Here is a 72,089-nt window from a genome sequence, read left to right on the forward strand (position 1 = left end):
CGAAACTGGAAAGAGAGGAAGGAAGTTAATATTTATCAATTATACAGGGTGTTAGGTCAGGTTAGGCAAGCATTTCCTCATGTAAAAAAAAGGTTAGGTTAGGCTCATAATATACCCATTTACCTAACACCCTGTAGAGGGTGGAATTTTGTAATGCCACCTGCCCCCCTAGACAAAACGCACTTTTTGATCGAATCGAAAATCGAATCCGTCAAAACTCCATACCAAAAAGGGGCTTTTCGACCACTTTTCGACTGGTTTGCGATTATAATTTGCACTTTGTCTAGACCCACTGAAGGGAAAGTATAGTTCCAAAATACTGAACTGTCCTATCCATGACATTGACAGTGGGGCGCCACCGTCAATACCGGATCGCTGGTTCCGATTTTTGCCATGTTGGAAACCATAATAGGGTGAATATCCCAAACACGTTTTTTACGCGGCGGAGCTGAGAATCGATGGGAGAAATGTAACTAGAGCGATGATTTTTTTTCTGTATATAGTTTATACAGCGTTTTACACGATAGCAAAGTCTTCAGGACAATAGGTAGTTATTTTATGTACTAAAAAAATTTTCAAAGACCCAAAATCTAATAGCGGTGGCGCGTCCTAACTCTATTTCTACTCATAAATTGTGTTATTCCTTCTTTCTCGGGGATTCTAGTAATTTAAAAATAGTATAGCCATAAAATACATTAAATAAGACTTCCAAATGATATGAAAGAAATGTGATATTTCATATTTTAAGTGTTTTAAATAGCCTTTCAAAACTGTCCCACGAAAAAAAGCAATTACAGTGGCTCAATTTCGACACTCTCTTACTTCTCCAAAGAAGCTTTGAGAGACGTAGAGTTCTTCTTCCCTGCATCACTCAACTGTGTCCTCCTGATCGGGCTATAAAGACTTGCGACTTGTGGTATTGTTTTTCCAGCAGACCCGTAAATATTTGTATCAGCGGCATAGGAATACAAAATTTTTCAATTTCGCTGGCAAGTGTATGAGTGAAAGCTACTTATTTAGATGCTAAACGATTCTTTAACATGATTAAAGTTTGGTGTTTTGTTGTATCTGCATACAGAAATTATTGATCAGAATTATAGTTTTCTTTATAATTTGAATTTTGTAACAGTTTTTCAATTCCGGTGGCGCAATTTCGGTGGCTCCGGTGGCGAATCTATTGCCGGAATTGGTCTCATTGGCTCTGGAGCATTGTACCTAGGTCTACTAAGGTCTCAGTCATAACTACAATATCGTCAGTGAATCGAAGTTGTGTGATGTACTCGCCGTATCTTGATACTGAGCTTGGTCTAGCTCAGAAGCTTGAAAACCTCTAAGTGGGAGGTAGTGAAGACTTTAAGAGATTATGGTGTCTCCAACTCTGAACCCTCGCAGCAATCAGATAAGTTTCGAGTTCTGATCTTGGGGGAGGGCTGATATGATGAAGTTTTCATACAAATACTTCAGAAGTTGCATGTATCGACAGTCAATTTGACGCCATTAAAGAGACTGTAGCACAGCCCAGGTCTTGACCGAATCGAAGAAGGTACAAAAAGGCCAATAATAATGACTGATTATAGTCCTCAGTCTTCTGCATAATTTGACGCAGCCTTAAATATGTATACGTAGTATTACGAATGTCTTTTCGAAAATGAGGTTGTCTGGGAGACTGGATGTTGGATAGCGAGAGTGTCATGTTTCAGGAAAAAGCTGCCTCACCTAACTCTGGACCATCGCCAACGTCCATTCCATTCCAGTCTCTAGCACCACCACCATGTCTTATTTTTTGGTTTATCGACCAATAAACATGGTGGTATTTAAGAGAACTTTAGTACTAGCATTCCATCTGATTTCATAAGCTCAGTTGTGATTTCATTATCTCCTGGTACATACCTTGTTGTTTTTAATAGGGCATTCTAATCTCACTCAAGCTTAAGTCTAGGATATCTTCGCTAAAGTGTCGGAATAATCTCGATCTTTAGCCTAATTACTAGTAGTGCTTCTTAATCTCTCCTAGCAGCTTAGGCATTTACCAAAATGGTTCTGCTATCCTCGTTATTCATGTTGGTATATTCAATTTGGTCCTCGCAAATACATACTTTCGATTTATTACAAAAAATCGTCTCTATAATACACTTTGTATCAGCGTGAGGACTTGGATAGCTATTTATACATCGATACTAAGCAGAATCTTAAAAACAGATGAGAATAGTCCTGAAACAGCTAAAATTTCCCTAGTCTCGTAGGTTGCAATCTATTCTGCCACTCGAGATGAAAATTCGTGGGGCTTTGGAGCTGGATTGGCACTGGTCGTGGCTTAGGCTTCATCAGTCGACAGCTTTTGAGCATCTTTTATTCGGCATTCTTCTATTTCGGTGATGACTTCTTCTTCTTCCTCGGTCCCTCACTGATGAAGATCGCAACCGTAGATAGTGTTCCTTCATAGACTGCGGTCATAAGCTGTGTGGTGATCGGTGATTAAATTGCCTGTTCGTCTAAAAATGATTACTACATTTTGATTTTTGCAGTACTATTAGGGTGCAGCTCAGTACGCTTTTACAGTTCTGGCATCTTTTGCTAGGCCTTCTCTCTCTATGAGGCTGGCTGGATTTAGTCCTCCGTTTCTTAATTGTACTACTTTCATCTAGCTCATTGTCGCTAGGTTTGCATAGTTTTCCGTTAAATTACCCTGTCACAAATATGTAATGTGTTAGTTCAGTAGCTGGTATAGATCTAGAAATATCTTCATACTTAATCTCCAGTTCGCATGGTCTTTAGCGAATAATTAGTTGCGTAATTCTGAGTATAGGATAGGTATGATACCATCATGAAAACTTGGCTAGCCTGGACCAATATTTTTACTTATGGAAGATAAACCTAACACCAACCTGGGGCAGTTGGTCGCCCTCCCGGGACTAGAGTTGGTTTCTGGGTTTGAGGGTCATGTATGATGTCTTTGTGATGACTCTAGAATAACGGGGCTGTTGGCGGCTAGAGCCAGTTTTGGATTTGTTCTCTATGGAGGGATTTTGCCGTTATCACCATGCTTAACAGGCTGGTTGGTAGTTACAGTATGGTAGTATAATACCCGGAAAGATGCTGCAGCCCACCCTCCAGTATTTTGATTCCTTAGTCGGCTATTACGACTCACGTGGGAAGATTTGATGCTTTTTTAGGGTCACAACACAGGCCTGAATATTGTTTTTAATTACAAACATCTTTACTGGATAATAATACTTAATTGATTACAAATAAATAAGTAATTGAGACAATCATCCGTAACATTCCCAAGTCCGCTGTATAAATAAATTTCGGTGGATTGGTTCTTAATTCCGGTGGCTCAAATACAATTTCGGTGGCTCTTGATAATTTCAAATTGACATATCTCGAGAAGTATTAATAATATTTTGATCTCTACCATATCATTGAATAATAAAAGTTATTTACTATTATTTCTGCCACAAAAAAGTTTTGGAAAGTGGAAATTAAAATTCGCCACCGGAATTTGGCAAAAAACGAGTTTGTTGATATTCACCCAATAATATAGTTGAACGATGGTAGCGCCCCCCTGTCATTGAGTTTGGTGGGACAGTTCAGCGTGGGTCATCTATACTCTTAATACTGTAGATAGAAAATTTTATATTCTATGTTCGATTATTGACTAAAGTAAAAAGGTCTTGCAAAAATTGAAGAAAATAATTATTTTAATAAGGAAAATAAAATACTTACGCAACCTTCCCGCCTCTGCATGGTCCGGTCTCAAGAGGCGAGGTGCAGTCTGGGGCTGGGGCTGTATAATAAAATAAAAACTTTTTTTTCATCGAACCTTTTGGCGGGAAAGTGAAACGTCATGCACCTAATGTATAGAGCTATAAGAGCAGGCGCACACCGTTGATTTTTAGTTGGCCGATAGTTGTGCCCGATTTCAAATTGTATGAAGAATCGGCCAAATCGAATCGGCGTAGTATGCGCACTCCCATACATGCCCATACTGATCAACAGCCCGACTAAACTATCGGCCGACGAAAAATCAACGGTGTGCGCCTACTCTAAAGGATAGAGAAGGTAAGCAAAATTCTTATTGTATTTTGGAAAGAATTAAAACTAAAGTTCGCTACAGCTGCTGCATTAGTTTTGTTGTCTAACCAAACATTAAAACATGCAGCGCTAGATCCGCTTGTTCTCAACGAGTCACCCACCACACCCAATCGAGTATGTAATTGGGAAAAATATTCCATTTAGTCACACTGTTACTCGTTCGAACATTTGTACCTATCTTCCCAAACGGTCACACATTAAGTAGGTACCTTTAATTTCAGAATAAATTCGTTAAAAAACAGTGAACAAAATACTGACATTAAAAATCAAAATATTTTTTCTAAGGTTTACTGTCAGAAAATACAGGTTTTAGTGTGACCGGCAGGGAATATAAGTAAAACAAAAAATAACAATCGTTAATTTATTTCGATGACCTTTATGTCCGTTTTCACCATCAATCCCTAATTTTTAAGTGACCCCTATGAAAACAAAATTCCTGTATGTGTTGTGTTACCATAGGGATCACTTAAAAATTAGGGTTTGTTGGTGAAAACGGGCCTAAAGCTTTCGGTAAAATAGGTAGGTACTTACCGTCACTGCTTAAAACGTTCGCAATGGCCACCAACATGAAAATAATGAAACTTAATTTGAACATTTTAAATTAATTAATTTAATTGTGTTCTGATAAACTGCGAGGATGAAAAACATGTAGAACAACGAGTTGTTCGCAGTTTTATATTCAAGTTTGTTTGTAAAAGAATTGTTTTTCTGTTGCAGACTTGTTTAAGGGGAAGATGTATACTTACCTACTCATTTAAGATATGTTTATTGCGAATAATGTCCCGCCACAGTATAATGTTAAATAAACTGATTTTTATAGTATATTTTATTAAGACTTAACTTATAAGTACCTACCTACTGAATACTTCTCCTTAAAATTTGTTTGATCACGATCGACACCTAAATAAAGAAATTGACAAAAGGTTCACATTAAAATACGACGAATAAAGCCAAATTTCGATTTTACCTTGATGTTAATATATTTATGTATTTTCATCAGTTACAGAACGTATCTGCGGTAGTCGACATTTGTCTAGTTTTCATTTTAATGTATGAGTTTTCCACAAGGTGGACCGACGACCTCATAAAGGTAGCAGGAAGGCGCTGGATGCAGGCCGCTATCCTACCAACTAGATTTTGCAACCAGGTTTGTTCCTCAACCCATGTATAATGTCACAACTTGTATTTTATGGTAATGCTCTACATGAAGGGAAAAAGACATTAATGATTAATTCCTTTTTATAAGTTTAAACAAGCAGGTCTTTTTCTTAACTCCTTATAGTGTCAGTTTGAAAGCATAGTATTAAAACAAGGACTTACTAACGCAGCTTAAAGTACTAAACGTGTCATAACAACTAATAGCCAACTTTATATACAACGTGTCCCAAAATTCAAGGATAAGCCGGCGCCGCAGGGTGGACATAGTCATGACTGCTTTAGGAAAAATAAGGAAAAAAATCTATCTCAATTATTTTTTAAGTTACACAATAAATTATGAAATTCGTCGAAAATTGACACCCCTTATGATATTTTACATTACCACGACTACAATTTTTCAAATACTTCACTTTTTTTGTTTGTATCGGCAACTTAAGTAGTGCTGCTGTCCACCCCAATTCTTAAAACCCTCAGAATCCTTGCAGTTTTTACACAAAAGTTAATCAAAATATGATATTTCCTTAAAATTTTGAACGATTTTTACTTACACTCCACTTTGACTCGTCGTTTTGTAAAATAACAGTATGAACACTACTGCGGCAAGTTTTTTATAAAGTTGACGCAACTATCCAAGATTCCGAAATGGTATAATACTCTAAGAAAACTAGTCGCAAAAAAGATAAATGCGTACCATTTTTACAAGCATTTCGCTTGTAAGTTAGTATGAGATAAATCTTGCAACTGAATTTAAAACCAGTTCTCCTTAACCAATTGAGCTGAAATTTGGTATACTTGTGTAAGTACGATGACAATGCAATATTATGGTACCATTGAGCTGGATGGAGTATGGAGGTGGCCATAGGACCTCTTAACGAAACGGCGGAATTACATCTAGTTTGGGTTCGTTGGACTTGTCTTTTCGAGCACTTTAGTGCTAGACGATGTTCAGGGTCCTGATGATGAAGTCAAGAGGTGGCAGGAGCTGGCCATAGGAACTCCTAAACGAAACGGCGGAAGCTTATCGAGTTTGGGTTCGTTGGATTTGTCTTTTCGAGCACTTTAGTGCTAGATGATGTCCAGGGTCCTGATGATGAAGTCAATTATAATTTTCAAACAAAGTCAAGCTTGTTTTTAAATAAGTTTTTTTTATTACAACTTTATTTTAAGCTTTTTAGTTGTTTCTCAATCTCATGGCCTAAGTGCTCGGGAAGACAAATCCAACGAACCCAAACTCGATAAGCTTCCGCCGTTTCGTTTAGGAGTTCCTATGGCCAGCTCCTGCCACCTCTTGACTTCATCATCAGGACCCTGAACATCATCTAGCACTAAAGTGCTCGAAAAGACAAGTCCAACGAACCCAAACTAGATGTAATTCCGCCGTTTCGTTAAGAGTTCTTATGGCCACCTCCATACTCCATCCAGCTCAATGGTACCATAATATTGCATTGTCATCGTACTTACACAAGTATACCAAATTTCAGCTCAATTGGTTAAGGAGAACTGGTTTTAAATTCAGTTGCAAGATTTATCCCATATTAACTAACAAGCGAAGTGCTTGTAAAAATGGTACGCATATCTTTTTTGCGACTAGTTTTCTTAGTGTATTATACCATTTCGGAATCTTGGATAGTTGCGTCAACTTTATAAAAAACTTGCCGCAGTAGTGTTCATACTGTTTTTTTACAAAACGACGAGTCAAAGTGGAGTGTAAGTAAAAATCGTTCAAAATTTTAAGGAAATATCATAATTTGATTAACTTTTGTGTAAAAACTGCAAGGATTCTGAGGGTTTTAAGAATTGGGGTGGACACCAGCACTACTTAAGTTGCCGATACAAACAAAAAAAGTGAAGTATTTGAAAAATTGTAGTCGTGGTAATGTAAAATATCATAAGGGGTGTAAATTTTCGACGAATTTCATAATTTATTGTGTAACTTAAAAAATAATTGAGATAGATTTTTTTTCTTATTTTTCCTAAAGCAGTCATGACTAGGTCCACCCTGCGGCGCCGACTTATCCTTGAATTTTGGGACACGTTGTATAATACTAGCTTTCCGCCCGCGGCTTCGCCCGCGTGGAATTTTGTCTGTCACAGAAAAACTTTATCGCGCGCGTCCCTGTTTCAAAAACCGGGATAAAAACTATCCTATGTTCTTTCCCGGGACTCAAACTATCTCTATGCCAAATTTCATCAAAATCGGTTGCGAGGTTTAAGCGGGAAAGCGTAACAGACAGACAGACAGACAGACAGACAGACAGACAGACAGACAGACAGAGTTACTTTCGCATTTATAATATTAGTTGGGAAGTTGGGATATTAGTTGGGATTTATATATACTTTGGTAGCTTTGGTATAACCAAAAGCTTATTTGCTAAAAGTAGGTAAAGTAGGTTTTTCTTAAACAAAAAAAGTTTCTCGTCACTTGCTTAAGGCAAAACTTTTCACAAATTATTTTTCAGTCTGAAAAAATGATTTTTAAAAACAAATTGTATTGCTGTATTGACAGTTTTATCACCTAACCTGGTTCGCAATTTACTGTAAATATTCCCTGCCGCCGAAAAAGCCCTCTCGGCTTCAACACTAGTTAGTTTTATGGACATCATGTAGTTTTGAATAAAAGAGTTTGATAATGACCGGGTCCAGTTTGCAATCTCTACTAGGTACCAACCAGCAATTATGGAAATCATTGGAGCAGAGCCCCGATTACGGTAACTTTTAACGTCTACAATCCAGACACGCTTCTCGATTCTGCGATACGATTGGTCAAAACAGCTGACGTACGCTGTTGAACGACCAATCGTATCGCAGAATCGAGAAGCGTGTCTGGATTGGTGACGTTAAATATTACCGTAATCGGGGCTCAGGCTTGTCCATACCTGTCACTGATGGATAAGGAGACATCTGCATAATGGTCGGTCCCAGCTGATAGGAGGGCCTTAAGAAATAAAACGCATCATTTTGGCTGTTGTTTTTGTAATAAATAGTTAAATAAAATCAATATAATTCTCATCCTAAATAATATCGATAAAACCATAAGTCATTTAAAAATCAAATCGATCATCTTTGTTCTGTTTCTTATTTTTTCTTTTTGTGTCAAATAAAGTTTTTCTTATTCTTATTCTTATTATCATTGGGTAGTTGACACTATAATAACAAGACACCACTTAGCAAATTTAGCATTACTAACTTAGCTTCCCTTTCTGTTTTTTTATACTTTTGCTGACATAGCAAAAGTGTGAAAAATAGGGAATGGTGCGTTTTGACAGTTTGAAAAAAGTATGTCAATTGACTGTGCTGTCAAATACCCAATTGATTGCTTGCGTCTCGTTATTTGTTGCAGTCACTCTCGCAAGCAGCTTGGCAGTCCTCTAGAGTGTTGTAACGGTTGTCGTTGCCTAAACATCCCCCGTAGATGAACGATTCGCATTTTCCACTGTCAGGATTGTAGCCGTAACTGAAAATAGAGGAAGAAAGTTATCTAAATCTACTATATAAAAATAAGTCGGGTTTTCCTCCCTGACGCTATAACTCCAGAACGCACGAATACAGTGGCGGCGTAGCATGGGTTGGTACCCGGGGCGACACCCCCCCCCCCCCCCCCCCCGTCATAAGTCCTAAGGCACCCCCTGCACAGTGTTTTATTTTGGCTTAGAAGCGGACATCCCTGTTTTATTAATTCAATCGTTAGATATTATTATTATGTATACAATTGATGAAGGAACTAGTAGTTGTATTTGTTTAGTTTCGAAGAAATATTCGATTTTGTGATTTTATAAAAAAAACTGTTTTAGAAGCATATTTTCTAAAAAAATTACATTAACACGTTGAGTGCGAAACCAGGTCTATAGACCTTGTGTACGTCTCGCTTACCGTGCGGCTAAGAAAATTATAGTCTTCCTTGTCGTGCGAAAGGCATAACTTCAATTGGGTGCGGTGTAGGAAAGTGATGAATATATATCTATAATGTATTCATAAAATAGAATCCAATTATGTACCTACCTTAATACCAGGTTTTTAGACCTGGTACCGCACGGAAGTAATAAAATGTCTTCACAATGCGAAACCAGGTCGAAGCACCTTGTACCCTGCGCACCTGGTACCGCACCTCACGCTAGCTTCGTGCAGCCAGTGTTGCCTCGCATTCGTAAGAAACGCACATGTCGACATGGCGTCAAGAGAAACAAACAAAATCAAAACTGCAAATTGATTATAATTTAATTTGCTACACGATTTATCGCTAATTTAAATAATGTTTTTCGTGACAAACATTTGAAGTTGTAACTAAATGTTATTAAATAATATGTTTTCTTTAAATATAGCTTATTTAATTATTTATGCACGTATGTCTTATTTGTAAAATATTTAGACTAAATTATTAAAACATCTTCGTTTGTTACTTTTTTAAATTTTTATTAAAACTTAATTTAAACTATCGATATTTGTATTTCACATCCCTAGAATACCCACCAGACTTCCCTACTTCAGTGCGGCACAGGGTGCATAAGCCTTGTATTTTGAATATAGCTATAATTTTTATACTAAACAAGTTATTCACGAACGCCTTCAGGTGTATGTCAATAAATGCATTATTATTAATATTCAAAGAAAAAAAACACAATATCTATTAACATGAAGCCAAAAATAAAATTTATATATCTTAAATATTACAAGGTCTTTAAGCCTTGTGCCGCCACAATGTAAGTTTTAATACCAGGTTTACTGACCTTGTACCGAAGGAATGGAAAGTATTAGATAGTTACTGCCGCAGTAAAGGTGTTAAGTCAGAATTTTGTAAATAAATTTACCTATCACTATAACGTCTACCTTTATGTAAAAATAAATGGTTATTGCTGCAGTAATTTAGGAATTATTTAATAATTTATGATTTTCAGAAAACATTTTTTTCTCTGTTGTCCTAGAAAAATGGCAGCTAGACTTACTTTATATTGATGCATGATATAATTATCTATAATACCTGAAAATATTACTTGCCTATCCCGTGGAAGTTCGATGATACGACTAGAAAAATTTGTCAAAAGTAATATTGACTAAGGCCATCGGTCAAAACCACTATTAACTGAAATTTGCAGTCAAAAGTGGTTTTGATCGATTATGAGTTTTGACTGCAACATATATATCGATGTTTCGAAAACGATAGGATTTCCAATAAGCCGCCACAGGGCCAACTCTATAATTATCAAACTCGACCAGACAAATTAATAATGGTAAAAGCAATGAATTTCAATAGTTATCTAACAAAGGCATTAAAACCGTATTGTTACGGACGGCATTTAAAAAACTAAAAAATATTTAGATGACAACCCTATTTACATATAAATCTTCTAAACTCATAGAAATTAAAATATCTTCGAACTTCCACGGGATAGGCAAGTAATATTTTCAGGTATTATAGATAATTATATCATGCATCAATATAAAGTAAGTCTAGCTGCCATTTTTCTAGGACAACAGAGAAAAAAATGTTTTCTGAAAATCATAAATTATTAAATAATTCCTAAATTACTGCAGCAATAACCATTTATTTTTACATAAAGGTAGACGTTATAGTGATAGGTAAACTTATTTACAAAATTCTGACTTAATGTAATTTTTTTAGAAAATATGCTTCTAAAACAGTTTTTTTTATAAAATCACAAAATCGAATATTTCTTCGAAACTAAACAAATACAACTACTAGTTCCTTCATCAATTGTATACATAATAGTAATATCTAACGATTGAATTAATAAAACAGGGATGTTCGCTTCTAAGGCAAAATAAAAGACTGTGCCCTGGTACCCCCCAGGTTTTTTTGGGGTTCCCTACAGATTCGAAGATTGAAAGACAATCGCACCCCCCCCCCCCCCCCCATCATGACATGATGCGCCAGTGAGTACTAATCTGCGCGACTTGTGTCACCCCCTGATGCTTGGCACCCGGGGCGGACCGCCCCCACCGCCCCCCGCTTACGCCGCTACTGCACGACACGAACCGATTTCCACGGTTTTGCATTCGTTGGAAAGGTCTCGGGCTCCGTGAGGTTTATAGCAAAGAAAATTCGGGAAAAGGGGGTAAAACAGGATCCACGCGTACGAAGTCGCGGGCGGCCGCTAGTATAATATAAATGTATGTTACGGTAAAAGTGCCAAATTGAAAATTGTATTAATAACCGGTTATTATGAATAATTACCGACAGTCGTGGTAAAAGTGATAGATTAATCACATTTATCAGTGATTATTTATTAATGTGACCTTAGTACTAAGAAATATCATAAAAGAGAACACCGGCTCGTGTACAGCGCTCATGTATTTGATACAAAAATTCTCGCGTATTACATAAAAAAATTAAAAACTACATTTAAAAACATAATAATTGAAATTCATAATATCACTAATCATACACTTAGTTTTTATTAATATATTTTTATTTTACTATACACCACTACATTTCTATCACAGACAAAAAATCTGGGTAATGAGTTATTGATACTGATCCTATTTATGCAAAAAAAAAGGTTAAATAAAGTTACTCAAAATTGTATCCCAAAATTGGTAATTTATGGACACATGCGTCGCTAGCACTTAACACTGGAAGCGTGGTCGAGGCGTGAGCGAGACAGACAGATCGGGGCAATGTGCGAGCGCGTACGACTACTCTTGACTCTAGCGAGCAGCGGAGTGCCCCAGCTGTGACGCGTAAAATACGGACTAAAGAAAATTTAATAAAAAAAAATTACTTCATGAAAAATATTTTTCTTTTTTTACTTAAAATTTTCCCACATTCTACATAGCCTATTAAAAATTTTTCGGTGATAAAAATGTAGTGGTGTATATTTTTCTATACTAATGATCGAAACTCATAATCATTCGAATAAATAACTATAATATTCATAAATGTGATTTATTCACATAATTTGGTATGCAGGTAGATGTTAATGACGTCGACATCCGCTAAGAAAGGATTTTACGAAACTCCACCCCTTAGGGGGTAAAACGGGATCCACGTGTGCGAAATCGCGGGCGGGCGCTAGTTTATCAATATAGAGGGTGGAATTTTGTAATGCCACCTGGAGGGAAAGTACTCTTAATACTGTAGATAGAAAATTTCCTATGTTCGATTATTGACTAATGTAAAAAGGTTCTACAAAATTTTAAGAAAATAATAAATAATTTTATAATAAGGAAAATAAATACTTACACTTTGAACGAGCCTCTGCATAGTCCGGTGGCAAAAGGAGAGGTGCAGTCTGGGGCTGGGGCTGTGTAATAAAATACAAAACTTTTTTTTTCATCGAAACTTTTGGCGGGAAAGTGAAACGTCATGCACCTAATGCATAGAGCTATAAAGGATAGAGAAGGTAAGCTCTTATTGTATTTTGAAAAGAATTAAAACTAAAGTTCGCTACAGCTGCTGCATTATTTCTGTTGTCTAACCAAACATTAAAACATGCAGCGGTAGATCCGCTTGTTCTCAACGAGTCACCACACCCAAACCAAAACGAGTAATTGGGAAAAATATTAGAGATGAAACGGATAGTTGTTTGGCCGGATACCGGATACCGGATATTCGGCGAGCTGCTAGGCCGGATAGCCGGATATCCGGCGGCCGGATAGTTGTCCCATTGTCATGTTGCATGTCGTAACGAGTTAAGCGCCGCACAGGTGCTTCGAACGCGATCAGTGAGTCTAATAGACTAGACAAGTCACACTTTTCGAAAATCGAATTCGTTCGAATAGAATGTCAGATTTTGCCACTCGCCTAAGGGGCAGATCGGGCGATTTCGGTTGCCATCGTGAGTATGTGATTGAATAGCGAAAATTCAATTAGTTTACTTGCTGCGTAATCTGACTGAACTGCATTATACAGAGTGACTTTGAAATCGTTGGCATTCTTTTTAAAATAAGACTCTACTCATGATTCCCCAAATATGAGTCACATCAAATGAATTAAAATTTCAATATTTGAAATCTTGTATAGCCTGACCAGGAACATAAAAACCCTCGCCATGTTGCGGAAAATTAATGGTAACTACTAATTTCTTTTAATGGCAACAGTAACTGAAAACTTCATTGACATGTCACCTTGCATGTCAGTCTATTGTTGTCAAAGTGTAAACAAACTTTATTTTAAATGTGCGCAATTGATTTTGTGAATTAAATTACTAAAATCTTTTTATAGTCGTGAAAGAAAAGTGGTTCACAATGTGTTAAAGTATTTGTCGAAGAGAAATACTAAGGGTTCGGACAATATTTTCATTGAATAATATTTCCGACAAAGGTTATCAAATTGACTGACATGTTTATCGTATAGTACAGTCAACTATGAAAATTAGCTGTGGTTTGTTTCAACTACCTATTTTAAAGTTTTTTGTCACTTTGTAAGTGTTGAATTTTATGGAATTGGGAAAGAAGTACCGAGTTTGAAGCGTTCATGAGCAGACATTGTAGTTGAATATTCAAGTTCAGAATTTGATTATTGATGAATAATAATAAAATCCTACTTGCTCGATTGATGGTTTCATTTAATTTATTTAAACCAGTTTACCTATAATATAATATTTTTTGTAAATTTATGAAAATATTAAATTAGCCCATAATCCTGAATCCTGATACATAAAGTTAGCCTATTAATTTAATACAGGTACGACTGTACCCAGTGTTGCACTATCAAATGCAATTGACGCGCCTCTATGCCAGGGTTTTTATGTTCCTGGTCAGGCTATACAGACGACAGCACATCAATCTTCATACTGTGGCATCTTATTTCAATGTATTAAGTGTTATTTTGCAACAAAATGTATAGGATGATGTGCTGTTGACTGTACAATAGTTTTAAACTCTTTTTAAGAGCACACTAATACAAATACATAGTTAAAATAATGACAAAAAATCTCATTGGATTTGTCTCATATTTGGGGAATGCACTATGTATCATGAATAGTCTTATATTAAAAGGATGACAACGATTTCAAAGTCACCCTGTATGTCATCAGACCATCAGTGAAAAAAAGATCGCCTATTTTATTTGGCAATATTTCGACATTAAAATATATTTACTATGTATTTATGTATTCGTCATTAGAGTGAATAGCCCAGAAAGTAAATTAGTTTTTTGAAATGCCCTTATATGGCTTTTTTGTAAGTTTTTGGACTTTAGATAAAAACCGACATTATTATAAGCCATTTTATTGATATTTAACTCAAATATTATTGTGTTTCATTTTATCATAGGAAATTTTCGTAGATTTTTAATATCCGGTATCGGGCCGGATAGTGAGCTACTATCCGGTATCCGGCCGAATAGTAAATTTAGGCCGGATATCCGGCCTACCGGATAGTTGCCGGATATCCGTTTCATCTCTAAAAAATATCCCATTTTAGTCATACTGTTACTCGTTCGAAGATTTGTTTACCTATCTTCCCAAAAGGTCACACACCTTTAATGTCAGAATAAATTCGTTAAAAAGAAACAGTGAACAAAATACCTAGGGCAGGTGAGCCCAAAGCGGGTATACCGCCCAAAGCGGGTAGCCTTCGTTATTCACGTATACAAGCCGATTGTGCACATGTGTGCGTTTCGTGGCAACGATCGAACTTGTTTCGACACGAATCAGTTTGGCCGAAACATCGGCGACGCGCGGCGGAGCTCCGAGACGCGAATGTTTTTATTTGCCTGTTTCACAAAAAAATATCAAGATATGTGAATATGAATTACTTCATTCTGTTTAAAGTTGTGTTGAATCTGTTACTTGTGTATTATTCTGCATTAAAACAGCGTAGAATTCTTGTTGTTTGAGCAATATTTCTGATAAAGATTTTGAGATTATTTTACAAAACGTAAAAAAGTATCTTTTGGGCAAAGCGGGTATGGGCAAAACGGGTAACCGCTTCTTATTCTTATTCTAATTATATATGGATACAAAAATGGTAGTTTCATAGGTAATTTTTGTTGTTTTGGCTGAACAAGAATCTGAATTGATAGAAGTCTTGTTTCACATGGATAATCTTTTTTTTTGGTCTGATAAAATCGGATTTTTATCTCACGTATATCAATATGCAGAGAGCAATAGAATTCCGCACCCTTTCAAAAGTCAAACTGCTGGAGAAGATTGGTGTAAAGGCTTTGAAATGAGATATCCCCAACTAACATTAAGAAAGCCAAAGCCAACGTCAGTAAATCGCCTTGCCCAGTCTCGACCCGTTTTGCCCCAGGGGCAATACCCGCTTTGGGCACCCCCTGCGGGCAAACCGGGTAAAATGACCGACTGATTAGTTCTTAAATTTTTGAAGTGATTTGTTACAAGAGAAGTGATTTTTAGTTTTTATTACAAAGTTTAATACATACTTGTACGAATTATTAAAAATATATAACTTTGCAACTGCAGTAACGTCTTTTTTATTGACACAAACCTTAAGTTACCCGCTTTGGGCCCATCTCCCCTATGTTAAAAGTTACCTATGCCAAATGTCAGAAAATATACTCGTATGTTACAGTGTGACCGGCAGGGAATATAAGTAAAACAAATAATGTCCTATCTAGTGTGACGCGTTGGGAATAAGCGGCGAAGTGCGTAGTTCATTTTATCGATGGTCTTTATGCCCGTTTTCACCAAACCCAAATTTTTAAGTGACCCCTATGAAAACAAAATTTATGTATGTGTTACCATAGGGGTCACTTAAAAATTAGGGATTGATGGTGAAAACGGGCCTAAAGCTTTTTCGGTAAAATAGATAAGTACTTACCGTCACTGCTTAAAACGCTCGCAATGGCTACCAACATGACAATAATGAAACTTAGTTTGAACATTTTGAATGAATTAATTTAATTGTGTTCTGATAAACCGCGAGGATGAAAAACATGTAGAACAATGAGTTGTTCGCAGTTTTATATTCAAGTTTGTTTGTAAAAGAATTGTTTTTTTTTTCTGTTGCGTACTTGTTTAAGGGGAAGATGTATACTTACTTACCCATGTAAGATCTTTTTATTGTGATTAATGACGCAATAAAAATATAGACTATTGACATTATAAAAGAAAATACATTATAAGTAACAGAATCTTAAAATAGAACCTTACTCGCCAGTGGTGCCAACTGGTGAAACTATCGATGGTGGAAATATCAATTACTGTAAGGGACAAAACACGACTTTTCAGGAGAACCAAAAAACGATTTTTTTTTCTTTATACCTCAATATCTTTTTATGTGATGTTACGATTTAAATAGTTTCTATGGCAAAGTTTCTTAGAATTTTCTGTTCTTTCATAATATAAACGCCAAATTTTCGAAAAATGGGTAGTTTAAAAGATAGCATGTCCCTTACATTAAAAAAACGAGCTTGACTGTACCTTACAATGTTGAAATTTCACAGTATGGAATGTCATGTATGTTGTAAGGTACATTTAAGAATAAACACGACAGTAATATTATTGTAACTTGACAATTTTAACATTGAAACCTGATGTAAGTAGAGGTTGCATTCGAGTATTCATTAACAAAACGAAGAGAAGAGATAGAAACAAGACAACTTAGTGTTCACAAATGCAGTTGGAGGCATCAAATACACATCACCAACAAAACATTTAGTCACTGATGATGCCTACGTCTGCATTTGTGAACAAGTTGTCTTGTTTCTATCTTTTTTTGTTCATTTTTACGCAGTTAGGTTTTTTTTCCAATCATCGTTCGTTCGTTTTAGCCGAATGACGTCCACTGCTGGACAAAGGTCTTCCCCCAAGGATTTCCGGTCCTGCGCCGCCCGCATCCAGGCACCTCCTACAACCTTCACCAGATCGTCGGTCGACCTAGTGGGGGTCTGCAGCATATTACGTCTTCCAGCTCGTGGTCGCCACTCAAGAATTTTTCCGCTTTTGACCTTGAGTCTTCTTATGAGGCCCACAGTAAGCGACCCCGTCTCAGATCCATAAGTTATCAAAGACTTTTGTCTCGAGACAGTGCGATATTTCAGACGTGAGAATATCGCGAAGCTTCCTGAACGTTGCCAGCCGAGTTGGATTCGACGATTGACCTCTTCCTCGAAATTAGACCTACCTAAGGCTGGTTTTAGTGTCACGCAGACCGTCAGTGCGGATCGCTCCGCACAGCCAATCTGTATGAACTGATAGGGAGCGAGCGATTCCTGCGGACCGCATTACTCTAAAACGCTTCCTCGAAGTTTACAGATCGGCTGTGTGAAGCGGATCCGCACTGGACGGTCCGCGTGACACTATAACCAGCCTAACTGGACTGTTTGTACTAGGTATATATAAGTGTCAACAACTGCCGAGTGTAGAGTATCCAACCTTTAGAGGAGTGGGTGCAACACGGACATTTGACATGATTTTGTCTTGTCCATGTTTCATTTTAAGACCCCCTTGTTGAGAGGCTCGACTGAGGCCATTGTGCATTGTGCATAGATCTTCCACGGTCTCAGCCATGGCTATGATATCGTTTGCGAATCGAAGGTGGGTTATTGATATGCCGAATCCGTTCCAGTCCAGAAACAGTTTCGGAGTTTTCCCCTGTCTGCTGCTGCAACTGGTTTCGAGTCTTGATCCTGGAGACGGAACGACATTGTGGCGTTTTCGTACAAGCCTTTCAACACTTCGATGTATCGATATAGGTAGTCAATTTGACACCGTTGGAGAAACTGTGGTAGGTACTGCCCAGGTCTCGATCGAAGCTTTCTCATAGTCCACAAAAGCCAGGCAAAGTGACTGACTATACTCCTCGGTCTTCTGTATAATCTGCCGTGGCGTGTGTATGTGGTGTACTAAAGCGATTGAGAGATTGAGAGACTGGAAGTCATCGAGTTTACGAGCGAGACGATTCGTAATGACTCTCGAAAACAGCTTGTAGACATAGCTCAGAAGTGAGATGGGTCTATAATTCTTCAACAAGGTTTTGTCGCCTTTTTTGAAAAAGAGTGTCACCACACTTCTGTGCCATACCGTAGGCGTTTTTCCTTCGAGGATGACGGAATTGAACAGCTTCTGAAGAGCCTTCAGCCCCTCGGTCAAAAACCCAACTGCGTAAAAATGAACAGAAAAAAGATAGAAACAAGACAACTTAGTGTTCATAAGTGTAGTAGGAGTGGGAGGTATTAAATGCATATCACCACCAAAAAAAGTAATTGATATCCTATATGCATATTAACGTAAGGGCCTAATTATGATAAATCAAAAAGTTTAAAATGAAGTAAGGTTCAATGAGTTCAAAAGTTAAAACCAACAGTTTAGGGTAAGGGCTGAATTGTATTATTAAAAGGAATTTACGTCCTTTAAATCATTTGTTTCCCCAAAAGTCGTATTCAGACGACTAAAAATGTTTAAGGTAAGGGACATTTTTTTAAAGATATCAACATTTCAAGTATACCAATCGATAGAGCCGAAAATTCTGAATGCGTTGGTATATATAACTCATTTTGGCCAAAATGTCCCTTACATTAATTGATACTTCCACCATCGCTATCATTACCTAAATAACGCATTTTTTATTCCTTTTTAGTTGTCATTGTTTTTTTTATCGTATGGGGACACTTGCGCAAAAAACACTAGCATGAAGACACTAGCGCGAAAAGCCATTTTGAAAAAAAAATTTAGTGGTCCCTGACAAGACAGAAAGGAGTTGTCCCAATTTCGGCCCAGAGGTTGTACGCCATATCAAAAATCAAGAAAAATCTACTGATTAAGGGAAATATATAAATAACTATATCTAGCATATAATTTAGCCGCTCAAAATCAAAAACTGTTCATGAATTATCATTCTCAAATGCATACACAAGATGGCGTATGGCGTCAGATAAAAAAAAAAGATGAACCATAGACTAACTAAACGTCAGTCGCTGTCGGATTTCATTTGTCACTCTCCACCAAGATACGACTTAATGTCAAAAGTGACAGATGTCATCAAAATGACATTCGTCCACCATGATGGTTTTTGTGGTTGAGTATTGCTATTTTCTTAACAATCTTTTGTTTTAAGCGAATAAACTAAGCCATTTAAAAGAAATTGAATAATAAGAAACTGTTGTACATTTAAAAGCCCTTCTTTTTGGTAGGTGTACAGGTTGTGGGCCTAGGCTCCATACATTTTGGGACAACTCCTTTGGTGAAATGGTCCCTCGTGACTTAAAGGTTAAGAACCACTGCGCTAGATAGACCTATAGTGGCCATCATTGTTCGGATGGACTAATGAATAATTGTATTTTAGTTAAATAAACTGTACACGGCGATTTTTCAAAGTAATTTTGTATCAAGTAAGACTTATGTACCTACCTACTAAACCATTCTCCTTAAAACTCTTTGATCACGAAGAAATTAACAAAAGGTAGGACATTAAAATACGTCGAATAATTAAAGCCAATTTTGAAACAAAATTACGTTCGATTTTACCTTGATGTAGGAATAGGTATATTTAAGGAGACATCTGCATAATGGTCGGTCCCAGCTGATAGGAGGGCCTTAAGAAATAAAACGCATCATTTTGGCTGTTGTTTTTGTAATAAATAGTTAAATAAAATCAATATAATTCTCATCCTAAATAATATCGATAAAACCATAAGTCATTTAAGTAAATCAAATCGATCATCTTTGTTCTGCTTTTTATTTTTTCTTTTTGTGTCAAATAAAGTTTTTCTTATTCTTATTCTTATTATCATTGGGTAGTTGACACTATAATAACAAGACACCACTTAGCAAATTTAGCATTACTAACTTAGCTTCCCTCTCTACTGATTTAGCAAAAGTGTGAAAATTAGGGAATGGTGCGTTTTGACAGTTTGAAAAAAGTATGTCAATTGACTGTGCTGTCAAAATACCCAATTGATTGCTTGCGTCTCGTTATTTGTTGCAGTCACTCTCGCAAGCAGCTTGGCAGTCCTCTAGAGTGTTGTAACGGTTGTCGTTGCCTAAACATCCCCCGTAGATGAACGATTCGCATTTTCCACTGTCAGTATTGTAGCCGTAACTGAAAATAGAGGAAGAAAGTTATCTAAATCTACTATTTAAAAATAAGTCGGGTTTTCCTCCCTGACGCTATAACTCCAGAACGCACGAACCGATTTCCACGGTTTTGCATTCGTTGGAAAGGTCTCGGGCTCCGTGAGGTTTATAGCAAAGAAAATTCGGGAAAAGGGGGTAAAACAGGATCCACGCGTACGAAGTCGCGGGCGGCCGCTAGTATAATATAAATGTATGTTACGGTAAAAGTGCCAAATTGAAAATTGTTATAATAACCGGTTATTATGAATATTTACCGACAGTCGTGGTAAAAGTGATAAATTAATCACATTATTATCAGTGATTATTTATTAATGTGACCTTAGTACTAAGAAATATCATAAAAGAGAACACCAGCTCGTGTACAGCGCTCGTGTATTTGATACAAAAATTCTCGCGTATTTCATAAAAAAATTAAAAACTACATTTAAAAACATAATCATTGAAATTCATAATATCACTAATCATACACTTAGTTTTTATTAATATATTTTTATTTTACTATACACCACTACATTTTTATCACAGAAAAAAAATCTGGGTAATGAGTTATTGATACTGATCCTATTTATGCAAAAAAAAGGTTAAATAAAGTTACTCAAAATTTTATCCCAAAATTGGTAATTTATGGACACATGCGTCGCTAGCACTTAACACTGGAAGCGTGGTCGAGGCGTGAGCGAGACAGACAGATCGGGGCAATGTGCGAGCGCGTACGACTACTCTAGACTGTGTCTAGACTCTAGCGAGCAGCGGAGTGCCCCAGCTGTGACGCGTAAAATACGGACTAAAGTAAATTTAATAAAAAAATAACTTTATGAATTTTTTTTTCTTTTTTTACTTTAAAATTTTCCCACATTTGTACATAACCTATTAAAACTTTTTCGGTGATAAAAATGTAGTGGTGTATATTTTTCTATACTAATGATCGAAACTCATAATCATTCGAATAAATAACTATAATATTCATAAATGTGATTTATTCTAATATTTGTTTTTATGCGTTTACGGATCGGGCTGAAATTTGGCATGCAGGTAGATGTTATGACGTCGACATCCGCTAAGAAAGGATTTTACGAAACTCCACCCCTAAGGGGGTAAAACGGGATCCACGTGTGCGAAATCGCGGGCGGCCGCTAGTTTATCAATATAGAGGGTGGAATTTTGTAACGCCACCTGGAGGGAAAGTACTCTTAATACTGTAGATAGAAAATTTTCTATGTTCGATTATTGACTAATGTAAAAAGGTTCTACAAAATTTTAAGAAAATAATAATTATAATAAGGAAAATAAATACTTACACTTTGAACGAGCCTCTGCATAGTCCGGTGGCGAAAGGCGAGGTGCAGTCTGGGGCTGGGGCTGTGTAATAAAATAAAAACTTTTTTTTTTCATCGAAACTTTTGGCGGGAAAGTGAAACGTCATGCACCCAATGATATTATATAAAAACAAAAGCAGATATGTTATAAGCGCTCGCGCTGTGAATACTCAAATACGTCCCAATTGGGACGTCTTGTGTTTAGTCTTCGTGTGGCCTGCGTCGTGCGCAATCGCGTGCGTACCACACCGTAAGTTCCTGTGTTCTTATCAAAATAAATAAAAAATGCCATCGTGTGTGTTTCGAAAGTGTACCAATTATGACTCTTAAAGTAAACAAAATACAAAGGATCTCTTACCACATGTGATTATGCAAAATTATTTAGTATTTATATTTTCAATTATTTATGCTGTGACGCGTCCCAGGACGCATCGACAGCCCTAGCACCGAGCGCAGAGATTTTGACAACCCTACGGCTGCGCGGCCGCACGCCGCACGGACCGAGCTAATATAAGAGACGGCGGCGACCGCGGGCGCCTAGCATCGGGCCCACTAGAGTGAGCCCGCCGTAGGCTGGACTTTGGTCCAACACCGCGGTGGGCAACCCTCTAGTTGGGTTCGCCACTGATCGGGTGCCTTATGCGCTCGATACGGCCCGATCGCGAACGTCGGTCTGCGACCGACGCGGACGAGCCTGGGCTTCGCTTCGCGAAGCCCACACTCGGCCTCGTCGGCACGCGCACCGACGATCGCCAAACGGCTAGAGTACCTTCTGTACTCGCCACTCTGCCCGGTGAAGCTGGAAAAGCTCCTCAAGCTACCAGCGCGCGACCCTTGTGTTATTGATTGTGCGTTTCCTTGGTCAATATCCCTGTAGGCATCCTGGATAGGTACACATCCCTCATCGCAGAAGGCGAACTGGGACTTAGTACTAAACAGCGGGGTGTCAGACTGAGCTAGCTAAGACGCCCCGTTGCAATGCAAACAATCAAGACGCCATGCGCCATGTTCAAGTTAAGAAAGAGAAAGCGATCTTGTTTTGACGTTAGAGCGATAAGGATGCGTGCGCTGCGGACATAGATTAGTTAGTGCAGAATCGTTAAAACTATAGCTATCTCTTTCATTTGCGTGCTATTTCGTATCTTTTGTTTCACTTATCAGTTACATTAATTGTCAATGTGTGGAATTTGGAATAGCTCGGCACGGATTAAAATCGTAATTTCTATGAACGTAACATATCTATAGTTCTATAATATCATTGCATGCACCTAATTATTTATTTATTTATTTATTTATTATTCATTATTGAGCAATTACATATTTGATCCAAATAGCGTCCTAAATCCTTTTTAGGTTTGTCTAGACACTATTGTTCTCTATACAAATAAAAACAAACGTTTTAGTATAAGCATTCACAACACTTTCAGATATACAAAATATTATTTTAGCGAGTGCGCACTACGATGACGAAAGACTCGACGTTCGATCGCGATCGCAGACCGGTTGCATAATGCATAGAGCTATAAAATTAAAATTAAATTCATAAAATTCATTTATTTTTGCAAATAGGCTTTAAAAAAGCGCTTTTACACGTCCCAATATTAACCCTACCACTGCTTCGGGACAATAAATGGGCCAGTGCTGAGAAGAAGCAACGCAAGAAACTCAGTCACTATTGTCAGCCTCCTTTTCAAGGTTTTACAGTCTTTAAAATATACAAATTGTAGTCATAAGTATTGATGCGAGCTAGGTAGTTAAACATTCCAAACATTTTTATCTTTTATATAATCATCAACTTTATAGTAGCCCTTTTTCATTAAGGTGCTTTTGATTTATGTGCTTTAAATTTATGAATGGGCAATTCTACAACAGTTTGTGGTAATTTATTGAAAAGTTTAATACATTTCCCCATATGAATTACCAATCTTGTGCAGTCTGAAATTTGGAACGGCAAGTTTATTTTTGTTTCTTGTATTGAACTTGTGTAAATCACTCTTTCTAGTAAATTGCTCTATATTTTTGCGAACATATAAAAGGTTTTCATAAATGAACTGTGAAGCTATTGTCAGTAGGTATATTAATCTCCTTAAAGAATTCTCTCAAGGAAAATCGGGAATAATAAAATACCTTCTCTATCCTTTATAAAAAATATAAAGGATAGAGAAGGTAAGCAAAATTCTTATTGTATTTAGGAAAGAATTAAAACTAAAGTTCGCTACAGGCGCTACAGCTGCTGCATTAGTTCTGTTGTCTAACCAAACATTAAAACATGCAGCGCTAGATCCGCTTGTTCTCAACGAGTCACCACACCCAAACGAGTATGTAATTGGGAAAAATATCCCATTTTAGTCATATTGTTACTCGTTCGAAGATTTGTTTACTTATCTTCCCAAAAGGTCACACACCTTTAATGTCAGAATAAATTCTTTAAAAAGAAACAGTGAACAAAATACCTACCTATGTTAAAAGTTACCTATGCCAAATGTCAGAAAGTATATGTTAATTACCTACAGTGTGACCGGCATGCAGGGAATATAAGTAAAACAAAATTAAATAATGTCCTATCTAGTGTGACGCGTTGGGAATAAGCGGCGAAGTGCGTAGTTCATTTTATCGATGGTCTTTATGCCCGTTTTCACCAAACCCAAATTTTTAAGTGACCCCTATGAAAACAAAATTTCTGTATGTGTTATAGGGGTCACTTAAAAATTAGGGATTGATGGTGAAAACGGGCCTAAAGTTTTTCGGTAAAATAGATAGGTAGGTACCTACTTACCGTCACTGCCTAAAACGCTCGAAATGGCCACCAACATGACAATAATGAAACTTAATTTGAACATTTTGAATGAATTAATTTAATTGTGTTCTGATAAACCGCGAGGATGAAAAACATGAGGAACAATGAGTTGTTCGCAGTTTTATATTCAAGTTTGTTTGTAAAAGAATTGTTTTTTCTGTTGCGTACTTGTTTAAGGGGAAGATGTATACTTACTTACCCATGTAAGATCTTTTTATTGTGATTAATGACGCAATAAAATATAGACTATTGACAGTATAAAAGAAAATACATATAATAGGTAACAGAATCTTAAAATAGAACCTTACTCGCCAGTGGTGCCAACTGGTGAAACTATCATTACCAAAATATAACGCATTTTTTATTCCTTTTTAGTTGTTATTGTTTTTTTATCGTATGGGGACACTTGCGCAAAAAACACTAGCACGAAGACACTAGCGCGAAAAGCCATTTTGAAAAAAAAATTTAGTGGTCCCTGACAAGACAGAAATTTGGTGAAATGGTCCCTCGTGACTTAAAGGTTGAACAACTGCGCTAGATAGACCTATAGTGGCCATCATTGTTCGGATGGACTAATGAATAATTGTATTTTAGTTAAATAAACTATACACAGCGATTTTTAAAAGTATTTTTGTATCAAGTAAGATATGTACCTACCTACCTACTAAACCATTCTCCTTAAAACTCTTTGATCACGAAGAAATTAACAAAAGGTAGGACATTAAAATACGTCGAATAATTAAAGCCAATTTTGAAACAAAATTACGTTCGATTTTACCTTGATGTAGGAATAGGTATATTTAAGGAGACATCTGCATAATGGTCGGTTCCAACTGATAGGAGGGCCTTAAGAAATAAAACGCATCATTTTGGCTGTTGTTTTTGTAATAAATAGTTAAATAAAATCAATATAATTGTCATCCTAAATAATATCGATAAAACCATAAGTCATTTAAGTAAATCAAATCGATCATCTTTGTTCTGTTTTTTATTTTTTCTTTTTGTGTCAAATAAAGTTTTTCTTATTCTTATTTTTATTCTTATTATCATTGGGTAGTTGACACTATAATAACAAGACACCACTTAGCAAATTTAGCATTACTAACTTAGCTTCCCTCTCTATTTTTCACTGGTGGAATGAATGGAATGGTGCGTTTTGACAGTTTGAAAAAAGTATGTCAATTGACTGTGCTGTCAAATACCCAATTGATTGCTTGCGTCTCGTTATTTGTTGCAGTCACTCTCGCAAGCAGCTTGGCAGTCCTCTAGAGTGTTGTAACGGTTGCCGTTTCCTCCACATCCTCCATAGATGAACTTTTTGCATCCACTGTCAGGATCGTAGCCGTAACTGGAAAGAGAGGAAGGAAATTATCTAAATACATTTAATATGTATGTTGTATGTTACGGTAAATGTGACAAATTGATAATTATTAATAATAACCAATTATTATTAATAATAATTACCGACAGTCGTGGTAAAAGTGATAAATTAATCACATTTATCAGTGATTATTTATTAATGTGACCTTAGTACTGAGAAATATCATAAAAGAGAACACCGGCTCGTGTACAGCGCTCGTGTACGGATCGTGTGCGCATTTTTTTACAACTCTTTCAATTCTTATCATTGGAGGTTCGAAAATACACTCGACAACAAATAAATCGCACTAATCATACACTTACCCCCTTACTAATAAAAAGTTACACAGTTGTTGAACACTGTTTTAAAATGACATTTCCATACTAAACGTCACTTTAAAACACTGTTCAACGAGCGTGTAAATTTTATTAGTAAGGGGGTTAGTTTTTACATTTTTTTTCATATTATTATATTTTTCTATAGGTAAGGTGGGGCACAATGTTACACGGGGCACAATGTTACAATGCACATTTCTCCGTCCCTTTCTATTAATTGTATGATGTTGGTATACACGTATGTCAAGCTCATAAGCCGCCATCTTTGAACCGTTGTTCCTGCCACAGTGTGTACCGCGCTTGAAAATTAACAAACAAAAATTGTTTTTGTGTTATTAAACGTCGAAAAATCCGTTTCTAAGTTTTTAATTTTTTGCCGGACGTGTTGTATTCAGGTCAATGTTGATATTTTTCTTTATTTTTATGTTTATTTAGCTACATATTACCGTTGAATTGTTTGTTGTAAACATACCTTAAAATATTAATTCGAATTTTTTAATTTGGTTTGCCTCTCTGGGGCACTGTGTGACACTGTAATTAGTCAGCTCCAATTACAAAATGTTTTTGTACCATTTCAAGGTATTCAAAGAAAATGGTGCGGAATCGTAAAAGGAAGACATAATTATGGTCTTCACAGTGAAAAAGATATGGCAGAAGCGATTTTGACGGTTGAAAACATTATTTTTGAAAATTACTGCCATATATTGAGGATACGAAGACTAAAACTTTTTTCTTATCTCTGACATGTGTGTTTTGTGTACGCCAATATTATTATTATGTTTATGTATCTAGGTGTATGTCTATTATATTAATATGTATTCTTATGTTATTTATTTTATCTAATGCTATGTAAGTATATTAATTAAACGTCATATTTATTGCACCGCCTTAGTCTCTCTACTCGACCTGTGGTTGACTGGCAGATAATGCCACCTGGCATTAAGTCCGCCACTGTACAATTGTATGTGCAAAAGTGTAAATAAATAAAAAAATAAATAAATAAATACGACGAAGACGTTAGCTACTTACGTCGAAATGGCAAAATTGATAATCGTCTCTATTTTCCACTTGAACCAAACCTATTATTTTGTTGTAACATTGCGCCCCTTACCCTGTAAGATACGGGGCTCAGTGTTACAATCGACTGATTTATTTAAAGTACAATTTTATTTAAATTTAGTAGTTTCTAATAATGTTAATGTTTGAGCTATTTCAATTAAAGAGGGATTGTTAAAGTTTATTTTTCTACCAAAAACTAGCTGATTGAAACAATATTTTTGTCATTATAGTCCCGTACAATTTTTTTTTGTAACACTGTGCCCCACCTTACCCTACTTATGATTCAAACTCATAATCATTCAACTAAATAACTATAATAATATAAATGTGATTTATTCTTATATTTGTTTTTATAAATTTCTTAATCATAAGTGTATCTTTTAAATAACTCAAAGGTGACTGACTGACTGACATAGTGATCTATCAACGCACAGCCCAAACCACTGAAATTTGGCATGCAGGTAGATGTTATGACGTAGGCATCCACCAAGAAAGAATTTTACATATAATTTGTAATGCCACCTGTTGGAGGGAAAGTAGGTACTCTTAATACTGTAGATAGAAAATTTTCTATGTTCGCTAATAATATTGACTAATGTAAAAAGGTCTTACAAAATTTTAAGAAAATAACTATTAAAATAAGGAAAATAAATACTTACACTTGGAACGCGGCTTTGCATGGTCCGGTGACAAGAGGCGAGGTGCAGTCTGGGGCTGGGGCTGTGTAATAAAATAAAAACTTTTTTTTTCATCGAACCTTTTGGTGGGAAAGTGAAACGTCATGCACCTAATGCATAGAGCAATAAAGGATAGAGAAGGTAAGCAAAATTGCTATTGTATTTGAATTAAAACTAAAGTTCGCTACAGTTGCTACAGCTGCTGCATTAGTTTTGTTGTCTAACAAAACATTAAAACATACAGCGCACTAGCGGCGTAAGGGGGGGGCGGTGGGGGCGGTCCGCCCCGGGTGCCAAGCCTCAGGGGGTGACACAAGTCGCGCAGATTTGTACTGATTAACGGATCTGATGAACTACTGATTGAAGTCTGGGGTCTATCTCATGATACGGGGGGTGCGATTGTTAGGTAACCCCAAAATCCTGGGGGTAGGGGGTGCCTTAGGACTTATGACGGGGGGGGGGGGGGGGGGGGGTGATCGCCCCGGGTGCCAGCCCATGCTACGCCGCCACTGATACAGCGCTAGATCCGCTTGTTCTCAACGAGTCACCACACCCAAACGAGTATGTAATTGGGAAAAATATCCCATTTAGTCACACTGTTACTCGTTCGAACATTTGTAACCTATCTTCCCAAACGGTCACACATTAAGTACCTACCTTTAGAGTAGGCGCACACCGTTGATTTTTCGTCGGCCGATAGTTTAGTTGGGCAGTTGATCAGTATGGGCATGTATTGTATGGGAGTGCGCACACAACGCCGATTCGATTTGGAGAATCGGCCAAATCGAATCGGCGTTGTGTCATACAAATTAAAATCGGGCACAACTATCGGCCAACTAAAAATCAACGGTGTGCGCCTACTCTTAATGTCAGAATAAATTCGTTAAAAAACAGTGAACAAAATACTGACATTAAAAATCTAAATAATTTTTCTAAGGTTTACTGTCAGAAAATACAGGTTACAGTGTGACCGGCAGGGAATATAAGTAAAACAAATAATGTCCTCAAGTGTGACACGTTGGGAATATGCGGCGAAATCTAGTGCATAGTTCATTTATATCGATGACTTTATGCCCGTTTTCACTATAAATCCTTAATTTTTAAGTGACCCTTATGGGAACAAAATTCCTGTATGTGTTACCATAGGGATCACTTAAAAATTAGGGATTGATGGTGAAAGGTGAAAATCAGCCTAAAGCTTTTTCGGTAAAATAGATAGGTAGGTACTTACCGTCACTGCTTAAAACGCTGGCAAAGGCCAGCAACATGACAATAATGAAACTTAGTTTGAACATTTTGAATAAATTAATTTAATTGTGTTCTGATAAACCGCGAGGATGAAAAACATGTAGAACAATGAGTTGTTCGCAGTTTTATATTTAAGTTTGTTTGTAAAAGACTTGTTTTTCTGTTGCATACCTGATTAAGGGAAAGATGTAAGTTTACCCATTTAAGATCTTTTTATTGTGAATAATGACACAATTAAAATATAATAGACTACTTGACATATAATAATCTTAAAATTGAATCTTACTCGCCAGTGGTAACCCTTCATTACTGACAGTCTCTAATAGAGTTAGTTTTATAAACATTGACCTCATTTTAAGCCTTGTCACAATTTTTTTGATACTACGTTTTATATTTTTATATCTTAATTTAACTACAGTAATAAATTGCCTGAATTTGTGTTCCCAGACCTCAAAGTAAAGATATCAATACTTATGTAAAAACTTAAAAAGGCTACTGCGACACAAGCTATGCTTAGTGCAGAAGCCACTAGTTATAAGAATATTTTCGTACTAAGATTTATTGGCAATAAACATTTTATTAAAAAAAAAACCTAAATAACGCATTTTTATTCCTTTTTAGTTTTCTTTGTTTTTTTAAAGCTAAAAAGAGTCAGTTTAAATTTTATTGAATTTTATATTTTGCGATATATTTTTTTAAATAATTTGTAGCTTCTCTTTAAAACAATGTTACCTACATTGATCTTATGAAACACTTGAATAAAGAAATAACAACAAAATGCATTATCATTGTAAAAAAAAACAATAATAAATTATGACCTACATTCAAAGCAAAATGCATGGAATTATGTGAATGCTTCTTCATACAGAAGAAAGATTTTTAAAGTTTTAACGAAAACACTCAAAAATTTCCTAATCGATTTTCAAGATTATTTCAAGAAGAACAGAAAAAAATATCCCAAAGTAAATTAAGCTTATTAGCATTCCAAAATTGTTTAAATAAGTAGGTCTAGTTTGTTCCTGAAATTAAGGGTTTTGAGCAAAAAACGACGAAAAACACTTTTGTTACATGGGAGCCCCACTTAAATTAATTTTATTCTGTTTTTAGTAGTGTTGCTATAGCGGCAACAGAAATACTTACCTACTTACATCATCTAAAAATTTAACTAGGTTTGGCAACTACGGGACTATTTCCACCTCTCGTTCCCACCGCTGCAACTCCTGTGTAGCCAGGATCTACAGCTTGACCGCCAATAAAAACCAACCAGTGAAGGTTGTTTGTCCCGGGGGAAAGTTAAACTGTCGTTGGACCCGCAATGAAATTAATCAGTTTAATGCCCGTTTTCACCATCAATCCCTATTTTTAAGTGAGCCCTTAGAAAACAAAATTCCTGTTGTGTTACCATAGTCACTTAAAAATAAGGGATTGATGGTGAAAACGGGCATTACTTTGGGTACGGAGTCGGAATTCTAAAATAAATCCGGCTGGAACCCCGTTTTTGAGGTACGGAACCCTGTAAGCAACTCATTAATTTTATTAACTACCGTCATACCGTCACCTGCTGTTATCTCCCTTTCGGTTTCACAGTAAGTTAAATATTGGGTTACATTGTTTTCTACTATTTGACTTACCTGCTCTTTTACTTAGTAACCAACCAGCTGTATTTAATCTCTTCACACTTCATAATAATATTTCTTTTGTATTAAAAAAAACAATTTCGATATTTTGTAAGATTTAATTTTTTTTTATGCATAACAAGGCAGGTATTTGACCACAATCGCACCTGATGTTAAGCGGGATGCAGTCTAGGATGGTACATATCTGCCCTGTAAGTGCCTATTCACTCTCGCCTTGAAAAGGCCCGGATTATAGTTTTCGGGAAAGACAGCAGCAGGCAACGAATTCCAGTCCCTAGCTGTTCGCATTATAAAAGAGTCATCGAAACGCTTAGTGCGAGCTGGTGGAATGTCATTGGGATCCACACTACCTTTTATACTGCTAGGTGGTGCATCAATCGTCGCTGTCTATCCCATTACAAATGGCAGTAATGTGACGAATGTGTTGTGGTTTTGACAGGTCTTAATTATGTCAATTGACTATGGTGTCAGGGTGTCAAATAAGTTACCTACTTAGGCTGAGATGCACCACCTAAAACTTTAACGAAAACCGGCGTTTTTTGGATACAAAATACATGGAGTTTGACAGCCGGGGTGACATTGACTTATTATGACGTAACAGCAGAGCATACAAATCTGAAGTCTCATTGACGTTGGACGTCTCAAAAAGTGTCAAAAACACGCCAGGCACTGACTTAGTTAAGCGCTATACCCTCAGATCATTGATACCAACCCCCCTAGACAAAACGCACTTTTTGATCGAATCGAAAATCGAATCCGTCAAATTCCATACAAAAAAGGGGCTTTTCGACCACTTTTCGACTGGTTTGCGATTATAATGGCACTTTGTCTAGACCCACTATTGTGTTACAGAAAAGACAAAAAATCTATTGCTTTATTTTTATTTCACTACACAGTTATGATCGCAGAAACATTATTTTATAGATAATCCATAATTATTTTTATAGCTTATCGGGGTAACATGCAAAATCTTTCGCATTCTTGGTAGGTCTTGAAGTTGTTGTTGTTGCCTCCACAGCCGCCATAGACAAACTCCTGGCATCCGTGCTCTCTGGTGTACGCGTATCTGTAATAAAAAAATATTAAGTGGGGTTTGCTTACAGATATCTATTTTTATCCATATCTGTGGGTTTGTATTCTGTGGTGGAGCGGGAACTTCACTCTCTTTAATCTATGGAGACTTCTTGGCGTGAAGAGTCAAAATTTTTTGGCGGGAAAGTGAAACGTTGTGTTTCTGTATTTATTTATTTTTTATCTGATTGACTCACTCACTCATCACGAAATCTCAGAAACTACAAGTGCTAATAGTCTCAAATTTTACATGGGGGTTCCTTTTAGAACGTAGGTTGCTCACTAAGACAGGATTTTCCAAAATTCAACTCCTGAGGTGAGGGGGTAAAACGGGATCCGCTAGTTAGTAAATATTATATTAAGCAACGACGTCCACCCACAAGGTGGACCGACGACCTGATAAGGGTAGCAGGAAGGCGCTGGATGCAGGCCGCTACCAACCGTGCGATGTGGAAGTCATTGGGGGAGGCCTGTGTTCAGCAGTGGACGTCCTATGGCTGAAATGATGATGATGATGATGAAGCAATATTGGATTATTCCATTTTCGTGTTAATTCACGAGTGTAGTAATAAGTGTAATAAATTGTGCAACATCACTTCAAGTTCTTTCAAGAAGTCCGCGCTTGGCGGGAAAGTGAAACGCCTTTTAGCACTATACCTACTTTCAGTTGCTAAAAGTGATGGGTTTAAAAATAAAATAAAATAAAACATCACTCAAGTAGTAAGTAAGTTACTCAATAAGTCCGCGTGAGATCACAGTAAAGTAGACCACATCTTTATGAGGAATATTATCAAACACTTCTATTGTATACTGAATATCATGTACCTACCTATCATTGATTGATGTTAAAAAGTTAACTAAGTATTATATTTGATTCACTGTGTACCGCTACACAGTGAATCAAATAATTTTGAACATGATTTTCTAAAAAATAGTCATTTAAATAAATTGCAGATTAATAGTGTAATGTGGGAACTTTACCTGGGAAAATTGCCGAAACAATTGCCGCTTTCAATTGGCATCATACATGTTGGGTCTGAAAATGAAATAAATAAGCATTAAAAAATTAGTACTTATAAGTAGATGCAAGTTATATTACAAACAACTAGCTTTCGCGTGGAATTTTGTCTGTCACAGAAAAACAATATCGCGCGCGTATTTGCTCACCGTTTAGACCTACCCTGGACTACGACAAACATTTTAAAACCAAAATCAGCTCAATCGGCCCAGCCGTTCTCGAGTTTTAATCAGACTAACGAACATCAATTCATTTTTATTTATATTATAGATAGATTAAAAGTTAGTACCTATTAAGGTAACGTTATACAAAAAAAATAAAAAAAAAACAATAATATTGGATTTTGCTGCACTTCTTGTCGCAGCCGATGTTGTCCAGTGTCCTGAAGTGGTGGTAGGGTAAGCTATACGTATTTGGGACGTGTATAAGAAGCACCTAACCTGAAAAGGGACTGTAGAAATTCAGCCTGTATAATTAGGCATTTAAATTGGCAACAGACACTTGAAGAGCACTGTGTTATTTTTTGTTTTGTGTAAAACTTAAATATTAGTGTCTATCCACTTGATATGGCTGCCAAAGAATACCAAGTAAGTAATTATGTTGTTGTAAAGTAGTCTGGATGTTTGGACTAAAATAAAAATATTTCTTTCTTCCTTTCTAAATAGTATTTTTGAGACTTATTTGTTTTTTTTTTAAATATCAAGTGAAAAAAAGAGAGAGCTTTAAAAAATAAGTAAAGAAATTTTAATCCGCCATCTTCCGCATTGACACCTCACGTAACATAATCGTTAATTTTTTCGGGCGGTTCGAAGTTCGCCGGGTCAGCTAAAACCCGATCGCCGCTTTCGTCTCGTCCGTACCAGAGCGTCGATGTGACGTCACGACTGCCAGGTGCGCAGATTACTCGAACGGGTTGTAGTTAATAATAAAAAATATTAAAACACTCACTTTCCGCACTAACAGTGCTCAGCACAAGAACACACAACAGCAGTAGAATCTTCATGTTGCCCGAGTGACTCCTCCGATAATAGAACCAAAACATTTATAATGTGGCGCAAGATGATAACCTAAAGATATGCAACAAAACAATCATTTCTGCTATATTAACTAGCTTTTTCCCGCGGTTTTGCCCGCGTGTATATCGAACTGTCACAAAAAATTACAATACAGTCTAGGGACCAAACTATCCTATGTTTTTCCTGGTTCACAAAATCCGTTTTTAACAAAATCAAATCTTCAAAAAAAATATTTTATTCAAGTTTGACCAGTATTTTGGCACACACCAGAATAGTGTTTATGTACCTATATGTCTATTTGTCTATCGACAATAATGCTGTTAAGTTTCATCAAAATCCGTTCAGTAGTGTTTGGGTGAAAGATTTACAAACAACCTAAAAAATAATCGGTAAATTCGTTAAAAAAAATTAGAGTGACTTTGGGTATAATTCAAAGACTTTTCAGTACATTTATTCAGTTTTATTATAAGTTTATAATTTGACAGTGTTTCTCTTATTATTATTATTAAAATGTTTATTATTTTGTTGTGGGGGAGTCATGCATGTTCTCCTACACTGTCCATAATATTCAAAGTTGTTGCCGTTGCCTTTACAACCACCATATATGAATTTGTGGCAGCCCTTCTCTTTGGTGTAGGCGAATCTGAAACATTCGAATCATAAAATCGAATTACCACTCACTGATTAATGTCAAAATTTTGTTTTGTTTTTGTTTTGTAAGAACTAATTTCATCATCATCATCATTGCAGCCACAGGACGTACAGTGCTGAACATAGGCGCAATGATTTCCAGATCGCCCAGTTGGTAGCATCCAGCGCCTTCATGCTAAAGCCCGGTCGCCGAGCACGTAGAATTGCGTCCAATGACCCCAAGCTACCCATCCTTATCGCTCGTGCGTAATTATATTGCTGTCGCGACTGTGCGACGGGCGGCCGTGGTGACTAGTGAGTGTGCGGGTCATTGGACGAAATTCTACGTGATCGGCGACCGGACTATACCTCCAACCCTCCAAGAACTAAACAACAAACACGAAACAAAATAAAATTTATATAATCAGATTAGTATGAAAATAAAAATAAAAAATGATGATATCAATTTTCTGACTTCACCATTCCATTTATATGCATATTATGTTAACATGGGCTAATGTCGGCTCATATACCCATTTACCTAACACCCTGTAAATATATATTATAATATTTTATGTATTACCTAAATTGGTGTAATTTTTTGTAGCTTTTTAGCACCGCCTACTCAAATTCTCTGTTTTGCTCAAGGTCAGCTGGGAGAGAATGCCATATGGCATTATGCTCGCCTTTTTGTACGGATCATTCTTATGTGTATGCAATAAAGTCTTTAAAAAATAAAAATTACTACAAAATTTAAAATCGACCCCAAAAAGTGCACTAACATAAAATTCGAAATCTTGCCTTTACCTGGGAACGTGCCTTTTACACGGGCCAGTTTTAACTGGCTGTAAGCATTTATTGTATCCTGTAAATGAAATACACATTGTTAAGGACGTCGCACATTTATCAACACGGAAAGGGATCGTTTAACCCTATCTACTCGAGGCGTTCAGTATTCTTTGTATGAAACTTCATACTACAACGTACACTTAAGGTTCGGCCAAACCAACGTGATCACACGCGATCAGCCGCACGGTGGGCTGATATTAGAGCTTCATAGACTTAGCGTCGCTCAAAAATCAAGTGCCTAATTTTGAAAAAATAAATATGCCAATGTATTCCTTTACCAAAAAGGAATATTTTATGTTATGTAACGTTTCTTGATAAAGTTATTATTTAATAAGTTATTGACAATTTCCTTTTTTTTTGTATGGAGCTCAACATTTATTTTTATTTTATTCGTTATTCTCAAGCTTTCTAAAGAAATTGACTTTTGTATTACGTAATGCAACATATAAGCTATGTTATCACCAAGTGTCGCACTTCGGAAATCTTCGGAACAATGTCATTTTGGACTTTAAAATAAAAAAAATAAAAAATTTAAATAACTGCCAAATTTTGTAAAAATAACTACGCCAATGTGTTCCTTTGCCAAAAAGAAATATTTTATGTTATGTAACTTTTCTTGATAAAGTTATTATTTAATAAGTTATTGACAATAATTACTATTTTTTTGTATGGAGCTCAACATTTATTTTTATTTTATTCGTTATTCTTAAGCTTTCTTAAGAAATTGCTTTTTGTATTATGTAATGCATCATATAAGCTATATTATCACCAAGGGACGAATCCCGGAAACCCTCGGAACATTGTCATTTTCGACTTTAAAATAAAAAAAAACTAACGAAAAAAATAACTGCAATGTTATGTACTTTCTTCCGTACTACCCTAACGAGGTGAAGAACTAAGCACGTTTTTTATAGTGGTGTTCCCAGGAGGCCTAATCCACTTGTAAGATTATTAAAATATGTTTTATGGAAAGTTAAGTTTATTGGTTATTCAGAGTCAGTTTCTGAACCGTGAAATAGGCTAATATCTACAAAAGTAAAGCTTTCTTTCAGTATCAGTATCAGCCTCATCATCAAATTGATCATTTATTAATTAACTTTTTGCTTCTGTTGATAAAGCTTTGTGTTTTCTATGAAGTTTATATTATTGTCTATATCTGAGAATCAGATTTTAAAAATAAATTGTGCAAAATATCTTCATTAGTTGCTCTCCTGCAAAATTCGAGCGTGGTGTAGTACTTTCTGATTGGAAGTAAATATCTTTTCCGTGAGCAATAATTTTGTATTCTTGCAGGCATATACGTATGTAGAGCTCCATGTACGTAGTATAGTTTGGTCTGCGAAACAAAATTTGCGAAAATAATGATTCTAGCGTTTTAGGGCAACTTGTAAGTGCCCAAATGAACGTTCGGTTTGATGTCTCCAGATAAAATGGATAAGGGAAAATAAGGTTTCTAGCTCCACTTTTTACTATCGACTCATTTCTTTTTCAAATGTATGAAGGAGACCCATTTTTTTTTAATTCAAAATAAGCTGCATTTAATTATTGTCGACCTATTTTAATGTTATCAATGAAAAAAACTTAATGGACGCGGAAATTGAAAATTTAATAGATCGTAATTCTGGAAGCAAAACAATCTCGTAATAACTGATTCTCACTTGATTGATAGAAAAATAATATCGTTGATAAATGGCAGCTCTGCACAAGCAGCGATGTGATATTTGTAAAGCCATATCAAAAGAAATGAATAATTTAGACGTAATTGCCATCAAGAAAGGTTTTCAACACCACCAAAAAGTCCACTATAAATGATCAATTTGATGACGAGGCTGATACTGAGAAAGCAAGCTTTACTTTTGTAGATTCAGAAAGTGGCTCTTGAGTCTAACCAGGCCTGTTCATCTCCGCGAGTTTACATCGAAAACAAAACACGCACGATGGCCCACCTACAGGATACTATTCGACAAGGCCTCACATACGAGCGAACATTGACTTACGCACGCGTATTCTTGTGTATGATGGAAGAAAATAAAGAGAATGGTGTACGAAATACTGTGCAGTATTTAACTGCCTAAATAATAATAAAAACACAGAATGTACTTTTTTAAGTTGCCTCAAGACACTGAGAGGTAAATAAGTAGTTAATATTATTCATGATAATTCATGCTAAATCATGTATTTCCTCCGCCATTTTCCGCAGTTTGGCACCTCACGTCACATCATATTACCGAAGTCAGCCCTATAGCTTCGGCGCAGTGCCGATCACTGACGTTTGTCAACAAAATGGTGCTTGACTCTTGAGACAGGCTAAATTACACCATATTGTTAATGACATTGAGCATACATTTTTTTAAATACCTTCGCGAAGTTAAACTTCTGTACGTAGTACTTATTATTATTCTGTGGTCTAACCAATAAACTTAACTTCAAACTGGCTTAATTTCCATAAAACAAATATTATATTATAGTAACCTTAGTAATCATGTGGATTAGGCCTCCTGGGAACACCACTATAAAAAACGCGCTTAGTTCTTCACCTCGTTAGGGTAGTACGGAAGAAAGTACATAACATTGCAGTTTTCTTTTTCGTTTGTTTTTTTATTTTAAAGTCGAAAATGACAATGTTCCGAGGGTTTCTGGGATTCGTCCCTTGGTGATAATATAGCTTATATGATGCATTACATAATACAAAAAGCAATTTCTTAAGAAAGATTAAGAATAACGAATAAAATAAAAATAAATGTTGAGCTCCATACAAAAAAATAGTAATTATTGTCAATAACTTATTAAATAATAACTTTATCAAGAAAAGTTACATAACATAAAATATTTCTTTTTGGCAAAGGAACACATTGGCGTAGTTATTTTTACAAAATTTGGCAGTTATTTAAATTTTTTATTTTTTTTATTTTAAAGTCCAAAATGACATTGTTCCGAAGATTTCCGAAGTGCGACACTTGGTGATAACATAGCTTATATGTTGCATTACGTAATACAAAAGTCAATTTCTTTAGAAAGCTTGAGAATAACGAATAAAATAAAAATAAATGTTGAGCTCCATACAAAAAAAAAGGAAATTGTTAATAACTTATTAAATAATAACTTTATCAAGAAACGTTACATAACATAAAATATTCCTTTTTGGTAAAGGAACACATTGGCATATTTATTTTTTCAAAATTAGGCACTTGATTTTTGAGCGACGCTAAGTCTATGAAGCTCTAATATCAGCCCACCGTGAGCCGGCGTGCAGCGATAGCGATCAATGTCGCGTTGGTTTGGTCTATTCCACTTTGATCACCTGGCTTTGATGACCCAGGTGATCAAAGTCCACTTCCAGCGACAATTTAGTGTCCTTTGATCACCCACGGATATGTGCCCTGGGTGATCAAAGTGGACTCCAGTTAAATTATTATTTTAGTGTCCTTTGATCACCTACATACAAATCACACCTCCTCTGAATAGACACGGTAAGTACTAACATTTTCTTAATATAGACAATTTTTTTTACAGTTTTTCCAGTTTACATTTTATTTTTATATTTTAAAGCGTTACTTACCTAAACAATGTTTGTCCGTACATTAAGTATAAGAGGAGATGTGATTTGTATGTAGGTGATCAAAGGACACTAAAATAATAATTTAACTGGAGTCCACTTTGATCACCCAGGGCATCATATCCGTGGGTGATCAAAGGACACTAAATTGTCGCTGGAAGTGGACTTTGATCACCTGGGTCATCAAAGCCAGGTGATCAAAGTGGAATAGACCGTTGGTTTGACCGAACCTTTATCCGCACTGTATAGTTCCAAAATACTGAAATGTCCTATGCATAACATTGACAGTAGGGCGCCACCGTCAATACCGGATCGCTGATTCCGATTTTTGCAATGTTGGAAACCATATAGTTGAACGATGGTACCGCCCCCCTGTCATTGAGTTTGGTGGGACAGTTCAGCGTGGGTCATCTATAACGTAAACGCCTCGCCTCGCGGTTGACAGCGCGCGAAAGGCGATGACAGCTCGCGAAAGACGATACGGTGTTGATCGCTTTCCGAGTTGATAAGTCTGCTATGACCTTTAGATACGAGTGGTCCCGCCGAACTTCGCACCGCCAATAAAAAGTGGTCTTAACTTAACTATAAAATAGCAATATTGATTTCTGAACGTGTCCTGTTTAATTCATAACTACATACTAATTTGACAATAGCTTCGGTAAATTACATAATGTGTGACGTGAAGTGCCAAATTGCGGAAAATGGCGTAGGAAATACCTACCTAATTTAAATAATAAAGAGTAATTTATCAGAAGATTTTTTACTAACTTTTTTGAAAATATTGTATAAATAACCTATGTTCAGCAGATTTTTTTTTTATTCTAACGTTGAAAGAATTTTTCAAATCGATCCAGTTCTTTCGGAGCCCATTTCCTCCAAACAAACAATCAAAATCTTTGCTTTTTATAATAGTTATTAGTAAACATTTTTTTTAAATATATATTCCAGTTTTATTAAAATAAACAGATATTTTACAACAAACACAAACTTAACTAAAAAAAGGATTAAAAAAATAAAAACTTATTGTTTTCTCCAAAATAAAAGAGTGTCCGCGAGGCAAAGAGGCGAGGATCCTGCCTGGCTGCATTTTCCTCGCTGGATACTAAGCCTTTCATATTTTCCGAAATATTAATTAACTATATTTTATAAAATAGATTTTTGTTACAGTTTTTGATACTCATTTCAACAAAGTGACCAAAAAAGTTACAATGGCCACAAACGGAGTCTTTACCCTACGACCATGTTTTTGGCGGTTATTCTTATGACAGAAAAAACTCATTCGGGCATCAGGCTAGTAAATGGGACTATTCCCAGCTCTCGTTCCCACCGCTGCAACTCCTGTGTAGCCAGGATCTACATCTTGACCGCCAATAAAAACCAATAAAGGTCAAGTTTGTCCCGAGGGAAAGTTAAACTGTCATTGGACCCGCAACGAAATTAATCAGAAGAACATAGGAGGAGTTCGAAATTAAGGTAGGTACCTAATAGGTAATCCAAATCGAACGGAAATCAACTGTCAAAATTCAATATGTTTTATTTAATTAATTACTATTAAATATGTTTTTGGTCGAAATATCTACGGATTTCGATGTTTTTACCCGACTGCGCGATGCAAAGGAGTGGTAATTACATTTTCATATTTAAACAATGTTAAAGTGTAGTAGGTACTCGCGTCAAAAATTATGGATATTTTGATCAAAAACAGATTCAAAGACAGTTGAAATCCGGATTTGGACAAGGATTGATAAATATGGGAAACAGGCGTTAGAGATAAATAACAACAAAATTAACTCACTTTGAGCGCACACTGTGGCCAACACAACAAATAAAAGTAGTAGAACCTTCATTTTGTACTGGATCAGTGGTACACCGATGCGTTTGTGGTACATACTAAAGGCGGCAAAAATTGCACTTATATTAACTTAGTTGGTACACATCGATAGTTAGGTGTTACAAGGTACCTAACGGCCTAACGCTCGGCGCATACGGTCTGTTTAGTTTTTGAAATATTCAATTAAAACTCTTCGAGTTATGCCCGTTTTCACCATCAATCCCTAATTTTTAAGTGACCCCTATGAAATTAAAATTTTTATTATGTTTAACCGCCTCTGTGGTCTATTGGTAAGACCACCTGCTTCAGACGCAGAGGTCCCGGGTTCGATTCCTAGTGGGGGCAGATTTTTCTGTTCGGTTTGGTTGGTGGTAGGGCTTGTTCTAAGTCCGCCTGGCTAGCTACCACCATCTTACCTAAGTCTGTCGCCATAACAACAATGTTAACAGCATTGTTGTGTTCCGGCAGTTAGAGGTAAGATAGCCAGTTCCTCCGTGGTTGATTCCGGGTGAAGCTCGCTTCTACCTTCGGCCTGATCATCACTTTTAACATCAGATGAGATACAGGCCAAGAGCTTCCTCGTTGTGGATAAAAAAAAACATAGGGGTCACTTAAAAATTAGGGATTGATGCCGATTTCAGCATCACAGGAAAAAGGCTCTTATAGTTGAAAAATGAGATTATTATTATAAAGGAATATGAACTCAAAGTAGGGAAGTATTTATGTAAAAGATCCATCTGGCTAGTAACATACAAGGCCAAGGTAATTAAATAAGAAAATAATATGCATTAAGTATTGAACACCTAAGTAAATACGTACGTTAATGAAAATGCAGTTGCCAACCAACTATGCCCGACTACCTACCTACAGTTACTTATGTATGTACTCAGATCATAGATGATCTGAGTGTATGTATAATAGGTAAATGAAGTTTTCTTACAATGTACGAGTATGTAATTAGTAGTTTTGTTGAGGTAAAAAACTCAAAATTAAGGTACATGATAGTAATCCCGTCAGTAATAATATTTTTTTTGAGGTTTTTCTACGAGTAAAGCAAATTAATCATTTAATTTAATACTATCCTATCTTCTTTTTTATTTTCGTCTCCACTGCAGGAGCACGACCCTCTCTAATTTACCAGAGGCAAATGGAGGATTTGGCCTACACTCCCCACGCTGGCCAGACGGGTTGGGGAGGCCTGATGTTCGCATATTGAGGGTTTTCGCGATTGAAAAATCCGCCAGATGGGGGGACGTGGATGTAGGGTCTGACTGCTGCGTGATTGGTGGATTTTGACATATCTGTCAATGTCATGTCAAAAATAACCAATCATGCAGCATTTGGATCTCACGTCTACGTATTGCCATCTGGCGGATTTTTCAATCGCGAAAACCCTCATTGTTTGTCCCTATGGTTTGTCCCTTAGTCGCCTCTTACGACACCCACGGGAAGATTGGGGTCCTCGTATTCTACTCTATTAAAGAAGAGTCAAACCATTCAAAAAATAAAAAGTCTATTAAAGCCCGGTCTGTGAGCACGTAGAATTTTGTCCAATGATCCCAAGCTACTCATCCTTATCGCTCGCGCGTAATTTTGTTTCTGTCGCGCTCGCACACTCACTGCGGGCGCCCGTCGCACAGTCGCGACAGCAATATAATTACGCGCGAGCGATGAGGATGGGTAGCTTGGGGTCATTGGACAAAATTCTACGTGCTCACACACCAGACTATAGTTAATCACAAAAAAAAATTATCTTCGTTCTTGCCGAGCCTAAATTAAATAAAGTTACGTTGTAGGTAAATAGTGTTGTTTTGCATAGGTTACAATATCCGTAAGCTGAAAATTATGCATTTTCATAGAGGTGTTTAGGATATTAGTTACTTAATCTTATTTAGGTACATAAGCCTGCATGTATTCATATTATAACTGTGGAATCTTTGCTGATTTCTGTCCTGTTTCTTGTGTGACTGTTTATCTGTGTATGAAAATTGATTGTGTACGCGCCAGTATTAAAAACTCAAACAATTCAAACATCTCCTACAACCCCTATCTGGTCCTTCTATACACAGATTGTTTCCCAAATATTGATAGTATAAATAAGGTTATGTCTTACTCTTTTATTGACAACTTCCGGTCCTCACATTACAAGCGGCTAAATAGTAAATAGAAATTAATACGCGTGGACCAGGGTGCCCTCCCCTTAGGGGTGGAGTTTTGTAAAATCCGTTCTTAGCGGAGGTGGAACCTACCTGCCAAATATCAAATTTGTAGGTGTTATAGTTTTTGAGATTTCAGATAGAGTGAGTCAGTCAGTGACCTTCGCTTTTAAATAGATAGATAGATAAAGATTAATACCGAAAAAAGATAAGTAAGCCCAACACTAAAATACCTCGTCAATGAAACATACAGCGATTTGAAAACTACATTTACGGTAATAATACCTTACATTACCGATTTAAATACCTCATAAGCGATAAAATTGATTCTTAAACCATGAAGTGAAACTTTAACAAGATTTCTCTTCGTTTGTTTCAGCCAAATGACGTCCACTGCTGGACAAAGGCCTCCACTAAGGATTTAAAAACGACCGGTTTTGCGCTGCCTGCGTCCTGACTTCCCGCGAAACCAGATCATCGGTCCACCTAGTGGGAATTTTGAGATCTGTTCATTCATTATTAACGGAGTTCTGCTTTATTAACCTAAAAATACCGCGACATCGTACGCGTGGATCCCGCTTTACCCCCTTAGAGGTGGAGTTTTGCAAAATCCCGACTTAGTGAGCACCGTTCTAAAAGGAACCCCATGCAAAATTTGAGACTCCTAGCACTTGTAGTTTCTGAGATTTCGTGATGAGTGAGTGAGTCAGTGACCTTTCGCTTTTATAGATAGATAGATACATACAGACGAATCGAGAACCTCCATTTTTGTTGTCGGTTAAAGTATGTTGGGATACATATACTTAGAACGTAGATAGAAGTCCTTTAGTTCATTCTAGGTTATTCTAACATAAGATTACTAATATTTGAATAGTTGAGTACTTTGTGTTTTCCCCAGAACATTTCAACGAGGATTGTTTTTCTTACTATCCACACTAATAAATACGAATGTTCTGTCAGTTTATTTATTTAAAATCTTTATTGCACACAAACATTGGTGTAAAAAGGCGAACTTAATGCCGTGTGGCATTCTCTACTTGTTAAATTTATATAGCCCGACCAGGAACATAAAAACCCTCGCCATGTTGCGGAAAACTAATGGTACTAATTTCTTTTAATGGCAACAGTTACTGAAAACTTCATTGTCATGTCACCTTGCATGTCATTAATTTGCTGTCAAAGTGTAAACAAACTTTATTTTAAAAGTGTGCAATTGATTTTGTGAATTAAATTGCTAAAATCTTTTTATAGTCGTGAAAGAAAAGTGGTTCACAATGTGTTAAAGTATTTATCGAAGAGAAATACTAAGGTTTCGGATAATATTTTCATTGAATAATGTTTCCAACAAAGATTGTCAAATTGACTGACATGTTTATCGTATAGGGCATTTCTACGGGGACGACCGATAGACCTACTGGGGCGAAAAAAGTACCTTTAAAATTGAAGTACGGACTTGAAAAAAATTACACGTATTTATAGGACTCTTGACTTGATGGAGAGCATATTTAGAAGACCGCCATGTTTTACATCTCACCTTGAAAAAATCCGAAAGTTCAAAAACGGGCGAAATTTGGCCTAAAATGGAGTGTCCGATTTCCAGAATTTACTCGTTTTTGCTTCATAACTTTTGAAATAATAACTTCCCCATTATGAAACCCACATTCACAGAACAAGGGATAGTTAATAAAGCTATATAAATGAGTTTCTTTATTGCAAGTCCTTGGGTTTTAATACAGTAACACATTTAAATTTTGTCCGACGTGTGTGCCTCAATTCCGTGATTTTTACTTTTGTGCTCCTATATCACTAACAACGCACAATACGAACACCCACGCCTGATTCCCATAAACTAGCAGTTGCACTCGAGTGGTCGAGCAGTATAAAAGAGGGATCAGTCGCTTTGAGGAGCATTTTTCAGAGGTTTGAAATCACTCAGAATTTTTGGTCACTGGTCATTTCTCAAACCGGTGTGCGATATTAATAATGTTCATGAAGTATTTAATGAGATTACTGCTGAATTAATTAAGTATTTAACTGATATCTGCCATTACGTTTGGTAGAAATCGTTGTAATTTATAATATTTTCGAGTAATTTGATAAAATGTGATTTTTCCTCAATTCCGTGGATCTCAATTCCGCGGAATATGGGGCATCGAATTGAGAAAACACGTACACCGAATTGATATTAAATGAAAATAGATACTTTTATTGTGCTATAAATTGTTTGTGTAACTTAAAATAATAATGAAATCAATAGAGCAAAATAATAGGGTGAACTACCAATCATTGGACCGTACCAGTCATTGGACAGAAGACAATATTAAAACTAATTTTTTGAGGTTTCATTAAAAAAAATACACTGCTATTGCTATCTTATTAAAATAATTCTTCCAGGTTCTTCCCTCGACCTTCACCAGATCGTGGGTCTACCTAGTGGGGGCCTGCTCACTGGTCCGTGGTTTCCACTCGACAACTTTTCAGTCCCAACAGACATTATCTGTACAAGCTATGTGCCCCGCCCACTGCTACTTGATTTATGCAATTTTACGGGCTATGCCGGTCACTTTGGTTCTCTTGCCGATATTCACATTTCTGATTCTTATTAGGCTCATAGTAAGCGACCAAGTTTCACATCCATACACCATCACTGGCACTGGCAACACACACTGGTAGAAGACTTTTGTCTTAAGACGCTGCGGTATTTCAGACGTAATAGCGAAGCTTCCCGATCGATGCTTAGCTGAGTTGAATTCAGCGATAGACCTCTTTCTCAAAGTTGGACCTAAATATCTGGACTCTTGTCCCAGGTATACACAATTGTCAACAACTTCGAGTGTAGTCTCCAACCTTCAGAGGAGTGGGTGCAACACGGACATTTGACATGATTTTTGTCTTCTCCATGTTCATTTTGAGACCTACTTGTTGAAAGGCTCTACGGAGGCCATGACTCCGATATCATCCCCGATATCGCGACTCCTTGGTCTTCTGTATAATCTGCCGTAGCGTACCTGTGTGTATACCATAATACTAAAGCCTTTTCGGAAACAAGCTTGTTCGGAAGACTGGAAGTCGTCGAGTCTGCGAGCGAGATGATTCGTAAGGACTCTCGAAAACAGCTTGTAAACACGCCTCATAAGTGAGATGAGTCTATAATGCTATCACCACACTTCTGTGCCATGCCAGAGGCGTTTTTTCTTCGAGAATGACGGAATTGAACTGCTTCTGTAGAGCCTTTAGTACCGGCGAAGCTCAGCTATAATGCCGTAACACCTGGTGCCTTGTTGTATTTCAGCTATTTGAGTGCCATTTTAATCGTGTACAAACTGACGTCCGATATAATATCTTCGGTATAGTGTCAGGTCAATCTAGCTCTTGGGTTTTGCAATATTTGTTTTATGTTTAAGGTTAAGAATAAATAAACAAAGATACCCTGTGTTATGTATTTATTTGTTTTATTTAAATAAAATTAAAATAGTATATAAAAATTAAGAATTTATTATAGTTCCTTATTAAAAAATTAAACATATTGATTAGGATTTTTGTTTTATTCCATTGGTATTTCAGACACATAAACCTAAAATGAACCATCTAACTAATAGACCAGCAATCAGATATCAAAACGTTTTAAGTATTTATTATATTTATTATTGAAATACATTAGGTATTTCTTCATAATGTCATCAATTCTAAGTTTGCGGAGCGATTTTTACATTTGGAGATTCATTTCTCAATTCCGTGATTCATTTTCTCAATTCGGTGCTCTCTCAATTCGATGCTTAACATTTTTCATAAACCACTTCACAATATTTAGTGACAATGCTATTTTTACATTCAGAATGGAGTAACATTTATTTTTTTGTATTGAAACTACTTAAAAAACTAAATATAAATTTTAGCACCGAATTGAGAAAAAATACACCGTACAGTAGAAATGCCCATAGTACAGTCCACTATGAAAATTAACTGTGGTTTGTTTTAACTACCTATTTTAAAGTTTTTTGTCACTTTGTAAGTATTGAATTTTATGGAATTGGGAAAGAAGTACCGAGTTTGAAGCGTTCCTGAGCAGACATTGCAGTTGAATATTCAAGTTCTGAATTTGATTATTGATGAATAATAAAATAAATCCTACTAGCTCGATTGATGGTTTCATTTAATTAATTTAAACCAGGTTAGTGAGTTCTGCTTTATTAACTTAAAAATACCGCGACTTCGTACGCGTGGATCCCGCTTTACCCCCTTAGAGGTGGAGTTTTGCAAAATCCCGACTTAGTGAGCACCGTTCTAAAAGGAACCCCATGCAAAATTTGAGACTCCTAGCACTTGTAGTTTCTGAGATTTCGTGATGAGTGAGTGAGTCAGTGACCTTTCGCTTTTATAGATAGATAGATACATACAGACGAATCGAGAACCTCCATTTTTGTTGTCGGTTAAAGTATGTTGGGATACATATACTTAGAACGTAGATAGAAGTCCTTTAGTTCATTCTAGGTTATTCTAACATAAGATTACTAATATTTGAATAGTTGAGTACTTTGTGTTTTCCCCAGAACATTTCAACGAGGATTGTTTTTCTTACTATCCACACTAATAAATACGAATGTTCTGTCAGTTTATTTATTTAAAATCTTTATTGCACACAAACATTGGTGTAAAAAGGCGAACTTAATGCCGTGTGGCATTCTCTACTTGTTAAATTTATATAGCCCGACCAGGAACATAAAAACCCTCGCCATGTTGCGGAAAACTAATGGTACTAATTTCTTTTAATGGCAACAGTTACTGAAAACTTCATTGTCATGTCACCTTGCATGTCATTAATTTGCTGTCAAAGTGTAAACAAACTTTATTTTAAAAGTGTGCAATTGATTTTGTGAATTAAATTGCTAAAATCTTTTTATAGTCGTGAAAGAAAAGTGGTTCACAATGTGTTAAAGTATTTATCGAAGAGAAATACTAAGGTTTCGGATAATATTTTCATTGAATAATGTTTCCAACAAAGATTGTCAAATTGACTGACATGTTTATCGTATAGGGCATTTCTACGGGGACGACCGATAGACCTACTGGGGCGAAAAAAGTACCTTTAAAATTGAAGTACGGACTTGAAAAAAATTACACGTATTTATAGGACTCTTGACTTGATGGAGAGCATATTTAGAAGACCGCCATGTTTTACATCTCACCTTGAAAAAATCCGAAAGTTCAAAAACGGGCGAAATTTGGCCTAAAATGGAGTGTCCGATTTCCAGAATTTACTCGTTTTTGCTTCATAACTTTTGAAATAATAACTTCCCCATTATGAAACCCACATTCACAGAACAAGGGATAGTTAATAAAGCTATATAAATGAGTTTCTTTATTGCAAGTCCTTGGGTTTTAATACAGTAACACATTTAAATTTTGTCCGACGTGTGTGCCTCAATTCCGTGATTTTTACTTTTGTGCTCCTATATCACTAACAACGCACAATACGAACACCCACGCCTGATTCCCATAAACTAGCAGTTGCACTCGAGTGGTCGAGCAGTATAAAAGAGGGATCAGTCGCTTTGAGGAGCATTTTTCAGAGGTTTGAAATCACTCAGAATTTTTGGTCACTGGTCATTTCTCAAACCGGTGTGCGATATTAATAATGTTCATGAAGTATTTAATGAGATTACTGCTGAATTAATTAAGTATTTAACTGATATCTGCCATTACGTTTGGTAGAAATCGTTGTAATTTATAATATTTTCGAGTAATTTGATAAAATGTGATTTTTCCTCAATTCCGTGGATCTCAATTCCGCGGAATATGGGGCATCGAATTGAGAAAACACGTACACCGAATTGATATTAAATGAAAATAGATACTTTTATTGTGCTATAAATTGTTTGTGTAACTTAAAATAATAATGAAATCAATAGAGCAAAATAATAGGGTGAACTACCAATCATTGGACCGTACCAGTCATTGGACAGAAGACAATATTAAAACTAATTTTTTGAGGTTTCATTAAAAAAAATACACTGCTATTGCTATCTTATTAAAATAATTCTTCCAGGTTCTTCCCTCGACCTTCACCAGATCGTGGGTCTACCTAGTGGGGGCCTGCTCACTGGTCCGTGGTTTCCACTCGACAACTTTTCAGTCCCAACAGACATTATCTGTACAAGCTATGTGCCCCGCCCACTGCTACTTGATTTATGCAATTTTACGGGCTATGCCGGTCACTTTGGTTCTCTTGCCGATATTCACATTTCTGATTCTTATTAGGCTCATAGTAAGCGACCAAGTTTCACATCCATACACCATCACTGGCACTGGCAACACACACTGGTAGAAGACTTTTGTCTTAAGACGCTGCGGTATTTCAGACGTAATAGCGAAGCTTCCCGATCGATGCTTAGCTGAGTTGAATTCAGCGATAGACCTCTTTCTCAAAGTTGGACCTAAATATCTGGACTCTTGTCCCAGGTATACACAATTGTCAACAACTTCGAGTGTAGTCTCCAACCTTCAGAGGAGTGGGTGCAACACGGACATTTGACATGATTTTTGTCTTCTCCATGTTCATTTTGAGACCTACTTGTTGAAAGGCTCTACGGAGGCCATGACTCCGATATCATCCCCGATATCGCGACTCCTTGGTCTTCTGTATAATCTGCCGTAGCGTACCTGTGTGTATACCATAATACTAAAGCCTTTTCGGAAACAAGCTTGTTCGGAAGACTGGAAGTCGTCGAGTCTGCGAGCGAGATGATTCGTAAGGACTCTCGAAAACAGCTTGTAAACACGCCTCATAAGTGAGATGAGTCTATAATGCTATCACCACACTTCTGTGCCATGCCAGAGGCGTTTTTTCTTCGAGAATGACGGAATTGAACTGCTTCTGTAGAGCCTTTAGTACCGGCGAAGCTCAGCTATAATGCCGTAACACCTGGTGCCTTGTTGTATTTCAGCTATTTGAGTGCCATTTTAATCGTGTACAAACTGACGTCCGATATAATATCTTCGGTATAGTGTCAGGTCAATCTAGCTCTTGGGTTTTGCAATATTTGTTTTATGTTTAAGGTTAAGAATAAATAAACAAAGATACCCTGTGTTATGTATTTATTTGTTTTATTTAAATAAAATTAAAATAGTATATAAAAATTAAGAATTTATTATAGTTCCTTATTAAAAAATTAAACATATTGATTAGGATTTTTGTTTTATTCCATTGGTATTTCAGACACATAAACCTAAAATGAACCATCTAACTAATAGACCAGCAATCAGATATCAAAACGTTTTAAGTATTTATTATATTTATTATTGAAATACATTAGGTATTTCTTCATAATGTCATCAATTCTAAGTTTGCGGAGCGATTTTTACATTTGGAGATTCATTTCTCAATTCCGTGATTCATTTTCTCAATTCGGTGCTCTCTCAATTCGATGCTTAACATTTTTCATAAACCACTTCACAATATTTAGTGACAATGCTATTTTTACATTCAGAATGGAGTAACATTTATTTTTTTGTATTGAAACTACTTAAAAAACTAAATATAAATTTTAGCACCGAATTGAGAAAAAATACACCGTACAGTAGAAATGCCCATAGTACAGTCCACTATGAAAATTAACTGTGGTTTGTTTTAACTACCTATTTTAAAGTTTTTTGTCACTTTGTAAGTATTGAATTTTATGGAATTGGGAAAGAAGTACCGAGTTTGAAGCGTTCCTGAGCAGACATTGCAGTTGAATATTCAAGTTCTGAATTTGATTATTGATGAATAATAAAATAAATCCTACTAGCTCGATTGATGGTTTCATTTAATTAATTTAAACCAGGTTACCTATGTAATCTTTTTTCGTTAATTTATGAAAATATCAAATTAGCCCGTAATCCTGAATCCTGTGATAGTTACATAAAGTTAGCCTATTAATTTAACACAGGTACGACTGTACTCAGTGTTGCACTATCAAATGCATTTGACGCGCCTCTATGCCAGGGTTTTTACGAGTATGTTCCTGGTCAGGCTATAATTTGTGTTATGATTTTACGCCAACACCTCTTAAAAAGGAAAAAACACTATGGCATCTTCATCATAATATTCTATTCTATTCTATTCTATCATCATCAGGTCATTTAGTCTCCACTGCAGGAGCACGACCCTCTCTAATTTACCAGAGGCAAATGCAGGATTTGGCCTACACTCCCCACGCTGGCCAGACGGGTTGGGGAGGCTTGATGTTCACATTAATTTGTCCCTTAGGACTTTTTTCAACAATACTAACGTATTATGTTACGGTCAAAGTGATAAATGTAAAAATTATGAATAATCGCCGGTTATTATGAATAATTACCGCATGATTTGGTAAATGTGATTAATATGAGGTCATTTATGTGTGTATAAAACTAAATAGGCGGCTTAGGGGTGGCCCAAGGGCCACCCCCGCCGCACCTTAACCTATTTTTCACTTTAAATCAAAACATTATGTTATAGGTATCATGGAAAATTAATATTATGCAAGAAACATTCCAAACTCATTATGCCAAATTATATTAATATATGATATCAAAACGTTCAAAAGTTTGGCTGTACATGAGCACGTACACAAGATGTTGTTCTCTTTTATGAAATTTGTTAGTACTAAGGTTGAATTATTAAATAATCACTGTTAAATGTGATTAATTTATCACTTTTACCGCGACTGTCGGTGTCGGTTGATTTTTGTGTGAAAAAGTAAAATCATTTTTGTGTCTTGGTAGAAAAAAATACAAAGAGATATAAAAGACTGTTACTCTCATCCAATCTAAAGAAACCTATGATGCTGTGTTTGCACTTCTTGAAACGTGGCACCTCGTTATCTCAAGACAAGTTAGCACTAAGAAGTTCAAAGTTTATCAAAATAAACGGAATCGCTAAGTGAATTAATGTGGTACTTAACTATTTCTGATAATAATAATGTATCAGTACCTACTTATGTTTTGTGTTGTTGAGGAAAATTCACATTGCATAGTTACTACGGTAGCTGTAGGTAGGAGTACCTCTAGCACGAAATTCGCGGTAAAAGTGATAAATTAATCACATTTAACAGTGATTATTTAATAATTCAACCTTAGTACTAACAAATTTCTTAAAAGAGAACAACATCTTGTGTACGTGCTCGTGTACAGCCAAACTTTTGAACGTTTTGATATCATATATTAATATAATTTGGCATAATGAGTTTGGAATGTTTCTTGCATAATATTAATTTTCCATGATACCTATAACATAATGTTTTGATTTAAAGTGAAAAATAGGTTAAGGTGCGGCGGGGGTGGCCCTTGGGCCACCCCTAAGCCGCCTATTTAGTTTTATACACACATAAATGACCTCATATTAATCACATTTTGATGTTACTACTTAAACTGCTATTATAATGATATTATACTGCTAATGTACAGCCATAGTGAACTTAAGGCTGTCTAATTTGTGCCCAAACTGGTTCTATAAAAGCATTATAGCAAGCTATACAGCTCGTATACAGCTGACATACACAGCTTGTGGAGTACATTGTGAACGACTAGACATATACAACCCCGAATGCTACTTGGGTGAGGTATGGAAGCGGCACGGGAGGGGTGACATTGACTTATTATGACGTAACAATACAAATCTGAAGTCTCATTGACGTTGGACGTCTCAAAAAGTGTCAAAAACACGCCAGGCACTGACTTAGTTAAGCGCTATACCCTCAGATCATTGATACCTATAATAGGGTTGTGTTACAGAAAAGATAACAAGAATCTATTGCTTTATTTTTATTTCACTACACAGTTATGATCGCAGAAACATTATTATAGATTCATAATTATTTTTATAGCTTAGCGGGGTAACATGCAAACTCTTTCGCATTCTTGGTAGGTCTTGAAGTTGTTGTTGTTGCCCCCACAGCCGCTATAGACAAACTGCTGGCATCCGTGCTCTCTGGTGTATGCGTATCTGTAATTAAAAAAATAATGAGTGGGGTTTGCTCACAGATATCTACTTTAATCCATATCTATCTGTGGGTTTGCTACTAATGGGGATGTTGCCTGGGTCAAAAAGCAAGAGTTTTAATTAGTCCGTCAGTTAACTTATAAAAAAATACTCTACACGTATTTTTCACTTTTTCAAACTAATGAAAATTTAAAGAGATAAAGCGCCCCAAAGTTCATAAGAAGAGGCCCGTGACGTCAACGCTTGCTTAAAAATGCCGCACGTTGTGACGTCGTGCGCAACTTCAACGCACCATAACTATGTAATTATTTGTTAGATTGACAAATAAAAATATATGTGTCCAATATTTTTTGATATTAAACATTACGGACTAAAAAAATTTTTTTAGGCAACTAGCCTGCCCATGTTAACATGGGCTAGTGTCGGGCGTCGGCTCATATACCCATTTACCTAACACCCTGTATATCATGCCTGCATGTATATGTATATCATCACTAAATATCACACTTCTATTGTATTATACAGGGTGTTAGGTAAATGGGTATATGAGCCGACACTAGCCCATGTTAACATGGTCATATAAATGGTATGGTGAAGTCAGAAAATTGATATCTTTATTTTAATTTTCATACAAATCGGATTTTATATAATTTATTTTGTATGAAAATTTAAAAAAATAAAATGATATCAATTTTCTGACTTCACCATACCATTTATATGACCATGTTAACATGGGCTAGTGTCGGCTCATATACCCATTTACCTAACACCCTGTATACTTATATTGTAAACGTTGCATACGTGCTATAATTATGTGATATTGCCCCGGACGTCCTGTAAACCTTACTTTAAGAAATTAAATATATTACCGCTTCCATGTTTATAATAATAATGGAGATAGCAACATTTGTTAAACAAAACTAGGTATGATTAGTTTACAAAAACCATAGATGTAACAAAGATAAGTGTACGTTCCCTAATAAGTTATTATTGGAAACCCTTCCAAAAACAACTCGCTTTCTTTCAAATGCCCCAACAATGTCTATTAACATTTTTAATAAGATACCGGAGGAAATTAAACAATTGCCTTATAATAATTTCAAAGCAACTATGTATTAGAAAATGGCTTTTGGTGAATGCTTTTTACACTATTGACGAATTTATGAAGTGTAGCAAATGAGTGCACTGGATAGGACACATATTGACTGACTTTGAATTTATGTAGGGGGAGTCCGGGAGAGTTTACCCGCCTTCCACTAAAATGCTCATAAATATTTATATACTTACAAATCGCATTTTTTTATTAATTGTATGTTAAGCTACATTATTTAGCTATATTTTCTTCTAAGAAAGTTTAATACATCATTATTAGTTTAAGAGTAATTAACAATTTTAACCAAAGTGATATTTGGCTAATATCTCCCGCCTGGGTGGGAGACTTGACCCCCCAAGTAGGGAGCCTTTACCCGGGTTTAGAAATAAGCAAAATAATCACTAAAAATTATAATACTATAAAGAAATTAAATCTTCTTGAATGAAAATGTATAACAATTTAATTCTTTGAGGTTTTGAAAAAAATCAGCAACGTTTTTTCTATTAAAACTGGTTGATCTGGATTTAAACTGGTTTCTACTGGGGCAACACCTCTAATTTTCCTTTATCAATGTTACATACCCATAGCATTTCTTATTACTGACAGATCTAAATTGCTTCTATTTCTAAATGTTCCTTTTTATATTGGAAAGGCATTTTGGATGATTCTCTGCAATAAAAGTACCAGATTACCCTGGGTAAAGTCTCCTCCCGATGCCAGGGTAATGTCTCCCACCCCAGGCCAAGCTGTCCATTATTTCATTTTTATAAAAAACTATAACACTTAAGTAAAAACTGTCTACCGTAAATGGAACTAGGATAATTACATTTACGATGTATATAAATGACATGCTGGAATCTATTCATAGTAAACAACTGAAATCAAATATCGAAAATTGAAAAAAGTTACTTTTTGGGCTCGAAAATGTGTTATCACTTGTCACTCATAAACCAAACTACCAATCGCAACGGCAATGCGTGGACGAGGTGGGACGCACCTAAGGAGTCTAAGAAGTGTGGCTACGTCGCAATATTTAGTTCCATAAAAATTCTATGAGCAGTGGCTATTGTCTCCCACCTGCTAAACTGTCCCGGACTCCCCCTACCTATTATACATAGAGTTATTAACAACTCTAATACTATTATAGTATAAGTGACGACTATCTGGAATTTAATCATTGTACCTATTCTGTTTTATTATAATTTATTTTGAATGCTGACATCTATTATGAAAGAAACAATTAATTGAAATGTAATTTAATTTAATGTAATTTATTGATAACTGGTATTCTCAATAATTGCATGCTATGATTTATGGCTGAACAGGCACTGACACTTTTCAAAAAATGAAAATGTAAAAGACCCATTGTAACCCTGTTTTATGCAAATAAATATACTTATATATTTGATTTGATTTGATTTATACTGAATATCATTATCATTGACCGATGTTAAAAAGTTTACTAAGTATAATATTTGATTCACTATGTACCGCTCTCAGATCATAGAAAGAGAAGTACCGCTACACAGTGAACAAATAATTTTGAACGTGACTTTTTCTAAAAAAATAGTTATTTAAAAAAAAATGCAGAATATTAGGGAACTTTACCTGGTAATATCGCCATAACAATGGCCGCTTACAAATGGCATCATACAGGTTGGATCTGAAAATAAAATAAATAAGCATTAAAAATTAGTATTTTTATAGTTATAAGTTAGATGCAAGGTTATATTACAAATTAAAAATTAGTAGGTAAGTTGTAGTTTATGTACCTAAATGAATGTAAAACTAAAACGTTATTACAAAACAAAAATAATATTGAATTTCTTCCTCCGCCACTTCTCGAAACCAGGCGATGTTGTCCCGATCCCGAAGTGGTGGTAGGGTAAGCTGTACGTATTTGGGACATATACCTATCTACCCTGAAAAGGGGCTCAAGGCATTCAGCCTGTGTAATTATGTATAACTAAATATTTATAATCATTTAAATATTATTTTTTGAGACATTAAAATGAACCATCTTAAAAAATCAGATTCCTAAAATCTTCTTTGTTAGTGTCAGTTAAGTACACAACAATGTCGTGTTAGTATTACAACATGTAAACTCAAGCATGGCTGAACCGCTTATAATGATCTCGGATTTGTTCCTCTCTGCCCCGAATAGCACAATAGCAATGAAATATTAGAAAACGTTAAGCGAAAAAAAAAGAGAATTTTTAATAATTATTTATAGGAATTTTATGCTCGTTTCCCCATCAATCCCTGGTTTTAAAGTGACCCCTATGAAAACAAAATTCCTGTGTTAAACTGTTACCATAGGAGTCACTTAAAAATTAGGGATTGATGGTGAAAACGGACATTCATCCGCCATCTTCCGCATTGACACCTCACGTCACGTCACAATCGTTTAAACTTTAATTGGCTGTTCCAGGTGCTACCAAGTTCGCCGGGTCAGCTGGTCTAAAGATAGGTATACAGTGTGTCCGGGCATGTAGTGATCAAACTTTAAGGGCGTAATCTATGGACAATTTTATCGATGAAAATACTTCAAATTTGGGGCCTGACCCATTTCTCGAAAAATTACATCGATTTAAGTTTTTAATTTTTAGTTTACATCTCTTCTTTAAAAAACAAGTGAAAGCGTGGGTAGCTTAACATTAATATGCAAATATTTTATATCATGCGATAGCCAATAAAATTATCTATTAATAGAAGAAGAAAGCAGACACAATTTTCATACATTTTATGCGAGTAAGAATGGATTTAATTAGAAAAATACATTACTTTTTTTACTTCTTTTTCAGTTATTTTCCAACATAAGAAAAACCAGGTCGTTAAGGTATGTTTTATTTGCATTGTATTTTTAGTATTTGAGCTATTCTACAAAACGAATGTAAATTTATTAGTCTACGTCTATTAGTTTTGACGTAATTGTTGAACAAAGATACCCCTTCCCAGCGATTTCCATAGTAATCGGAATAGGTTGTGTGATTCCTTCAGGCAGTGCATTTCCGCATGTCAATGTGCAATATAAAATATTTGCATATTAATGTTAAGCTACCCACGCTTTCACTTGTTTTTTAAAGAAGAGGTGTAAACTAAAAATTAAAAACTTAAATCGATGTAATTTTTCGAGAAATGGGTCAGGCCCCAAATTTGAAGTATTTTCATCGATGAAATTGTCCATAGATTACGCCCTTAAAGTTTGATCACTACATGCCCGGACACACTGTATAACTCAAAGGTGACTGACTGACGCGGACCTAGTGATCTATCAACGCACAGCCCAAACCACTGGACCGATCTGGCTGAAATTTGGCATGCAGGTAGATGTTATGACGTAAGCATTCGCTAAGAAAGGATTTTACGAAACTCCACCCCTAACGTAAAACGGGATCCACGCGTACGTAGTCGCGGCCGGCCGATATTTATTAAGGCGCTACCGCGTAAAATTTGTTTTCAACAAGCTCCGCCCATTCCCTCCGCAGGCTCCGCACCCGCGAAAGCGTCACTCGTCGCGACGAGTCGCTCGCTTCGTAAAATCAGAGTAAAATTTGAAATTAGCGCCATAAAACGAACATGGAAAAAAAGGAGTCGCGTAACACATTTAATTTTTTTGATTTAATTAGTTGATGTACATTATTATTGGTCCATATTATAGGTTTGCGTTAAATATTATGATGCAGTCAAAAATCATAATCGGTCAAATCCACTTTTGACTGCAAAAATCTGTAAAAATTGCTTTCACTTGATTTAAAATTTTACCAATTACCTAGTCAAAATTCATACAAAGTAATAATAGGAACTCATCATAAAAGTGTAATAAATAATGATGATGTACGAGTATGTAACATTTTTAACCGGTTTCAAAAAAGGAGGTTAATATAAATTTAAATCCCTATTAGGTTCCATACCATTTTATACAGGGTGTTTCTTGTAAGGTGTCAAGCCGAAGGCAGGTGATAGGTGAGGACTAGACCTATCGATTTCACCCCCATGTATGTTCTACGATTTTTCGTAGTTTAGAAGACGTTATTGTTAATTTTGTGATTTTTTCAAATTTTATGACCTAGTAGGCTTTAGAATTTTTTTTTTGGGTTGACTTTTCTCAGATTTCTTTTTTTTGACAGATTTCCTATTAAACAGATGTTTGAAGAAAATAATCACCTTCCTATATTTGATGCAAGATACAAAATTTTTGCTAGAAACAAAAAATATGCTTTTAGCAGAACATTCTAAAATCTACAACTTAAAATTTTTCCCGCTAACTCCCGTTCCCGTGGGAATTTTGCAATATCCTGTTGTAAATAAGCTTTAAGTTTATTAAGATACCTACATGCCAAATTTCAAGCGTCTAACTTAAGAGGTTTAGATATTTCCAAATTTCAAGTGCCTACGTTTAGCCGTTTAGGCTGTGCGTTGATATGTCACTAAGTCAGTCATATTTAGATTACAGAAAATAGTGGCATATTAAGTACATGTTTTTTGTATTATTATGAAAGTACAGAAAACTGCGCAGTTTTTAACATTATTTTGGACCTAAGGAAGTTATTCTCTTTTTCAAACTTTTAAGTTGAAGGTTTTAGAATGTTCTGCTAAAAGCATTTTTTTTTTATGTTTCTAGCAAAAATTTTGTATCTTGTATCAAAGATGATTTTTTTTTTCAAACATCTGCAATTAATAGGGAAACTGTCAAATAAAAGAAATCTGAGAAAAGTCGACCAAAAAAAAAAATTTTTTTTTAAGCCTCATAAAATTTGAATAAATCACAAAATTATCGATAACTTCTAAACTACGAAAAATCGTAGAACATACATAGGGGTGAAATCGATAGGTCTAGTCCTCACCTATCACCTGCCTTCGGCTTGACACCTTACAAGAAACAACCTATAGGTACTTAAAATACCCAACAATTTCATTTCGCAACGCAAGTAAGCTATAAATAGGTAGGCCTACAAAATTTATGTCAACATTTTATATAATTTTATGCTCTAAAAATGCATAAAATAAAAAATGTTAAATAATGACTCTTTTTAAATGATCAAAAGCTTGTCGCGAGACTTAGGTAGGTACTTACGTGTATTACCAATTTGGTTTATTTACAATTTTTTTCTTAGATTCACTTTTCGTATTAAATTACGTAATTAATGTATCTTGGTTTACACAAGTAAATCTCGCAATAAAGTCATATAAATTGGGTGTTACTTCGATAGTGAGTGTAGTGGAAGTTATTAAATGAAAAGAGTGGACTGTATTAAATTAATTGTCTATTCAGTATAAATTTACAATGACATCGAGACCGTTTAGTGCAAAGTCGTTGAAGAGAGTGCGTCAGGATCGTCTTCTTAGATGTTCGCTCGCGAACCGAACATTGCTCGTTCGTTCGCCGAACGCTCGCCGCTCCCTCTGGTCACGCCGCCCGCGGGCAATGTCCGTGAGTAGACATTGGGTAATGACTATTAATTAAGGTACTTAGGTAATTGTTACGGTTTTTACTCAACATTTTCCAAAAACGATTTGGTACGAGTAAGTATCGAAACTTGCCAACCGATACTGCAATTCATTGAATAAAATGTTAAAAAATAAAAACACTCGATTTCATAAAAAAATATATTTTTTGTTGGCGTTAAATAAAAATAAAATTGTTATACTGTGCAACTCCACTCTTTTTTGTTCTTTTTTTGTGCTGTCATTCTAGTTTTATTTCACTTTGTTCACCTGATTTCAGTCGAAATTAGCAGTCGCCTAGAAAACACAGGTGAACAGATGCGACATTTTTCATTGATCAAGTGGACTTAATTATTTCACCGACATAAATAATGCTAATAGATTGTTGCGGCCGCAACGGCCGCCTCCTTGGCTGCGCGCACTGGCCAGCAAGAATATTTCTTTTTCTTCGTTTTTTCTTATGTCAATTTTTTCCATGTCAAATGTCACTCGATTCTCTCGAAATTCTCGAATTACATCAGCGAGCCAACAAATTTGATTGTTTCAATATGTAGAATAATAACCTACATGTTTTTTGGCCTACACGAGCCGGATACCTTTCGCCTGTTCGGGAACACATAATTGGACACGGATGCCAATACTTTCGAACTGGAGAAGAAGCGATACCCAGCGACTTCGATACACGAAATTTCTGAAGACTTCTCGTCGTGTCTTCAGAAACCCGGCCTTCGCAGCAACGAAACGCGACGGACGGGCCTCGTACACGTAACGTACCGACTATCACTCATTTTTCATACGTAATCGTGTTATTTTTCTCGTATTTTTTTATAATTTCATCATGCCCGCGAAATTAAGCGAACTCGTGAGTAAGCGCGGCGTAATTAAAGCCAAACTCACACGATTCTATAACAAAGTAAAGGACGAATCTTGCATCGTCGAGTCAGATGTGAAAACAATTCAATTTCAATTCGATTCTCTAAAAGATCTTTATGAATCTTTCAATGAAATTCAATGTCAAATCGAATTCACAGACGTAGATCAGTTGGAGAAACATTTGGACGAGCGCGACGCCTTCGAGGGTACGTACGCAGAGGCACTGTCAATTGGTAAGCGTTTGTTTGCTGATAGCACGTTCGAGGAGGCGCAGTCTAATAACGGTCATAATGGTGTTCACATACAGGGTCTTAAGCTGCCAACAATATCGTTGCCGTGTTTTGACGGTAGCTACGATAAGTGGATAGAATACCGAGATACTTTTGCCTCGTTGGTGCATGACAACCACAATTTACCATTGATAACGAAGTACCATTATTTGCGAAACTCATTGCAAGGCAGCGCTGCCATTTTGCTGCAGAGTCTTGAGTTTTCGGCTCAAAACTATGCTGTAGCTTGGCAGCTCTTGAACGATCGATACCATAATAAAAGATTACTAATACATAATCACGTGAAGTCCCTTTTCTCAATTGATAATATTGCAAATGAATCGTATTGTAGTATCAGACAATTACTCGATTGTATGACGAAAAATCTCGCAGCGTTAAAATCGTTAGGCGAACCAGTTGATAGTTGGGATACAGTAATAATTTATCTAGTGTCATCGAAACTTGACTCTACCACATCGCGTCAGTGGGAAGAACATCGGTCTAGTAACACAGTTCCTACTCTCGATCAATTTACCAATTTCTTGCGTGATAGAGCTGACTTACTCGAAACTATGTCCTCTAAACCATCGCAATCGTTCAAACGTACTCGTAATTTTCAGCCTAAGCAAGTGCTTTCGGTAACGACAACCAAAAATAGTACTAACTATCGTCCTTACTTTAAATGCCCTGTCTGTCAAGATGCGCATCCAATATATTTTTGTAAAAGATTTTTAGATTCGTCTGTTCATGAACGCGTCAAGTTCGTAGAGAAATTGAGTCTTTGCAAAAATTGCCTCAGGCCAGGACATACTGTTTCCACGTGTCGCTCACGAGGCTGCAAATATTGTAACGAAAAACATAATTCGCATCTTCACGTGGAACCAGAAACTACGACCAACTCTCAGACGGTAATGAAAATTGAAAACACGACTCTTGACCATGTTTCATTATCGACAGCCTCAGTGCGTATAATGCACAACAATAAAAGCGTTCTCGTTAAGGCGCTCTTAGACTCGGGAAGTCAGTGCTCGCTTATCACGGAAAGCTTGTGCGAGAAGTTAGGTATTCAACCACGTCAAATCTCAAACACGATACAAGGCATCAGCGGTAACGCGCAAGTTATTAATCGACAATGTACAGTCACAGTTCAATCACAGGTAACAGACTTTAGTTCCACATTATCGTGTCTTGTCATTCCCCGTATCGTGGGTTCAATACCGAGTCAACCCATACGGGTCGATATGAACTTGCCTTCAGGTGTGGTTCTAGCAGATCCAAGCTTTACACAGCCGTCAGAGATAGACATACTCATAGGCGCGGATCTCTTCTGGACCTTAATCCAATCTAACCGAATCCCAGTCGCCCCCGGTTCTAATCTCCAATTAATTGAGACAAAATTAGGCTGGCTGGTATCCGGATCTATCTCGAATGTTAAAACAAACAATGTTACGTGCACTTTTCTGACAACCACACCATCATTTACAGAACTCAAGCATGTGACTCAATCATCTCGTGATAATCTAGGCAGGTGTGTTGTTAAAATTCCCCTGCGCAAGAACCCGTACGACACGACTCTAAATAATTTTAAACAACTCGAACGACTACTCGAATCGAATCCACGAAACTGAATCGAACAATCGCGTATAAGTATGTATCGTTTCATATTTATAATCGTAAAACACTCGTAACAAAACTCACAGGGCCTTTGCCAGTAATCAAACTTGAACAATCTTTACATTCATTAGTTCGACTAAGTCAAGTTTAATCGTCTCTCGTATACTCGATATTACTATGTTATAGAATAATTTAAAAGCTTTCATCAAAAAGCTCACGTAAAATTATTACCGTTTCTCGATGACAACCGAATTTTACTTGTCGACGGTAGACTCGAAAACTCGTATCTCGAATATAGCTAAAAACATCCGATAATGATTATACAGTCCACTCACTCGTTCACAAAGCTTCTATTTCTAACACGAACATCTCACGACCACAACATTTATTAGCTTCAATACGTACGTTTTATTGACCAATCTGTGGCAAAAACTTAGCACGATCAATCGGATACATTAATCCACTTAGAAGCAGTCACCGATCTGACTACGGAGTCATTCCTCATGGCCTTAAGACGTTTTATGTCACGCCGGGGTTAACCTGTTAACATCTACTCGGATAATGGGCTCAATTTTGTAGGAGCATGTAACGAACTGAAACGATTCCTAAAGCAGCAACATACCACTGACAGTGTCTCTGACGCTATGACAACTGAGGGTATCGCGTTCCATTTTGCCCCAGCATACGCGCCCCACTTCGGTGGTCTGTACGAAGCCGTTGTCAAATCCGTGAAACATCACTTGGATCGAATTGTGTTCCGTTCACATCTGACATTCGAAGAGCTAAGTACTTTGCTATCGAAAATCGAAGCAATATTAAACTCGAGACCATTGTCACCATTGTCATCCGACCCTAAAGATCTCCAACCTCTTACACCCGGTCATTTCCTCATAGGCCGATCATTCACAACGATTCCATCTCACACGTATCATCAGGACAATTTGGACCGACTGACCCGTTACGCACGTATTGAGGCCCTCCGTCAACACTTCTGGCGGCGTTGGCAGCACGAATACCTGCGAGATCTTCAACAACGCCACAAATGGACCACGAACAAAACAATGTTGGACCTAAATAAACTCGTTCTTCTGAAGGAAGAAAATATCCCGCCACTCAAATGGAAACTGGGTCGCGTCACGAAACTCTACCCAGGACCCGATGGGATCAGTCGAGTGGTCGACGTCAGAACTGCCGAAGGAATCGTTCGACGAGCTGCTTGCAAGATATGTCCTCTACCAGACGACGAATAACATCACAAGAGGCATCATCTTTCCTGAATTCCATTTGAAGACTCGGCAACGTACCTAGCCTTCCCTTCAACGCGGGGGGCATGTTGCGGCCGCAACGGCCGCCTCCTTGGCTGCGCGCACTGGCCAGCAAGAATATTTCTTTTTCTTCGTTTTTTCTTATGTCAATTTTTTCCATGTCAAATGTCACTCGATTCTCTCGAAATTCTCGAATTACATCAGCGAGCTAACAAATTTGATTGTTTCAATATGTAGAATAATAACCTACATAGATTATTATTGCCTAAAAATTGCTCTGAATTATTATTTGTATGCAGTTTATGATGTAAGTATGTCAATTAAACATAATTATGCTAATAAATATGTTTCAATTTGTCACCAGTTAGCTCACTACGAGGTAGGTATGTATTGTTTTACAGTCTTATATTCCCTGTGACATGATGTAGGTATACAAATTTTATTAATTGTGATTACCATTAAACTGATTTAAAATTAAGCTGCCTCTTAATTTGACAGTTTCTGATATAAATTATCACTCCACGGGATTTTACAACAAAAACTATAACGGTAAATAAGATGTTTACCCTCCCGATTTCTGTTGTTCCTAGTTTCTGATATCACCCAGAACAAAGTGGAATGAACCTAACGTTCGACGATATTAAATTGTCATTGTCAGTGCCACCGAGCGCACGTCCGTCCTCATCAAAGTTTTCGGCCGACTGAATGCCTCGCACCAGTGTTGCCAACTCGGATTTTGAAAAAGTCGTAGGACAGATTAGAAAATTACGTAGAAATGGTACAATTTCCATATAGAAAATACGTAGATCTACGTACTTTTTTTTCTGAGTGAAATGAAGAGAATAGGAGTAGGTAAAAGTAATAAAACGACAATTTATATTACCCTAAAAGTAGTAAAGTACACATCATTTTCAGAAATGTTTTCAGATAAAGGATAGTGCCAGGGTCTGGACCAAGTGCTGCCCAGAATCAACCCATAGTGCATTTTGTTCCTCAGGCCAATAGTAATGTGTAAACCGAAGCGCACTGAAATCTATCCCTGGAGTTAAGAGAAAAATAGAGTTTTGTTTTGAATTATTTACATACAAAATATCATCGATATATACGTACTACGCATAAGATTTCGTGATTTTGGCATTAAATAACACTCGCTATGTTGAACTTAACCATACTGCATCCGTACACCTTACTTTAGTGCGACTTAGACATTCTTTATAAGCGATCTAACGCTGTTGCAATAGTTTGGTTAGTTGAGAGAAATCATTATTTTCAAAATGAAGCAAGAAGTTTTAGTTCTCTATCCTTACGAAAAATCAATTTATTGGTGTATTAGAATAGATTGTTGAAGTTATTGTAAGCTAAAACTTCTTGCTCCATTTTGGAAATAATTGATTTCGGTCAGTTAACTAAACTACTGAAACAGCGCTTGATCGCTTATAAATAATGTCGAAGTCGTACTAAAGTAAGGTGTACGGATGCAGTATGGTTAAGTTCAACATAGCGAGTGTTATTTAATGCCAAAATCGCGAAATCTTGTGCGTAGTAGGTATACATCGATGATATTTTGTATGTAAATAATTCAAAACAAAACTCTTTTTTTCTCTTAACTCCAGGGATAGATTTCAGTGCGCTCCAGTTTACAAATTAGTATTGGCCTGAGGAACAAAATGCACTATAGTTTCAGTCTGGGCAGCACTTGGTCCAACTTCCATACATCGATTGGCACTGTCCTTTATACATAAAATATATTTGTTAAAATGCATAATGTGTTCCTGCGAAGACTCACGGTTCTATTTTAAGCCATAATGAAGTTGAAAAATATCGAAATACAACAACACCTTCGAAATCTTAGCACAATTATGTTCGAAATATTTTTATAATAAAGATTAACTTTGACCGTTTGACGGTTTTTACACACACACTCACGTCACGTCCCATTTCAAATTTCTTAACAGGTCAAGGCTCTTCAGTGAGTGACATTTACAGGGGGGCGCTGTAGCTGTATAGTTCCAAAATACTGGACTGTCCTGTCGATGACATTGACAGTGGGGCGCCACCGTCAATACCGGATCGCTGGTTCAGATTTTTGCCATGTTGGAAACCATATAGTTGAACGATGGTAGCGCCCCCCTGTCATTGAGTTTGGTGGGACAGTTCAGCGTGGGTCATCTATACAGCATTTTTTCTATGGGGAAATGTCAAAATATCATTAGTTCCGACTTTTGCCACATGCCAAATAACCGTGATCGGACTATATAATAACCCGATAAAAAAGGAAACGATGCCCATTCAGCCTATTTTGCAAATTTGATAGAAAATACGTAGATTCTGGGACTAAAGTTCGTAGGTTTGCAAGGAAGGCTTAAAATACGTAGATCTACGTAAAAATACGTAGAGTTGGCAACCCTGCCTCGCACACAGAGTAGTAGTGGGCGATATAAATCGATACTAAAAAAATATCGATACATTACGCGATAATATCGCTTCCATCCGATATTATCGAAACGCCTAGTATCGAATTGAATATCGATATATTTCATCCGATATACCAAAAATCGAATTGCTTATTCCTTTAAATAAACTGGTTCAACGAATTGGAAAACAAATAATACCAATGCATGGACCTATAAAAAAAGTCGGACGGATTCTCATCAACAAAATACTGTGACATTAGGATACACCAGCTTGCCTGTACGTACAGGCCGGCACGCACACATTCACACCCTGTTACACCACTTCGAGTGAAAACTTCACACAGTTGACACATTTAAGCAGCGAAAAAACAACACGAATACGACATGTCTTGTGTGATGAAATTGTGTAAAAACCGTTCTGTTCGAACAAACAAAAATTAAGGAATCACATTTCACAGGCAAAATAATAATCCAATCACTTATTTCCCGACATTAAAATATTGAAATTAATTGAAATCAAACGTCATTCACTCGAAAAAATAATACGTCAAAGACCAGTGTTCTCAGTTATTTACGTGGGAAAATTACCCGAAATATGGGAAATTAATAATGATTCTAGGACTTTTTAGTTATGTATTACGCATACTATGGCAATAAAATAATTTATCATAATAATTGTGTTTTAATGGGATATATTTTCATGGGCAAATTTGATCCTTCCCAAAAATGTGGAACTGCGAAATTCAAATTTTCTTACATTGATTGCAAGTCAGTGTCAGGTTGTATGTTAAAAAAAATCTATCAGAGATAATAATAATATATTGATGATGCATAAGATTATGATTATAATGTACACAAGATTCGTAATTTGTAACTGCGTGAATCATTTTTGATCAACATTATGTACATACCCTGACACACTGACTTGCAAACAATGTAAGAAAATTTGAACATTGAAAATTTCGCGCCTACCTCAACGCATACACCTTTCATCCTTTTAAAATGGCACGGAATAATTCTGTCTACATTTCCAAGTAACATCTGCCGATCTATGTTTTTCTTAAAATAAATGGGTAAAATGTTTTGGCTAACATGGCATCCCTAAATTCACTCACACAATAGACAAACGCCAAAATTTTGCGTCACAGTTTTGTTGTAGCGCGAGTTCCGTCCGCCTTTTTTTATAGGTCCATGTACCAATGAAAGTCTTTCAGATGAGTTATCGCTTTATTTGAGGACTCCAGTGAGTAGATTGACGAAAACCCATTAGAAGTGTGGGCAGACTATAAAATACAGTTCCCAACGTTATACAATGTGGCTTTTAAATATTTAACCATTGTGGCTAGCTCAGTTCCATCTGAACGACTTTTCTCAAAAGCCGCACAGGTTCTTACACAGCAGAGAAGCAGATTGCAAGCCAAAAGGGTCAATAAAATTTTGTTTTTGCAAAGCTTAGAGAAGAAATACTGGGATTTGTAAATCTTTCACTTTTGGGTCGTATGGCCATTGATTTCATTTGCATGATAATATAAATAAAGTTGATTTGTTCTAGATGTTGTTGTGACTCATATTAATAATATCAACCTTCCCTATTTAATATTAGAAACTAGTTTAATACGAGTAAGTAGGAAATTACTTACGATATTTCAAAAATATCGATATATATGTTCGATATATCGCAAAGTATCGATAGAACATTACGATATATTATATCGAAAATAATATCGATATTTTTTTAACATGAACATCACTAACACAGAGGGATAGAAATATGATTTCTCAGTGCGAGGAAAGGGACAGCAATAGCGCGCGCGGCGCGGAATAAAATAACGTAAGCGACAAATCGGAAATCATGTATTTATTGAAAAACCAAACACTATTAAAAGAAAATAACTCGACCAGTACTTACAATAGGTTATTACCTTACCAATATACAAAATTTGGTATTGAAATATTAGCCTATCTGCTTATAAAAGGGTAATTTTCCCAAGCACATTTTTTGGGCGGCGTAGCTGCAAATCATATGTTTTTTATGACATAGAACTTTGATTTTTTTTTACACGAAAATATACAGAGGTTCCATTTTGAGGACAACATTATTAATGAGTATTTTCTTTTACAAATTCGACAAAAAATCATTGAACTAAGCGTTTCTAATTTTGGTGCAGTGTCCACATCCTTAATTTCTTACAATATGTATTTTTTTTAGCTGAAGACCAAAACAGAACTTAGGGAAAAAGTATATTTTTGAATTATACAATGTATCTATTATCTAAAATTACCAAATTAAGCAAGTTTCCCAAATAACTGTGATTAAGTCACGTCCTTAAGTTTTGTCCGCGAAAAATTTATAATTTTGGTGTCAATAATGAAATAGCTCGTCAGTTTCTTTAAGGATCAAACAGGATTTAAACACTCCCATCATTCGTTAGGTTTAGTACCGCCCCCGCGAGCAGTGACGGCAGACGGGTGCAAGACCTCTGCGTCTTGCCGCAAAAAATGTAAATGTGTTGTTTTTTTTTAAACGGACAACAATTCTGCAATTTTGGTGTCTTTTTGTATAAGATTTCTAAGCTATTCTTTTGAGTTGAATTCCTTGTATAATGTAAAGGAACTGTTTTCATACCATATGTTAAAATGTTGTTTGTTTTATTTAAAACAGATTTCATATAATTTAGCTCTTTCAACGAGAATCTAATTTTGGTGGGTCAATTTTAGTGTTTTTGGTGGTGCACCAAAGCATTTTTAACTGACTTAACTCCGTCAATTGTGAACCGATTTTCAAAATTCTTTTTTTGTTCGATAGGGTACACTTCTGTGGTAGTCCCATTGTCACCAAGTCAGGATCTGATGATGGGATCCTAGGGAAATCGAGAGAAAACCTCAAATTTTGTAGGAACGCAATACGTTTTTCATATTTATTCTAAAGTTATTCAAGTAGTAATCATCTAATGTTGATGAGGTGATGATGGAAGGTAAAACTCCTTAACGCTTAGGAGATGGAGGATAATTCTTTAAATATTTTAAGTAGGTATGTACATAAAGTTGTATTATTTCAGGTATTTAAGATGAGCTGATGATAAAAGGTCAAACTACATAAGTTAGGAGTTAGATGATACTTTTTAGTTGCCGATATTTAAAGTAGGTAGTCTGTATTTTGTTAGGAAGATTATTTACACTTGGATTGTGATTAAGACTATAATTTTCCATTTTGTAATGGAACATTATAGTCTTAAAATCACATTATACAATAATATATAATAATTAAACATAGGTACTGTCCATCTTCAGTGACAATAACAAGGACTAATCAACTAAAAAGCATGAAAAAAAAAAATTTTAACAAAAAAATTAAAACAGACACCAAAAATCACTAAAAAGTTAAATATTTATTTATTTATTTATTTATTTATTAGGACAATATACCATGATTAATATTTTTGGAGTCGGTGCCGGTAAATTCAAAACATTTCTTGAGCTTGGCACTGAGCAGGCTGGCACTGACATGACCGATTGATAGCATTTCTAATTTTAGTGCTTTAATATAAATTTTGGTGTTCCCTTAATTTTGGTGTAAGGAAAATCTAAAAAACTGCTGGACAAAATTTAATGTCTTAATCAATTTAGAAACAGTATACGTTTCCAATAAATTTGATATATAATGAAAAAATAAAAGTACACAAATAACAATTTCCACCAAAATTAGGCAAAAATATACACTTGTTGAAATTCACCCAAAACGAAAAACCGAGTAATAGAAGGGTCATCTTTGGATTTTTTTTCTATCGAGAAAATTGTTTCCATTCATGTTTCGGCTTCGACCAGACACTAGATTTATTAGTCAACTATGACATATTTCAAAATAAGAACATAAGATAAAGGAAAAGTACGATTAAAACTAATTCTGCGCTTCTTTAAAACGCCCAATATTCGCAAGGCATCACCTTAATCCTACTATATTAATATTATATTATATTATACAGGGTGTTAGGTAAATGGGTATATGAGCCGACACTAGCCCATGTTTTAACATGGTCATATAAATGGTGTGGTGAAGTCAGAAATTTGATATCATTTTATTTTTTTTAATTTTCATACAAATTAAATTTTATAAAATCCGATTTGTATGAAAATTAAAATAATTTAAATGCAGATATCAATTTTCTGACTTAACCATACCATTTATATGACCATGTTAACATGGGCTAGTGTCGGCTCATATACCCATTTACCTAACACCCTGTATATTATATTATATTAGTAATTATATTATATTATATTAATATTATATTAGTTATTAGTTAGTTTGGATGTCTGGATGTTTGTTACACTTTCACGCAAAAACTACTGAACGGATTTAAATGAAACTTTACAGTATTATTGTTTATAACCCAGATTAACATAAATAGGCTATAATTTATGACGATCTGTGACAAACTAAATTTCACGCGGGTGAAGCCGCGAACAAAAGCTAGTAAAAAATATTGAAATACTCACTTTCCGCACTAACAGTGCTCAGCACAAGAACACACAACAGCAGTAGAATCTTCATGTTGCCCGAGTGACTCCTCCGATAATAGAACCAAAACATTTATAATGTGGCGCAAGATGATAACCTAAAGATATGCAACAAAACAATAATTTCTGCCATATTAACTAGCTTTTTCCCGCGGTTTTGCCCATGTGAATATCGGCCTGTCACAAAAAAGTTATCCCGCGCGAGGAATAAACTATCCTGTATTTATTCCTGGTTCACAAAATCACACCACCTCAGTAGAATTAGAATGTTAACAATAATTTCACCTTTAGCTGCTGCCATACATGTGTAAGCTTTTGCATACTACCCGCAGAATATTTTTATACTTTTAATAATGTGTCGAAATAATTATTGTTTGTTTCTACCTTAAATATTCTCATACTTTTATAATTGTTATTTTCTTAAATGTTATTATAATCTATTTATTTTTAATATAGAGACACAGGAATCTTCCTAGTTAAGGTATCAACCCACCAACATTCTTACTTTTTATTTTTCCTGATTGTTTGTTGTCATAATAATTATTATCTGTTATGTTGGTGAGAAATAAACATTACTTTACTTTACCTCAGACGCAGAAGGTTAATAAGGTTATTTTTATTTCACAACATCAATTATGATCACAGAAACATTATTTTACAGATAGGTACTATTCCATAATTATTTTTATAGCTTAAATCGGGGTTACATGCAAACTCTTTCACATTCTTGGTAGGTCTTGAAGTTGTTGTTGTTGCCCCCACAGCCGCCATAGACAAACTCCTGGCATCCGTGCTCTCCGTTGAACGCGTATCTGTAATTAAAAAAAACATTGAGTGAGTACCAACTGCACATCTTTACTAAAACGACAGATAATAATAATACTAAACTTATGGGAAAGAGGAATAACATTTTTATCATTGATTGATGTTAACTAAGTAATTAATATTTGATTCACGGGTACACCGCTATTTGTTTAACATGACTTTTTCTCAAAAAATATTGATTTTAAAAAAGATAGTAATGTCTTTACCTGCGAAAATTGCCGAAACAAATGCCGCTGTCAACTGGCATCCTACATGTTGGGTCTGAAAATGAAATACCTAAATACGCATTAAAAATTAGTAGTTAATTACAAATTAAAAATTTGTAAGTAGTTATAAGTAAATTAAGGTAACGTGATACAAAAAAAAAAATGAATTTCTTTCGCCACTTCTTGACACAGCCAATGTTGTCCCGAAGTGGTGGTAGGGTAAGCTATACGTATTTAGGACATGTAAAGGTCTACTCTGAAAAGGGCTTGTAGCTCAGTCTGTAGGTAATAAAGTATACTAGATAATAATAATAATGAATACCTATTGTATTTTAGACTTGTTATTTTCATACCAAAAAAAATGTTATGATGTTTTTTTTATGTACCATCTTAACAAAAAAGACTCCTAACTCCTAATCTTCTTCTATGTAAGTAAATAATGTCACTTACACAACTATATCGTTCTGTTACAGCATTTAAACTCAAGCATGGCTGAACCGATTTTAATGTTTTCTGATTTGTGCCTCTGCCCCGAATAGCAGAATAATAATGAAATATCGGAAAACGTTAAAAGCGAAAAAAAACTTAGAAGTTTTAAAAATTATTTTTAGGAATTTTATGCCCGTTTTCATATTATATCAATCCCTGTTTTTAAAGTGACCCCTATGAAAACTAAATTCCTGTGTGTCACATTGTTACCATAGGAGTCACTTAAAAATTAGGGATTGATGGTGAAAACGGACATTCATCCGCCATCTTCCGCATTGACACCTCACGTCACACGATCGTTTAAAC

General features: G+C 35.9%; 2 protein-coding genes and 2 long non-coding RNA genes across 5 annotated transcripts; all 4 read right to left on the reverse strand.

Moving 5' to 3' along the window:
* Positions 1 to 8,218: 8,218 nt before the first annotated feature.
* Positions 8,219 to 16,123, reverse strand: LOC135084945 (trypsin inhibitor-like). The gene is made up of 3 exons (XM_063979699.1): positions 15,997 to 16,123; positions 12,452 to 12,512; positions 8,219 to 8,707 (listed from the first exon to the last, which is right to left on the reverse strand). The coding sequence occupies exons 1-3, from the start codon at positions 16,058 to 16,060 to the stop codon at positions 8,581 to 8,583; spliced, it is 252 nt and encodes an 83-aa protein (XP_063835769.1). The 5' UTR covers positions 16,061 to 16,123; the 3' UTR covers positions 8,219 to 8,580.
* A 3,609-nt stretch (positions 16,124 to 19,732) lies between these two features.
* On the reverse strand, positions 19,733 to 24,469 carry LOC135084915 (trypsin inhibitor-like). Its single transcript, XM_063979662.1, has 3 exons — positions 24,345 to 24,469; positions 21,551 to 21,611; positions 19,733 to 20,217 (listed from the first exon to the last, which is right to left on the reverse strand). Exons 1-3 carry the CDS (start codon positions 24,406 to 24,408, stop codon positions 20,091 to 20,093), a joined length of 252 nt encoding a protein of 83 aa, XP_063835732.1. The 5' UTR covers positions 24,409 to 24,469; the 3' UTR covers positions 19,733 to 20,090.
* A 770-nt stretch (positions 24,470 to 25,239) lies between these two features.
* LOC135085036 (uncharacterized) lies at positions 25,240 to 29,159 on the reverse strand. Its single transcript, XR_010259996.1, has 3 exons — positions 29,028 to 29,159; positions 27,779 to 27,839; positions 25,240 to 25,713 (listed from the first exon to the last, which is right to left on the reverse strand). It is a non-coding gene; the product is annotated as an uncharacterized LOC135085036 (long non-coding RNA).
* A 3,574-nt stretch (positions 29,160 to 32,733) lies between these two features.
* LOC135085034 (uncharacterized) lies at positions 32,734 to 40,731 on the reverse strand. 2 transcript variants are annotated; one of them, XR_010259993.1, is made up of 4 exons: positions 40,617 to 40,731; positions 35,224 to 35,281; positions 33,719 to 34,429; positions 32,734 to 32,788 (listed from the first exon to the last, which is right to left on the reverse strand). It is a non-coding gene; the product is annotated as an uncharacterized LOC135085034 (long non-coding RNA). The 2 variants fall into 2 exon arrangements; XR_010259994.1 differs by lacking the exon at positions 35,224 to 35,281.
* Between the last annotated feature and the right edge of the window lie 31,358 nt (positions 40,732 to 72,089).

Source organism: Ostrinia nubilalis, chromosome 27 (genome assembly GCF_963855985.1).
Source record: "Ostrinia nubilalis chromosome 27, ilOstNubi1.1, whole genome shotgun sequence".
Lineage (NCBI taxonomy): Eukaryota > Metazoa > Arthropoda > Insecta > Lepidoptera > Crambidae > Ostrinia > Ostrinia nubilalis.

Coding starts and splice junctions, on each gene's coding strand:
- LOC135084945 (XM_063979699.1), bottom strand. CDS start 16,060: ATGTTCAAACTAAGTTTCATTATTGTCATGTTGGTAGCCATTGCGAGC. Junction 12,513..15,996: donor GAGCGTTTTAAGCAGTGACG/GTAAGTACTTAT, acceptor TTTATTACACAG/CCCCAGCCCCAGACTGCACC. Junction 8,708..12,451: donor TGCAGAGGCTCGTTCAAAGT/GTAAGTATTTAT, acceptor CTCTATTTTCAG/TTACGGCTACAATCCTGACA.
- LOC135084915 (XM_063979662.1), bottom strand. CDS start 24,408: ATGTTCAAATTAAGTTTCATTATTGTCATGTTGGTGGCCATTTCGAGC. Junction 21,612..24,344: donor GAGCGTTTTAGGCAGTGACG/GTAAGTAGGTAC, acceptor TTTATTACACAG/CCCCAGCCCCAGACTGCACC. Junction 20,218..21,550: donor TGCAGAGGCTCGTTCAAAGT/GTAAGTATTTAT, acceptor CTCTATTTTCAG/TTACGGCTACAATACTGACA.